Source organism: Antechinus flavipes, chromosome 2 (assembly GCF_016432865.1).
Source record: "Antechinus flavipes isolate AdamAnt ecotype Samford, QLD, Australia chromosome 2, AdamAnt_v2, whole genome shotgun sequence".
Taxonomy (NCBI): Eukaryota; Metazoa; Chordata; class Mammalia; order Dasyuromorphia; family Dasyuridae; genus Antechinus; species Antechinus flavipes.
Genome location: NC_067399.1, coordinates 153690955 through 153751936, shown reverse-complemented (window position 1 = coordinate 153751936; position 60982 = coordinate 153690955). Strand labels below are relative to the sequence as shown.

General features: G+C 32.5%; 1 protein-coding gene and 1 pseudogene across 3 annotated transcripts; one reads left to right on the top strand and one right to left on the bottom strand.

Annotated features, from left to right (window-relative positions):
- Window positions 1–487: 487 nt before the first annotated feature.
- Window positions 488–56319, bottom strand: NAPB (NSF attachment protein beta). Of its 3 annotated transcripts, none has more exons than XM_051975835.1 (11): window positions 56068–56318; window positions 33082–33161; window positions 29577–29693; window positions 27553–27599; window positions 27329–27406; window positions 25078–25133; window positions 24804–24888; window positions 24241–24345; window positions 22940–23008; window positions 22035–22085; window positions 488–6159 (listed from the first exon to the last, which is right to left on the bottom strand). In XM_051975835.1, the coding sequence occupies exons 1-11, from the start codon at window positions 56163–56165 to the stop codon at window positions 6049–6051; spliced, it is 897 nt and encodes a 298-aa protein (XP_051831795.1). In that variant the 5' UTR covers window positions 56166–56318; the 3' UTR covers window positions 488–6048. The 3 variants fall into 3 exon arrangements, with proteins under 3 accessions (XP_051831795.1, XP_051831797.1, XP_051831796.1); XM_051975836.1 differs by lacking the exon at window positions 488–6159 and adding an exon at window positions 10522–11387 and having other exon boundaries at window positions 56068–56319; XM_051975837.1 differs by lacking the exons at window positions 27553–27599; window positions 33082–33161; window positions 56068–56318 and having other exon boundaries at window positions 29577–29651.
- LOC127548424 (glyceraldehyde-3-phosphate dehydrogenase-like) lies at window positions 11295–18890 on the top strand (annotated as a pseudogene).
- Window positions 56320–60982: the final 4663 nt, after the last annotated feature.

The window sequence follows — 60982 nt, the reverse complement described above, 5'->3', positions numbered from 1 at the left end:
ACCCTCAGTGAAACTTGGATATATCACATTTATTTTGAGGAAGGAGGGAAGATGACTTAGACCTTAGACTAAATGAGCAGTATGATAGTAAAATGCAACTAATCTGGAAGTAAAAAGGCAACATAGAAAAGATACTACAGTTATCCCAAAATAAAATGATTTGTGAAGGTTTCACATATCAAATGTGTGAAACTACAAATGGCAAACTAGGAAAAAGCAAAGTGGAATCTTCTGTACTTTCTGTTTCTTATAATTCCCTAAAAAGGAAAGATATTTAGAAAGATTCTAGAGATATCACTGACTATATAAACCCTCAGCTAACAAATTAATTGCAGCATTTTTAAATAGGAAAAATTTCACTATATTAAATTACCATTGAAACCTCAGTAACCTAACTATAAGAGATCAACTTGGCACCTTAATTTATAATTTCATGTTTGGTAAGGAAGCTATCTCTTGTAAACAACAGTAAGAATTATTCATAACATTAATCATAATTTTGACTTTATTACTATACAAGTTCACACAAAACATACACAATCTGTTCCTAAGGCAGAGTTGTTACTAATAGTTTTCATGATAAGTTTCCTGACTTAGAAAGTGATAGGAGGAATTATCAGCAGCTTTATTATCTGTATTTTACATGATATGAAAACTGTTATCACCATTTATAACACAAGCTAATTACATTATAGTTGACATGCTAGCCTGCCAAATCTACAAAAATCACAATGTTTCACATTTAGACAAATATATGTGCACAACAGCAGAGAAAACACACTGTAAAATACCACAAAAGCTAGGGCATATAGTTGGCAATACTATCAGAGATCATTTATGCATATCACAACTGTGCAAAAATACTGTTTTCATATCATTGGATAAATAAAAAAGTAACCACAAAAAGGAAATCAAGAGACAAGTTGTAAAAACATTTCCACAAAAGCAATGCTTTTCTGTAAGAAATTTTACCTATTACTGTCATCTTTGATCATGAATAACCAAGTACAAGCTTTCTCAAATAACTTGGTTGGTCCATGGAAAAATATTTGTCATAAATGAATATCAGAATTACTAAAATACAAAAATTTTAACATAATTTTCACAATTATTAAGTGTCCTTTGTAAAGAAAATTTTATGAGCCTTGAAAACCTAACTCCTTAGCTTGTTGGAAGAAATATGGCACTATTCCATTATACTGGCATAGCAGTTCAATGCAATTAAATTTAAATTCACTCTTTTTTGTTTTGTTTTGTTTTGATTTTGGATGAATATATGTCTTTGTCCTCTAGTTAGTTTGTTCCATCAATAAGAAGTATTATTTTCCTATGTTTCTGGGCAACAAATAGCTATTAGTTCTTAACAAGCACTGATATTGTGTTGAAACAATATTTGTTGCAAATACAGATTGTGATACTGATCATTTAACACACCTGAATCCTTAAAGCAAAGTGTCATGTCACTTATATAGTCTGTGGTGAACTGACAGTGTTGGGTGTTAATAAAGAAAAATAAACAGAACTTTCTTAAAAGAAAAAATCAGTAATCAAAATCATCTTTACCACATATTTTTCCCCTGAAGCAATTGGGGTTAAGTGACTTGCCCAGGGTCACACAGCTAGGAAGTGTTAAGTGTCTGAGACCAGATTTGAACTCAGGTCCTTCTGACTTCAGGGCTGGTGCTTTATCCACTATGCCACCTAACTGCCCCATCTTTACATCTTGAGGAACAGAAGATTGGAGAAAAATGTGTATATTAGCAAGCAAGGGGGAAGGAACCACAGTCCTGATAAAATTCTATAAGTAAGGAGAAAAAAGTATTATTCATACTGGCAAATGAATAATAACCCTCTGATAAATTTTTGGTAATATCCAGTACTATCAGACCATCACAAAAAGTGTTTATGTAAATTGTCTAATTTGTGGAAATTTATTTTCCTACACAACCAGGCAATTCAATAAGCTGACTTTCTTCTTTGGTTACTTTGCCTATAGCCCAATGAAGTTTGAGGAAAGATCATTTAAAAAAGTTATTCCAAAGGAAAGTGACAAAAGCTTCTTGAAATATTGTGTTGTGCTCCATTTCAATTTCTAATTTATATTATACTGTTCTAAAAAATATTCTGGTTTCATAGCCCAAGTAAGTAAAATTTTCTCTTCCTCAGCCCTTACAAGACATTTTATTTTCCAACTGCAGGTATTTATCATGTAATGTTGCATATTATATTTATCTGCCATATCCCCAGCACTGACTACAGAGTTCTGCCTACAGAGAAGGTGCTTACTAAATGTTGATTTTAGATTTAACTGTTAATTGTATTTTGCAGAATTTTAGAACAAGAATATTCCTTCACGGTTTATTGGTCAGTCCAGAGATGTGACTTCTTCCTTTCTATCCCAACACCCTATTTGTAATATCTTGATATTACCAACTTAAATTACTGCCACAACCTCCTCACTGATGTCCTCAAGTCTTTATCTTCCAATTCTATGGTCCAATGCTAAACAAATAATAAAGTAGTATTACTATTTTGTTAATTATGCACTCCTAAGTTCAAAAACTATTCGTAACTCCCCACTGCCTAGTGAGTATATGCAATTATCTGTATGATATTTAAGGTACTCTATAATCTGACCCCAGTCTACTTCTCTCTCATTATTATCCTATTCATTATTCTACAATCCAACAAAAATGTATTATTTCTCATTTCTTGAACATGACTTGCCTTGCCTTATCATTTCTTACTATATGTCTTTTATATCTCCTTTTCTTTCCATTATCACCAGCCAATACCATACCTATCCTTCTAGTTCCAGCTCAAATACCATCTTCTCTAAGAATTCTTCTACGATCATTTTAGCTCAAGAGAATCTTGCCAATTTTTGAACTTTCACTCTCTCTCACATACAACATTTTTCCTGATATTGAATATAAATACAAACAGGTCTTATCTCCCCCAATAGATTTTATCTTCCTTGAGGGAAAAAGCAGAGTCCTATAGAACAGTTCCTAACACAACATACAGCACAAAGAAGGTGCTCCATAATCATTTCTTGGATGAAATGAGCCAAAGCAAAGGTTAAGCTCTTCCTTAACTCTCAGTTTAATACTTTGAAAAAAAAGTTTTGATAATTTTTTTAAACCATGAATAATTTCTTAGCACTACCTCACTAAAACAGAACCCCATCTCACCTCAAACGTGCCCTCTCACCTCAAAAACTGACTAAAGCAAATCGGCACACCTAGTGATCTTTCCACTTTACCTTTTTTTTTTTTTTTTGTCTCCTTTAATTAAACCTAAAAGTGTCACAGACAATTCAGCATTTCTAATCCAAGAAGTATAAAAGAGATAAAATTAATGGGCATTATTTATATTTATCACAATTAATAAATATGCTTTGCAGAAGAAAAGCAGACAGATAAAGTGAATGTGTAAATTTAGTGAAAAGTGTTTTTTTTCCCAAAATTAGAAATGGGATTAAACCAAATTCTCACAATAATCTGTAAACAAAATTCTTGATGCTTCTGGGCATGTGATTTCAACATTCATTACATACCATTTCAGGATGATATCATGTAGCTTTCTAAAAACTGAAAGAGAACTGCCAAAACAATATTTGAAAAGCTTTTAAATCAGGGTTTATTTTTCTCATTTTCTCTTCTCCAGTGTATTTTGGAAAGGGCAGTCCACTGGATTTTCTGACTACAGATTCCCTGTGATACACACCCAGTTATAGGTGGAGACTAAAGGTTTATATATACAAAAAAAAACAAACAAAAAAAAAACCCAGAAATGGTATACAATCGTGTAAAGCTAAAATCATGTCAAAATCAATTAACCTTGTTCTTTACTTAATTACCATGTGGATAGAAAATAGGCAGGAAAAAAACATACCAAGTAAACATACTTAATATTGCTTTGTGTAGAAGAGTCACCTGTTTACTACCATTATTTATCTCCAAATAATATCCATTTTTTGACAGTATGGGGTTAATGTACTATTCTAAAATACATCATTATTTTAGTCCAAAAAAATGATTCAGATAACTTTTAAGAAAACAGTGATTATAAAGAGATCTTTTAAATTAGGAATATCCACAAAACAGCACATCATACATTTAAATTCCACATTATTATTAGTACTTGTGATTGCTCCATTGTCACCAAAAACATTTGTCTTTAATAGGGCAATATAGTTTAAAACAAGATATCAGATACCTCTTTACATTTATTTTTAACATCTTAAAAAATATAAACATGACCATTTCAGTCTATTATTAATAGCAGCTCAGTGATAGGCTAGTCTACCTACAGCATCTGATTAGTAACCTAGAACTAAGATAAGTTGCATATGAAGATTGAAAATATAGATAGCGCAAAATAGTTTCAAACACGGAAACCTTTCAAATATACAATCATATGCTGAGAAATTCTTAATGGTCCCCCCTACTTAGTAAGTTTATCTAACTTCCTAACTAAAAGAATAAGCATGAGGAAAAAAGAGCAACATACAACTAAAAACAAATGAATTCATATACTCACTGCCAACAGTCTTAAAAGGCTATCTTTTCCTGACACAGAAAACAGTACAACATCTTAGCAGAATTAAGTGATATTGAAAAAAACAGAAAATTATATTTTCTGATCAAACCCTTTTTCTGTGATTCTGGAGATGGAAATAACTTCTACCAAAAATTAAGAATGAGAATTTCCTAATAAAAGAACTATTTCATATAGTATTACACACATACTTTATGTGTACCCAAAGTAAGGAAATGGAAATATTATTGTACTATCTACATTTAGTAATTTGTATAATAACAGCTAGGAGTGTGAAATATTTTTCTGTGTCTATTATACAAACATTTGTTTAGAGGTTATAGAATATTTCAATTATTATCACATTGTAAATACAGTTCACTTACTTTTTTATTATCTGAAAAATGCGCTAATACTTCAAACTAGAAAAAATGAAAAAATATACACTGTAACAAGTTTTCTAAATGCTTATATAGTTGTATGGGATAATAATAATAACTGATATTTTAAAATGCAATTAAAAATTTGTGAAATAATTCATGAACATTATCTCATTTTAAGGGCTCACAAAAAAACAGTGTGAGGGAAGTACCACAGGTAGTATTACCATTTTACAGGTAAGGAAACAAGTTCAAAGATATTATTAAGCTACTTAACCTTAGTCATCAACTAATAGGTGCCAGAAACTGGGTTTGAACTGAAAATTTTCTGACTTTTAAATAATTTAGCCTACAATATCAATCTCTAAAAATCTTTGCTCCATGTTTTGTTCCTCATCAATTTTTTCATTAATATATATGTGTATATGATATGATTGAATTTGATTTTAATTTCCTGGCATGAGAAAAATTAACTGTTGGCTGTCCCCATAGTTATAACAAGTAACAGCAACAGACCTAGATCACTACACAACCTCTTTTTATGCCCATAAACAGGGTATAAAACAAAGGAGCTAATCACTAGCACCAATAAGATAGTTGGTAATAATGAAAATAAAAAACAAATTTGTTTCTAACGAAAGGATAAACTCATTCCCAACAACTGCCAATTACACATATATGTTTAAAGCTAGTATAGATTAAAATGCTATTGTGTATTCCATATGCATAAAGCATATATTTACATAATTGAATTGGTGCTAAAGCCTAAGGCACCATACAAAAACAAGCAAAAATAAAATGTCAGTTCTTTAAACATTGAAAAGGAATGAAAAATATATTATTTTATGAAGTATTTTTTCCAGAGATCTTAGAAATCTGACATATACTATTTCCAAATCACATACAAACAACATTAGAGGACCCTTATTTATCCATTTCATCATAACATAGACACAAGGATCTTAAAACAATATGCAATCATCTGGTTAATATGCAACAAAAATGAAGCCATTAATGGGAAATGGGATATCCCGTAATGGTCACTGACCATTAACATATATATATGTGTGTGTATATATATATATAAATAGGAGTTAGGCTGCATGCCACAAAGATTATAGGCAATTCACTTCAGGTCTCCATCCACTTCTCCATCTCCTTGAATTGACTTTTTGATACGAAGTAACATAGTAGTAAGCCACTGATCCAAGCGAGATATTGAATCAAATTCTTTAACCTAATTTAAAGAAGTTAAAAAAAATTAAATTGGTACAAGTAAAAATAAAATATACATTCTATAAAGCATTTTAATACATAGTGTACTCGCTATCGATTTGGAAAAAGTTATCTACACAGTGTCTACCAAGAACCAGGCAGATGAGGATACTTCAATAACTCACCAGTAAAGTGTCATCTCTTGTCAAGTTCTACCATTCAGGAAAGTTTCATGTACAATCCTAATTAAAAAGTATGTCACCAGAGGCTGGACATTAAATGAATTCTCTGAATAGACAATCCCTGAAAGCCAAAATTATATCTCAATCCTATATGGCTCTTTCTATTTCTGCAATGATGGAAGCAAAGTGTTCCTAAATTGATACAGAGGATTCTAATTTGCTTATTTAGAGCATGTTATTGTTTTTAGATTGTCTATAAACATAAACAACTTGTTATTCTAAACGTGAGATCTAATGTCTAATAATCAATAGGGACACATTATTGGAGAAATATTAATTATTCTTATGTAAATGAAACCAAAAGGAAAGAAATATACAGCTTCTTATATTTCTCCCTCTTTTTTATTAAAGCTTTTTATTTCTCAAAACATATGCATGAATAATTCTTCTACATTAACTCTTGCAAAACTGCATGTTCCAATTTTCCCCCCTTCTCCCAATCCCTCCCCTAGATGGCAAGTAATCTAATATTATGTTCAACATGGTAGAAATATGTTAAATCCAATATATGAATGCATATTTATACAATTATCTTGCTGCACAAGAAAAATCAAATCAAACTGGAAATAAAAAGGTCACCTTAGCCAATCTGAGAGGTGTGTAGCGGTATCTCAGAGTTTTCTTAATTTGGATTTTTCTGATCAATAATAATTTAGAGAACCTTTCCATATAACTAGAAATGGTTTCATTTATTTATCTGAAAATTGTCTGTTCATATCCTCTGACCATTTATCAATTGGAGAATGGCTTGAATTCTTATATTTTAGACATTATCAGAACCTTTGAATGTAAAAATGTTTTCCCAGTTTATTGCTTCCCTTCTAATCTTGTCTACATTAGTTTTGTTTGTACAAACCCTTTTTAACTTAATATAATCAAAATTATCTATTTTGTGATCAATAATTATCTCCAGTTCTTCTTTGATTATAAATTCCTTCCTCCTCCACAGATCTGAAGGATAAACTATCCTATGCTCTTCCTAATTTGTTTATATTCTTTATGTTTAGATCCTGAACCCATTTCGACCTTTTCTTGGTATATGGTATTAAGTAGGTCTATGTCTACTTTCTGCCATACTAGTTTCCAATTTTCCCAGCAGTTTTTGTCAAATAATGAATTCTTATCCCAAAAGCTGGAGTCCTTGGATTTGTCAAACACTAGATTACTATAGTCATTGACTACTTTGCCTTTTAACCTAACCTATTCCACTGATCAACTTCTCTATTTCTTAGCCAGTACCAAATGGTTTTATATTATTACTGCTTTATATTATAGTTTTAGGTCTGGTACAGCTAGGTCACTTTCATTTGCTTTTTTTTTCATTAATTTCCTTGAAATTCTTGACTTTTTGTTCTAGATGAATTTTGTTATTTTTTCTAGGTCAGTAAAATAATTTCTTGGGAGTTTGATTGGCATAGCACTAAATAAATAGATTAGTTAAGGGAGTATTTTCATCTTTATTATATTCGCTCTATCTATCCACCAGCACTTGATATTTTTCCAACTGTTTAGATCTGACTTTGTGTAGAAAGTGTTTTGTAGTTTTGCTCATATAGTTCCTGACTTTCCCATGGCAGATAGATTCCTAAATACTTCATAACATGGAGAGTTATTTTAAATGGGATTTCTCTTTGTATCTCTTGCTGTTGGATTTTGTTAGTGATGTATAAAAATGCCGATGATTTATGTGGATTTATTTTGTATCCTGCAATTTTGCTAAAGTTATGAATTGTTTCTAGTAATTTTTTATTTGATTCTAATTTCTAATAGCGTTTTAGTTAATTCTTTGGGCTTCTCTAAGTATACCATCATATCTGCAAAGAGTGATAATTTGGTTTTATCATTACCTACTCTAATTAATCTTTTTCTTCTCTTATTGCCAAAGCTAGCATTTATAATACAATATTGAATAGTAATGGTGATAGTGGGCAACAGTGTTTCATCCTGATCTTATTGGAAATGGTTCTAGTTTGTCCCTGTTATATATGATGCTTACTGATGGTTTTAAATAGATGCTATTGATCACTTTAAGGAAAAGTCTATTTATTCCTATACTTCCTCGTGTTTTTAACAGGAATGAGTGTTAGATTTTATCAAATGCTTTTTTCTGCATCTGTTGTGATAATGATTTTTGTTAGTTTGGTTATTGACATAGTCAATTATGCTAATAGTTTTCCCAATATTGAACCAGCCCTACATTTCTGATATAAATCTTACTTGGTTATGGTCCTAAGGATGATTTTCTATAATCTTGTTGCTACTGTTTTATTTAAGATTTTTGCATCAATATTCATTAGGGAAATTGGTCTATAATTTTTTTTCTGTTTTCATCCTATCTGGTTTAAGTATCAGTACCATATCTATGTCATAAAAGGAATTTGGTAGGAGTCCTTCTTTCCTTAATTTTTTCAAATAGCTTGTATAATATTAGAGTTAATTGTTTTTTAAATGTGTGGTAGAATTGACATGTAACTCCATCTGACCCTGGTGATTTTTTCTTAGGGAGTTGATTAATAACTTGTTCTATTTCTTTTTCTAAAATGGGATTATTTAAATAATTTATATCCTCTTCTATTAATCTGGGCAACCTACATTTTTGTAAATATTCCTCTGTAGTGTTCTCTTCTTTTCTCAAATATATGATCGTTCTCTGGGAGCAGATTTCTTGGGAAGGTTCTGGAGGCAGCCTTAGTTTCAGTTTCAAGTAATAATCACCTCAAATGCAGCCAGGTGTTAAAAGTTTAAATCCTTTATTGTCTCCTTCAAAATAGCCCCATTAGTTTTCTTAGAGGCCTATCTCCCTTCTTGGTTCCAAGAGCTCTTGCAAGCTTATCTGCTAGCTTCAGCCTCCAGCTCTCTGAATCGTGGTTCTACTCTTCTCAACTGACTCTAGGAGCTCCTTATATATGATCTCTTAAAGATGTGAACCCAAAGGTTGACTCCTCGGAGAGAGTGGGATTGTGGGCTTCTGACTTGTGAATCTCCCAAACTTGTTAACTCTAATGTGTGAGCTAATGTGTGAACTCTCAAAGGTGTAAACTTAAGCATTGTTTCTATCAATTTTTTTGATGAGTTAGGTGAGTTATCACCTTGTTTCAAGTTCTGGCCCATAACATTCCTCCATTTCATTTAGGTTATTAAATTTATTGACATATAGTTGGGCAAAATAACTCTTAATTTATAGCTCTAATTTTCTCTCAATTGATGGAAAGTTCTCCTTTTTCATTTTTGAGACTAGCAACTTGATTTTCCTCTTTCCTTCTAATTCAATTATCTAAAAGTTTATAGTTTTTTCATAAAACCAACTCATAATTTTATTTATTAATTCAATTATTTTTTTAACTTTCAACTTTATAATAATTGCCCTTTTATTTTTAGAATTTCAAGTTTGGCATTTAATTGGGGTTTTTTAATTTTTCCTTTTTCTAGTTTTTTTAGTTGCAACCCCAATTCATTGATCTTCTCTTTCTCTATTTTAGGCAATTAAGTATGTAGAGATAGAAAATTTTCCCTTATTACTACTTTGATTGCATACCATAAATTTTGATAGGTTGTCTCATTATTGTCATTCTCTTGGATTAAATTATTATGTCAATGATTTGCTGTTTCTTCCTTCATTTTTTAGGGTTAGATTATTTAGCTTCCAATTAATTTTTGGTCTATTTTCCTCTGGCCTTTTATTGAATGTAATTTTTATTATATTGTGATCTGAACAAAATGCATTTACTAATTCTGTTTTTCTGCATTTTGGGATCTTTATGCCATAATATATTGTCAGTTTTTGTATAGATTTCATGAATCACTGAGAAAAAAAATGTACTCTTTTCTGTCTTCATTCAATTTTCTCCAAAGATCTATCATACTTTTCTAATATTCTATTTATCGCCTTAACTTCTTTCTTATTTATTTTGTGGTTTAGATTTGTCTAGTTCTAAGAGAGCAAGGTTGAGATCCCCCACTAGTATAGTTTTGCTGTCTATTTTTTTTTTTTTTTGCAGCCTTCAACTTCTCCTTTACTACTAAACTATTTGTTATAGTATAGTACTGCTACAAACTTGTGTTTAGTATTGATATTACTTTATTATCTCTGGTACCCTTTAACAAGATATACTTTCCTTCCTTATCTCTTTTAATTAGATCTATTTTGCTTTTGCTTGTTCTGAATCACTACCCGATTTTTTTTTACTTCACCTGAAGCATAACAGATTTTGCTCTAGTCTTTTACTTTTACTCTGTATGTATTACTCTGCTTTAAATGTTTTTTTTTTTTGTAAACAACATACTGTAGAGTTCTAGCTTTTAATTCAGTCTATCTGCTTCTGTTTTACGGGAGAGTTTACTCTATTCACATTCACAATTAAAATGATTAATTCTGCATTTCCCACTATCTTATTTGCCCCAAATTATGCTTTTCTATTTCCTTTCCCCCTTTCTCTCCTCTGTATTTTGCTTCTGACCACCACTTTCCTTAAGCAGCTCTCCCCTTTTATAGCCCCTCTCCCTTTCTGATACCTTTCCCCTATGATTTCTATTTTCCCTTCTATTGACCTCCCCCATTTTTTTTCCCCTTTCCCCTCCCACTTCCTTGTAAGGTTAAGACAAGTTCCTCTGTGAATACAAATATGTCTGGCATTCTCTCTTTGAGCCAAATCTGATGAGAGCAAGATTCACACAATGTTCATCCCCCTCCCTACTTTTCCTCAATTATAATAGGTTTTCTTTGCCTCTTCATGAGATGTTTTTCTTTAATTTTACCTCCATTTTCCCCTTTTTTTCCAGTACAATCTCCTTTCTACCTCTATTTTCTTATATATTATGACAGCAAAATCAAATTATACCTAAACTCTCGATGTATACCCATAACATAGATATATTTCTCGAGTTCTTTCCTTTTTACCTTTTTTATGCTTGAGTTCTATATTTGGAAGACAAATTTTTTGTTCAGCTGTGGTCTTTTTATCAGAAATAAATGAAAATCACCTGTATCACTGAATGTCCATCTTCTTTCCTGAAAGAAAATGCTCAATTTAGCTGAGTTTATTCTTGGCTGCACTCCAAGTTTCTCTGCCTTTCGGAATATCAGATTCCAGGCCCTTTAATTCTTTAACATGGAAGTTGGTAGGTCCTGGGTAATCCTCACTATGGCTCCTTGATATATGAATTATTTCTTTCTGGCTGCTTACAATATTTTTGTTTAGTCCAATAGTTCTGAAATTTAGGCATGATATTTGTAGGAGAATATCTTTTTGTCTTTTTATTCCCAGAACCCAGTATAGTAAATTTTAGGGGTGTCTTTCAGCAGATTGGTGAATTCTTTCAATGGCTATTTTACCTTCTGATTCTAGGACATCAAGGCGGATTTTTTTGATGATTTCCTGAAAAATAATGTCTAGACTCTTTTTTTCATCATGATTTTCAGGAAGTCCAATAATCCTTAGATTGTCTCTCCTAGAGCTATTTTCCATGTCAGTTGTTTTCCCAAGTAGGTATTTTACATTTTCATCTATTTTTTCTTCTTTTTGGTTTTGCTTGACTGATTCTTGATGTATCATTGAGTCATTCATTTTCATTTGTTCAGTTGATTTTTAGTGAATTATTTTCTTCAATTACCTTTTTTAGTGTATTTTGTATTTGGCCAAATGAATTTTTAAATGAGTTGTTTTGTTCTATGGATTTTTTTTTTCATTCCACAAATTCTGTTTTTTAAGGAGTTATTTTTTTCCATTTCACAAATTCTGTTTTTAAGGGAGTTGTTTTCTTTTTCCATTTTGTCAAATCTATTTTGTAAGGAGTTATGTGCTTTTCCCATTTCACTAAAGCTATTTTGTAAGGAGTTTTTCTTCAGATAATTTCTGAATTTCCTTTTCCAAACCCTCTTGGAAAATACTCATTTTCTTTCCCCATTTTTCTTGTAGCTTTCTTTTAGGATTCTTTTTAATTTCTTCCAAGAGAGCCTTGTGAGATGGGGGCCAATTTATAGGACCCTTTGGGGCTTCATCTAAAGATGATCTTCATGATCTGCTTTTAGTGACCTTAAGGTTTGAAATCTTTTCTTATCTTTCACCATAAAAACTATCTATAGTCAGTTATTTTTTGCTTTTTGCTCATTTATTTATTTTTAAAGTTGAGGGCTGCTTTTAGGGAAGGGGGCAGACTGACCAAGCTTCCTCTACAGGCAGCAGTGGCTGCTTTGGGTCAGTGCTGACTGACTTCCAGTGTTGGATTGACATGGCCAGGTCCTGTGAAATTTTGGCATTTTGGGGTTCACTATTTGTCTTTTGGTGCACAGAGTCCACATTGCCTTGGGAATGTGTGTGGCCTGCACTCAGCATCTGTGCTTGGCCTGTCTGTGCTTGGCCCACCTCCCTCCATGTCCAATTGAAACAGACCTTTTTTGGAGATCTTTGAAATTATCTTTTGCTGGTAACTTGTTATACTCCCAATATTCATGATTCTGTCATCCCAAAACCAGTTCAGAGGCTGGGATTTACTGTTAATGTGAGTGTCATGAGGAGAGCTCAGAAAAATATGTGTCTTCTCTCCACTACCTTGGCTCTGCCTCTCAAGTTCTTATATTTCAACAACTTAAAACTGAACTAAGACTTCTGGGACATCCTGTATAAACCTGGAAAAGGAAGTGGTAGTAATATTAAATAGGGAGAACAAAGGTTGGCAAATACAAAATTTTATCTTCCACATACACCCACCCAATAGCAACAGATCTAGAAGAAGGCCTTCCATGCACTGTTCTCCGAGGAGGACATGAACAAGAATCATCAAAATGAATAGGTATTTTTGGAATGGAATTATAAATCATTATCCACATGGATCAAATAAATTATGACATGAGGAAAGTGAGTATGTCTCTGACAATAACTTGTCTTGCTTTCATAAAAAGCCATGTAATATGTTGCTTTTCCCATTCCTCCTCATGACATGAAGGTATCTCTGAGTTGTTGAAGTCTCCAACAACAAAACTATATTCTGATAAATCCAACTGGAAAGGCTTTTGTGTATAGATTTCACAGTGACTATTCTTGTAATCTTGAAGACCAACATATACATTTTAGGTAAGTTAATCACAATTGTTGCCACCAAGTTTTAAATATTTTTATCCACAGAAACCATTTACCAAAGCAAGGAAAACTTTCAATTTTTAGTGAAGGGATTACCCAAGAGATAAAACGAAGGGTTTATGACCTATTGAAATATAAAAGTACATCCTAATTATTTGGGAGGGTAATCAGAGTATTACATTCTTAACATTTGGTGGAATCTATTTGTTTTCTAGCTTATTAGAATATTTGATGAATATAATAATAATAATCAGGACATAAATTATGTCAGTTAGAATTCATAACACATTTCATTCTTTTCTCTATTACTTCTCTTAAGGGAAGTAGGTTTCGCCATCAGTTAGTTCATGAACCAAGATTGAGCATTATATATATTCTGAATTCTGATATCATTTAACATTATTTTAATTTACAGTACAGTACAGTAGGGACCGTGTATGTTATTCTTCTACTTTTGGCTTCTTTACTTTCCCTCAATTCACACATATCTCCCTTTTTTTGGTTTCTTAATATTCATATATTTAAGACAAAATAGTACTTCACAGCATTCACATGAAATAATTTGTTCAGCTACTCTAGAATTCAAGAGTACTTCCTTCCTTGAGTTTGCTACTACAAAAAGAACTACAATGGTTATCTGGATATATATGAGTTTCTTCTTTCAATCAACACTTATTCAACACCCACTATATGTCAGATATTTTCTAGCATTTATCTCCTTGGAATAGTTTCCAGAGTTGGTATTATTGGCCAAAGAATAAGAATCATTTAATCCTTTTCCCCACAAAATTTCAAATTATTTTCCAAATTGACTCCAACAATAACATATTATAGTATCTCACTACACAGAGACAGTTGAAGACGATAATCTCTTCTTCCATAACTAAGTTCCAGAGAGGGTGTTGATTTGCATTAGTAGAGGAAATTTACTCACACAAGAGTTCTTTATATCAATGAAATGATAGGTTTGTTTCTGATCTGATTGCATGTATTTTTGTTATTTTAAATATATTTATACACATATTATTTCCCCCAAGAGAATATAAGCTCCTTGAAAGCACTGTTTTGCTTTTGTCTTTTTATTCCCAGAACCCAGTATAGTAAATGCTCCTTATTAATAAATCTGCGGGTTTTTTTTTTTTCTTTTTAGTGATTTGGAGCATTTTCTACATGGTTATCAATAATTTACACTTCTGAAAGCTGTTCATCTTCTTAGAACAATTGCTTTTGAAAAATAGCTGTTAGTTTTATATCTATGTCTACTCCATATATATACACACATATGTGTATATATATCTGTATGTGTGTTTGTAGCTATATGTGTGCATGTATGTGCATAAATATTTATCATATTTTCAGAGACATTTGAGGCAGAACTTTTGCCCCCTAAATGATAATTTCTTTTCTTTGGGGGAGGCAATAAAAGTAGCCAAAACACAGCATCAAAGCAATGAGGCTTTGCTGCAGACAAGGCATATAGAGTATAAGTAAAAATATTTCACAGATCATATTATAAAACACTTATTATATAGTACATATATATCTCCTCTGGATGTTGCTTCAGTTTCCTTATCAATGAATAGTCTGGACCAGAATTCTAGATTTATGATCATGTAATCTATAGAGTTAGGTAATAGAGAACAATGGCATTACCTTTTAGCTTTTATTTGCTCACATTTATTTGCATATTAAAAGAGAAAAAAGTGTAATCCTAGGTCATATCTTTAATACTGAGGGCTGAAATATAAACCTAGACATAGGATTGAAAAGAGATTCTTAAGGAGGCACTCTGTCTGGCCTTTTCTGGATAAGACTCTATTGGCTAAATCCTAGTGGAGATGGCAGGTAGGCAGCCCTGAATAGATAAGCATAGAAGCTAGAGGGAAGAAACAATAACTCAAAAGTAATAGTTATCAATCACCAAACTACATTGGAAAACAATAGAACAGGAGCCCAGCAGAGACTGCTCAACTGAGCAGCCACCACAAGACTTAGAAAACAAAGACCCAAGACTAGTGGGGGACCTATGGATATCAACAAGAGATATCAGTGATCCTTTTGCCCCTTTTTGTGTGTTTCTATGTAATCACTATACATTCACACTTTTCCTACTTATGGTTTATGCAATTATCCAAGAATATACTCTGGTAGGGGATATAAGTAAAGAATGTGATACTGCATACTTTTCTTATTATTTCATTAAATCCCCTTGCTTTGAGTAATTATGCTTTATCCAATTAAGTAATTATTTTGCAGCTCCTCTCCCAAGCTCGCTGCCAGGATCCGCTGCTTTGGTAACATCCCTGGGACAAGATGGTGAAGGTTGGAGTCAATGGATTTGGCTGTATCGGACACCACCAGGTGTCTGAGAACGGAAAGCTAGTGATCAATGGGAAGGACATTACCATCTTCCAGGAGCGGGATCCCACCAACATTAAATGGGGAGATGCTGCAGCCGAATATGTCACTGAGTCCACTGGCATGTTTACCACCATGGAGAAGGCCAGGCTCACTTGAAGGGTGGAGCTAAGCAAGTCATCATCTCTGCGCCTTCTGCTGATGCCCCGATGTTCGTGATGGGAATGAACCATGAGAAATACGACAATTCCCTTAAGTTTGTCAGCAATGCCTCCTGCACTACCAACTGCTTGGCCTCCTTGGCCAAGGTCATTCACGACAACTTTGGCATTGTGGAAGGACTCATGACCACAGTTCATGCCATCACTGCTACTCAGAAGACAGTCAACGGCCCCTCTGGCAAGCTGTGGCGTGGGTGCTACCCAGAATATCATCCCAGCTTCCACCAGTGCTGCTAAGGCCGTAGGCAAGTTCATACCTGAGCTGAACAGAAAGTTCACAGGCATGGCTTTCCGCATTCCTACTCCTAACGTGTCCACTGTGGATCTGACCTGCCTCCTGGAGAAACCCACCAAATATGATGACATCAAGAAAGTGGTGAAACAAGCAGCAGAGAGAACCATGAAGGGCATCTTGGGCTACACAATGGACCAGGTTATATCCTGTGACTTCAACAGCAACACCCACTCTTCCACCTTTGATGCTGGCGCTGGCATTGCCCTCAATGACCATTTTGTCAAGCTCATTTCCTGTTGTGACAACGAGTATGGTTACAGCAACCGCGTAGTGGACCTCATGGTCTACATGGCCTCCAAGGAGTAAAGTGGGAAGCCATGCATCTTCATCCCCAGCCAAAATAAGTGTTCCACCACTGGGGAGCCCACATTCCTAACCTATGTTCCTATAATGGGGATCTCATGCCCCATTCACATCATTGTCCCAAAACTACTCCTGTAGTAGGGGAGAGAAGTCCTATATTGTGTACTGTCAATAAAGTCACTCTATTTAGTGCAAAAAAAAAAGAAAAAAAAAGTAATTATTTTTGTCTTTTGTTTTCCATCCTTTGATTGGTTGTGAATTCTCCTCTTAGTCACAGTTATGAAAGGTATCTCCTTGTATTATTCTTTAATTTTTATAATGTAACTTTTATTTTCTTATTCACTTGGAACTTACTTTGATCTACAGTATAACTTGTTAATCTAAGCCAAACTGCTTTACAGTTTTCCCAGTAGTTGTCAAATAGGGAATCCTTTTAAACTATCGTTTCTCTTCTTGGATTTACTGAACACTAAAATACTGAGTTCAACTGTTTCCAGGTTTTCCTTATGTAGTCTTTTCCACCAATCTACGGCTCTATTTTTTGACCAGTACCATATAGGTTTGATTAATGCTTTACAATATAGTTTTGAGATTTGGTAATGTTAGATTTACTTCCTTCTGACTTTAGAAAAAAATGAATTTTTGCCTTTTATTCCTCCAAATGAGTTTAGCTATTATTTTGACTAGCTCAATAATGTAATACTCAGTAAAGTTAAATGTACTACTACTAAATCTATTAATTAATTTAGCATCATTTTTATTACTATGGCATTATCTAACCACAAAAGATTACTATATTTACGACTTAAATTTTCCCTTATTTCAGTAATGAGTACTTTATACTTATATCTGTCATAATTGTGTCTTCATTATTAACTCTTAAATAATATTATAAATTTTATAGTTATTTGAATAGGATTATGCTAATTGTCTTTTTAAAAATGAATAGTGAATTTAATGAAATGTCATCAATTTCATTAAAATGAATTAATGAATTTCATTACAAACGAAAAAGGAGCACAGATGATTTTTGTGCCAAGTTTCTTTCTGAAGAAGGTATTCATATTAAATTCTTGAACCCCAGGTAATATTTTTCAGCTTAATTTTCATTGCCCTCCCTTCTATCTACCTTTATATTGAGGATATCAAGTATAAAAGAATATGTAGATTTAATTTGGATGATTTTTACAAGCCATTCTCCAATTGATAAATGGTCAAAGGATATGAACAGACAATTTTCAGATGAAGAAATTGAAACTATTACCACTCACATGAAAGAGTGTTCCAAATCACTATTGATCAGAGAAATGCAAATTAAGACAACTCTGAGATATCACTACACTCCTGTCAGATTGGCTAAGATGACAGGAAAAAACAATGATGAATGTTGGAGGGGATGCGGGAAAACGGGGACATTGATGCATTGTTGGTGGAGTTGTGAACGAATCCAGCCATTCTGGAGAGCGATCTGGAATTATGCCCAAAAAGTTATCAAACTGTGCATGCCCTTTGATCCAACAGTGTTTCTATTGGGCTTATACCCCAAAGAGATACTAAAAAAGGGAAGGGGACCTGTATGTGCCAAAATGTTTGTAGCAGCCCTGTTTGTAGTGGCTGGAAGCTGGAAAATGAGTGGATGCCCATCAATTGGAGAATGGCTGGGTAAATTGTGGTATATGAACGTTATGGAATATTATTGCTCTGTAAGGAATGACCAGCAGGATGAATACAGAGAGGCTTGGAGAGACCTACATGGACTGATGCTAAGTGAGATGAGCAGAACCAGGAGATCATTATACACTTCGACAACGATATTGTATGAGGATGTATTCTGATGGAAGTGGATTTCTCTGACAAAGAGACTTAACTGAGTTTCATTGGAGAAATGATGGACAGAAACAGCTACACCCAAAGAAGGAATACTGGGAAATGAATGTGAACTATTTGCAATTTTGATTTTCTTCCCGAGTTATTTTTACCTTCTGAATCCAATTCTCCCTGTGCAACAAGAGAACTGTTTGGTTCTGCAAATATGTATTGTATCTAGGATATACTGCAACATGTTTAGCATATATAGGACTGCTTGCCATCCTGGGGGGGGGGGGGGGAGGAGGGAGGGAGGGGAAAAAACGAAACATAAGTGATTGCAAGGGATAATGTCGTGTAGAAATTATCCTGGCATGGATTCTGTCAATGCGAAGTTATTATTAAATAAAATAAAATTTATTAAAAAAAAAAAAAAAAAAAAAAAAAAAAATTTGGATGATTTTTATCAAGCTCTTCATGGAATTTCTCTACATCCTTATCCTCGCCAATAAATAATATATAAACTGTAATTATTATCATGGTGGTTCTTCATTTGTATAACACAGTCATTTTATATTTTCCTAAATAGTTTTTTGTAATCACATCATAAACAGCTCTATACCAATCTTTCTCTTAAAACTACCTAATTACTAATAACAACCTTAGATTACAGTTTACGTTTCCACATATAAAAAAAGTTTTTACTTACTGAGCCCCTTGTAATTAATTAGTCTTTGATGTTTACCTTATATTTCGTTTGGATTTTGTATGTTAAATCTTTTGTTAAGTTCAGGTCTTTCTGCCAAAAAAAAAAAAAAAAATCCTAAAAGTCTGGCATTCACTGACTGTCCCCTTTTTTTCTCATTTAAGATTTTCTGGGTATGACATGTTTGGTTGCAACTCCAGTTCTTTTGTTCTTCAATATATAGTGTTTCAAGACCTGTGATCTTTTAATGTAATCACTGCTAGGTCATGTGTAATTCTAATTGTGGTTCATGGTATTTTCACCTAGAGCTGAGGATTTCAAAATTTGGTTATGATATCACTGTAGATTTTCTTCATAAGTTTTTGGTGGATTTTTTTCTATTCCTACTTTCCCTCTTTGAACACTTCAAGGCAATTTAATTATTTCTTCTATTATTGTATTCTTTTCTCTTTTTTTGAACATAGCTTTCAGATAGTCTGATGATTATTGTTTTCATTTCTTGATCTGTTATCCATATCAGTTGTTTTGCTTATGAGACATTTCATAATCTCTATTTTTTCATTCTTTATATTTTAATTATTTCTTGGTCTCTCATAAATGTTAGCTTTCCCTTTTCCAATTCTAATTTTCAAGATTTCCTTCAAATTCTGGATCTCCTTTTCCATTTGGTTGAGTTACTTTTCATAATTTTGTTTTTCTTGGATTGTTTTTTTTTTCTCAATTACTCTTATTTGATTTTTTTTTAAATTTAAATTTTATTTTATTTAATAATAACTTTGTATTGACAGAATCCATGCCAGGGTAATTTTTTTTACAACATTATCCCTTGCACTCGCTTATGTTTCGTTTTTTCCCCTCCCTCCCTCCACCCCCCCCCCCAAGATGGCAAGCAGTCCTATATATGTTAAATATGTTGCAGTATATCCTAGATACAATACATATTTGCAGAACCGAACAGTTCTCCTGTTGCACAGGGAGAACTGGATTCAGAAGGTAAAAATAACTCGGGAAGAAAATCAAAAATGCAAATAGTTCACATCCATTTCCCAGTGTTCCTTCTTTGGGTGTAGCTGTTTCTGTCCATCATTTATCCATTGAAACTCAGTTAGGTCTCTTTGTCATAGAAATCCACTTCCATCAGAATACATCCTCATAAAATATCGTTGTCGAAGTGTATAATGATCTCCTGGTTCTGCTCATCTCACTTAGCATCAGTCGATGTAGGTCTCTCCAAGCCTCTCTGTATTCATTCTGCTGGTCATTCCTTACAGAGCAATAATATTCCATAACATTCATATACCACAATTTACCCAGACTCTTATTTGATTTTTAAAGTCTTTTGAGTTCTTCTATGAATTCTTTTTTTCGGTGGGTGATCATTTGACATTATTCTTCAGGGCAGGAAGAGGCTTTATGCTTCAGAATCCTCCTCTGAAGATAAACCCCAGTCTTCCTATTCCCATAGTAACTTTCTACATTTGGGTTCTTTCTCCTTTGCTTTTTTTTTTTTTTTTTAAATTATAGCAGTTTGTTAGTGTAATTACTTCTAGCGTTGAGGAATGGTGTGTCTGGCTTCAAGTTCTCCTTCAGTTCTACCCTGGAACTGAAACCAAGAATTCTGCCTTCTTGTAAGTGCCTGCAGCCAACAGCTACCCTGCCCAGGGCCATGTATCAGATGTGTCCATTATCTTTTATCAGCAAGGGTTCCCTCAATCTACTCCAACTCAGATGCCTACATTATTTGGGAGATAAAAATTCTTGTGGTTGGGCCCGAGGCTACCTCCCAAAAGAGTCAGCCCCAGGGCTAGCTGCTAGATGTTTCAGGGGAGATAGCCTAGAAGTATTTACACTTCAAATGACTCAAATCTTTAAAGTGCTATCTTTATTTGGATTTTCTCTGGTTGTCCCGGGAGGATCACCTTTTTGCCCCAACTCTATTTGATTTTTACAGTTTTACATTTGCCCTGAAGTGCTATTTTGTTTGTTTGTGGGGAAATCTGGAGAGATTGGAATTTTCTGACCATTCTTCTCAGAATACTTTCCTTTGCTAGGTTTTTTGTTTGTTTGTTTGGTTTGATTTGGTTTTTTGTTTGTTCCTTATTATGAGTATTCCAAGAAGAGATGAAATAATGTTTTCTGGTCCTTTTAGAAACACAGTAAAAAAAACAAGACTACCAATTTCTCTTATTTTTTTGTTAAGAACTTGTGAGATTAGCCTTCTATTTTGCTATAACTTTTATCTCTTGATTTCACAGCAAGAATGTCACTATTGACATGATTCAATTCACTTAGCAATACATTCACTTGCTACTGGGCAAAAATCATTATTTAGAATAGCAACATTTAGGTTAATAATGTTCATAAGCAGACTTAAATTTTTTTTTGATTTTTTTGTATTTTTCTTGATTCTTTGCCATGGTGCCATTATTATTGCAGAAATAGAAAGGAGTTGAAAAAATGAGTAAAAAAAATTTTTTTATCTTCATAGGTCAAAGAATTCATCATCTAGAGTCACTCTAGTAGTGAAGAGCTTTTTTCTTTCTAAATTAGGCTGTCCTCAAACAACAGAAGTAGTCTGTCACTAAGATTGTATTTTAAGACTTTCTTGCTTGGTAGAACTTTGGTAAAACTAGATTGTTACATTCAGTTGGTATTAACCTAAAAATATGAGTGACTTCTGTGCCACAAATATAACTTTTATTGAACCTAACTAGATATTTCTACTAATATCACATTTGGCAGATACAATGCACATATACTTTGAGAATACTGTATGGGAAAACATAGACATATTTACAATCTAAAAATATGAAAAAAACAATAATGCAAATCAATTCTTCAAAAACTCTATTAAGAGTTACGTAAGTATAAAATGGCATGTGCTACTTACTGCTTCAGTATAAGCTTCACTGTTCTGTTCCTCATGAGCTTCTAGCAGTTTCTGACAATATAAAAATATGTATAAAAAGTATTGGGTTATCCCAGCATAGAAAAGCAGATCATCTGAGTTCTAGGCTGATTCTTGCCACTAACCTTGGGCAACCTTTCTGGGGCTCAATTCTTTCATCTATAAGGTGAAGGGACATTACTAAGTAATCTTAGAGGTTGGTTCTTAGAGAATCTATATATGCTAACCATACTATGTAAAGCAGCTTAAAACTCTTTACTTTGTAATTAAGTCACAAAGATATAACTTTAAGAAATAATCACTTAATATTACTTGCTGTTTCTGAATTACTCTCAGAAAATGTCAGCATCTCCATAAATTTGAAAACTGCTCTTCAGTAAATCTGCAAGATTCGGGTCAACATTCAACTATAATCTTGGTTCTAGTATTATCATTTTCTGATGTCTTTCAGGAGTACATGATATTTCTATTCAATACATTATGGCCAGTAAAAATGACTATAAAGGTCATAAAGTGTCATGTCTTAAATAGCCTGATAAATTCCATACTGATATCTGACACTAAAGGATCAATGTGCTATGTGAAAAAGAAAATATATATTCTCTAAAGTGTGCATCACATACATACACATCTTAGAGGATATTTACCTGGCATTCTAAACTCAGACTCAGACAAAATCTGAGAACAAATCTCAGCCTCAATAATTACAGGCTTTGTAAATTAGGCAAATCACTCTCCTTAAGCCTGATTTCTCATCTGTAAAAAGGGAATAATACATATTAATATCTAGATCATATGATTGTTTTGAGGATCAAATAAAAGAAACTGCCTTAAAGTGATATATGAGATCAGCTAATATTGTTGATAACAGTGCCAATTTTACTTACTTTTAATAATTTGCATTCCCTAGAATCAGTAAATGCTGGAAACATTTCTTCATATTTTTCGAGAGCAAGCTAAAATTGAAAGATCATTTTATGCTTTAGTCATGAAAATTTTCATTTTTCTATAAAATTTAATACCATTAGTAAATTTCCACTCTTGATATATACAATTAAGAAACACTGCAAAACCTAAAACTTATCAGATGAAACTTTATTTGTTTATTTTTATAATATGACCTTGGAAATAAATGAAAATACATAAAAATGAGGAGTCCTGTAAGAAGGATGAAACTAGAGCTAATACAAAATTAACTTGAAAGTTCTCAAGCTAAATCATTTTTGCTCTACTTTCCCAGACATACAAAGCCAAGGAAGAACTAACTAGCTACAACATTCATCCTTCACTACTTTTTGATTATAACCATGAAAAGAGAAAAGATATATGTTCTTTCTCAGAGTACAGTAGTGGCAGCAAACTCAAATAGAAACAGGACCTTGCAGGCTTCATGTCGACTTAGAAAACCACAAATTAACACTATGAATATTACATTGCATTTCTACATAGCACATTTTTAAATATATTTTGTTAAACCATTTTCCAATAACATTTTTTTCCTGAGGCAATTGGGGTTAAGTGACTTGCCCAAGATCACACAGCTAGGAAGTGTTAAGTGTCTTGAGACCAGATTTGAACTCAGGTCTTCCTGACTTCAGGGTTGGTGCTCTATCCACTGCACCACCTAGGGGCGCCTCCCCCCCACCAATTATTTTTTAGTCTGATTCTTGACTTACTTAAGAGTTCATCTCTACAGTACAGAATTAAAATGAACTTAATTTAGGGTTGATATTTGAATTTAGAAGACAGGGATACTCCTCATGTAGCTTACTTACCTTTGTTTCCCAAATCTGAGATGGTACAAACCTATCTAAAATTGTTCTAATATTCTGTTCTTAACAAATTCCTTTTCTTTCTTATGGATTCCCCTCTTCAACTTCCGCTCAATTTTTATTCTCTACAAAATTCCAAACATTTCAATTAACCAGGTAAGGATTCTGGTCAGGATTCAAGAGATAGGGATCTATTCTGATTCCTTTTTGTTTTCTATGAAAGACCAGACATAAAATAAAACCTTACTTTATTTTTAGTGGCAAAAATAAAATGGAATAACTTATGAAATTCAGTTGTAGTAGGTCTTTTTTGGTAATTTGTTCACAGGCATAGAGATTATCTATATTAATTAGGTTGAGAATGGCAAAAGTTTTGGTTATTATATTAGAAAAAATGTTCCTTAAAAACTACTAACCTTAGCGTTCAATTCATCAACTATGAAGTGACAAAGGGCCGCTTTAAAGAAGTAATCTTTTGCACTGTACTTCAACAAAGGATTGTCCATAGTGTTTGCCCCAACCTAGTAAAAGAAATTATTTGATTAGTAATGTTGATATTACCATAATCCATGAGGGTAAAAAAAGAGTATCTGTCTTAAGTTAACCAATATACAGTACTCATAGGGTCATAAATCTACAGCAGGAAAGGACTTCAGAAGCCTACTTCATTTCATAGATGAGAAAAGAGGCCCATAAAGATTATTTGACTTGCCCAAAAATCACACAGGTCTTCTTATTCTAGTGACAATGGCATATTAAGTTTTGAAAACATTTCAATTAGATAATCTTTCCTCCCTAGTCTCATGTAAAGAAATAATACTAGAAAGAGAGACCAATATCATTGATTTATAGCAAATTACACATGTAACTACAAAAAAAAAATTAATAAAACTTCGCTGAATGAAAGAATCTACAATTAATTTTAAATTGATCCAAAAAGGCTTTTATATTGTAAAGTGATGTCTATAAATGTACTGACCTGCTCATAGATTTCAATTGCTTTCTGGTACTGTTCTAGTTGAGCAGCATAAGCTGCAACTTTCAGAAGACACTTGTTGGCTGAACTAAAAATCAAGAATCAGAGAGTTAAAAAAAAAAAAATTCCAAAAAGAAAAAAGGGTAAGCTGTAGTTATATTTCCTAAACAAATGCTTTATTTCAACTTATAAAATTGACCAAAACCCAAACATCTGCAAATTTTGGAACATGCATCAAAGACAAAATACAAATTAAAAAAAAAAAAAAAACCCTTGCCTGTTTGATTCTTCTCCTTTATAATAGTCAGCTGATTGTTCATAATGCGCAATAGCCTGAAAGCAAAACAAATAAACTTTCATCTTAAAGACCAATGTTTAACTATGACATTTTCATTTAACAGTCTACCTCCTCTTAATTTATTTTTCATAACCTTAAGATATCTCTTAAGACATTAACTTGCAATACCATCAATGAAATAATATATTCTGGTCCAATTAAAAAATATATATATATATGTTATCATGTCAACACTACAGTTTCCAGAAAAAACATACATATTTTTTTAAATGTTACATTGTTGGCTTTTGCTTTAACACCACTATTATTTCTTAATAACTGTTCCCTCATCACCCTTTGCAAATAATCGTTTTATCCAAGAAAAACAGTTTAGAAAAAAAGAGCTACAGATGGCATACAAAATTCTCTATTGGGATGCTTAAATATTTCATCACAGATCTAAATGGATGTTAAACTTCTTTACAGAATATATCCTATCCAGGTTATCTGTCTTTTGCCCACTATACTGTCTTGATGCCATTTATCTGTGCTGCTTCCTTCCATTTGGAATATCTCCTGATTCCATTCCATAATTATATAAGATATGGTTTCTAAGATCTTGCTCATTCTGTAGTAGTTTATGCCAAAGTGAATATTGAAGATCAAAAGTTGTACCATCATTTTCATTTACTCTTTTATTAAGGTAGTCAATAACTGAATTGGTTTTTGGAAGAAATCAAAATGTTAGTTCATATTGAGCTAGTAATCAATTAAAGCCTCTAGATTTTTAAATATAAACTATTGTCAAATATGTTCTCAATCTCTTAAAACTGATAGTTCCAGATCCAAGTATATTTCACATTTATCCTTATAAAACTTTACCTTGTTAATTTTGATATCTCTTTCCAGTGTAATGATCTTTTTGAATCCTAATTCTGTCATTTAACGTATTAGTGCATTAGTTCTCTTCAAACTTTGTATTTCCCACAAATTTGATAAATATTCCTTCTATATATTCCCCTGAATTACTGATAAAAGATGTGGAATAGAATGTTACAAAGGGTAGAGCACTATGGCACACCATTGGATATCTCCCTTCAGCAATGATTTGTAGCCAGTGCCTTCCTGGCACTGAAAATAAATATTCAGTCTCTGTGACAGTCACTTGCTCTTCTTATCTAAGGAAGTTAAATTAGTTTACCATAATTGGTTTTTAATGACTTGAAGACAACTCCTAGTAAGTGATTTTGAGAATGCTCACAAAACATAATTAATAATCTATTTTAGAATTTTGCTTATTTTTAGTCTCTATAATCTACTCTCTCGCTTGTCTGAAACTCAGAAACTGTATCTACCCATTCCTAGCCTTCTGGCAACTTTCTCATTAACTATGATTTTTCAAACATAATGATTCTTTATGTAATAATCTCCAAATTCTTATGCATGAAAATGTGTAAATACTAGATATGAATCATTTATATCTGAAGAATAGAAAAATATTTTAAACATCTATGTATTCCCTACAGATTTCAATTTCCTCTTAACCATACTGCATCTATAACTTTACATTGTAAAAATCATGTTGTTTAATAGAGAAAGACAGAAGTAAAATGAAATGGGCTTCTCTTTTGAAGGCCATGATGACTCCTGAGACTAGTTTCATATTCAATCTAAAAGGGCATTTTCAAGGAAAGTTTTAATGGAGTTTACAACTTAGCTGTCCTTGAAAGCAACACCTGTTAGTTCCCACAGATTGCTGTCCCATGTCTAATGAAATAGTTATCTCCAGGTCTCAATGTCCCATCATCAAAGCCCTGGGAACATGGCTACATCCTTGAAGAGAGTTTGATATAAGTTAATACGATAAAGAGTTTTTTTTTCCTTCTCGGATTTTCTATTAAAAACAGATATGTTCATAATAATCACCTACATTCAGGATTCTTTTGTAATATTTTTCATTTTCACTGATAAAATGAGTTGCAAGAAAATTTTGGTAGACTTCAGGATTAAATTCAATAAATTATCACTTAGGTGGCCATACATTAAAAGATAAAGGGAACATTTATAATAATACTCTGCGAAAGACCTTATGAAAAACAAATTAACTACCACCAAAATTTAAATCAGCTTGAAGAATGCTGGCTTTCTTTAGTAAAATTTTAACTGGCTAGTAAAATGCTCTCTTGAAAAATTTAATCTTATCTACCATTCTTTAGATCAAAATTTTACACAAAAGCTATCAAAAACTCACCTTTTCAATATCTACCAGCTCAGTTTCATATATTTCAGCAATAGTAATGTGATGCTTGGCTGCAATTGTAAATCTTCCCTGAGAACAAAAGAAAAAAAAAAAACTGATCTATCATATGTATTTTTCTACCAAATCAGTTTGGTTGAAAATGTGAAGAAAGAGTAACACTTCAACACATCTCACTGATAACACCCCAAAGACGCTCAAGCAATGCAATTTCTTACCATGTCTGTGTAAATATCGATGGCTGCATTTAAGCAGTTGATAGCCTCTGAAGCGTAGGCATTTAAGAAAAACAATGAGAAATTCATTCAGTCAAATAAAATTAAAGTGAAATTTTCTTCACGGTTCTTATTAAAATATTAATTAGATATAATTTGGGGATGGAAGGTGGACAGGGAAGTTAGTAAAAAGCAAACACAATCATGCAAAAAGTCCAGTTGTAATAGCCTGGCTTTGTTCCCAGCCACTACAATGTAAATTAGGGAATTATAGCTTGTGCTAGCATATTTGGCTTATTTACTTATAACCTTTAAATGAGGATTCCATCCAGATGAAAGACTGCATCACAAAAAAAAAAAAAAAAAAGCATGGGGGCATTAATATTAAGTTGGGTGAATTATAATTTAAAACCGCAAGCAGAGTAGAAAGACTACTCTCATATGGATCATCACTAGAAGACACAGCATCATCCCTGCCACTGAGACACAAAAAAGGTTGGCACTACAAATTCCATTCTTACAGCTCAACTCAAAAAGATTTTAATGAAATGCTTTAGACAAGTAAAGCCAATATTTTCTAGCATTCTGAAGAAAGTGCATAGCTGTAATTCTATTAAACATATCTACATAAACAAGTTATGGATATGTGCTTAAAAAGTACACAACTTCACTAATAAAAGCCATTAAAAAAAAAAAAAAAAAAAAAAAAAAAAAACTCTTCCATGGCATAAAAGTAGGTCAGCATGAAAAAATACCCTAAGAATAAAAAGTTAACTCCATTCTAGACTCTTATTTTAGTTATCTAAAATGTACATTTCTGAGTGAGACATTAGATAATTTCCCAACTAATTTGGTAATGACATTTTTTTTAACTTCAAGTATATAGCAATGGAATGAATACATAAATACTGATGAAGAGGACATACTGGGGAACATTCCATACAAGAAGAAAAATTAGAATCAAGGAACTTTTGAAGAATAAAATAGAAATAAAATAGAAATTTTTAAAATTTTCACATGAATAGGTGTCTCTGATTGCATAATGTGTGCGTGTGTTTATATACACGTAGATTTATACATGCACACATGAGTATGTACACATATGCTTCATACATGATTGTTATTAAAGATTTGAGATGGCCTATACATATTCTTTTTCTAATATTTTAGAGGGGAAAACTATAGCTGGCATTTAAAATATTCTCAATAAATCTCTATTCCCTTCATGTGTAAAACAGTTTAGGAAGCAATGCTCTAAAGAACTAGAGGAAATTACATCCATTAAAAGCACTATGAAAACTTTAAAGTATTTTAATAGTGAAAGTTATTACTATTATTAATAATATTAAAAGTTAATAAAAGGCCAATTAAGAATAAAAAGTAATACTTTTATTTGCCAAGAGCATTCGTAACTTTTAAAAAGACCTTTCTTATCTCAAAAGCATATTCATTTTAAAACATTTCACCATGTACACCAAATAGAAAAATCAAAACATCCTGAAAACTCGTTTTTCCAAATCTCTACCCTGCCATCTTACAATCTCATTTTATAACTAGAAGAATTTTTATAAGAATTACAAATGAATTTTAAAATGTTTCATAATCTTCTAGAAGAAAGGACAATTTAAAGATGAAGTTAAAGCCCCAAATACTTATATATTCAAAATGTAAACAGATTAAAGCACCTATAGAAAGATAGTAAGAACAGACAATACATGTATACAATCAATATCACTACTAACTATGAATAGTTGCAGCAACCTTGTTCATAATTATACAATAAAATTCATTTACTCTTTGTCTATACACTACTATTTGTATGAGTAAATAAGGGTCTCCTAAACCAAACTATGAAAAACAATTCAAATATTTTAAATTAAGTTATGATATTTCCTTTCTATTAAATTGATCAAAATAAAATACTGCAGCAGCCTATAAAAGACCTACCTAAATAAAAATCTGAAAATATGTAAACATTAACCAGAGTTAAACAGATATTGCTGACTACATACTATTCTGGCTCTTACCTTGTGGATCAGCCTTTTTGTAAGCATTTCCAGCATCCACAAAACTTGTAGCAGAGTCATGTTTGCTCTGTAGCTGCATATGCAGCTTAGCCGCCTGACAAAAGGCATTTCCTGCAGCTAGAAAAGAAAAAAAGAACAGTATTTCTTTAGATCTACTTGCATCAAAGCATAATTTCTAGTCTGGTCTATCTGTTTAAATCATAATTTCAATGAAAAATAGCATCCCAAGTCAGAAACAAATAGATTCAAGAATAAATATGCCCTGACAAAATTACCTGATTCTTTACACAAAAGAATGTTAAATGAAGCAAAAATAATGGTTAGTATGGCAGTAGTTCTATAAGGAACACCGCTAGCTGGAGTAGAGGCATATGCTAGTATAGTGGGAAATGTGCAGAAATTACTAGGAAAGGAAAGCCAGGATTTCTCCTTATCTTGGGAGGTGTTCCTCTAGGATGTTATTGTTTGTCCTTCATTCTTGAAGAGGACCATGACATCAGGGAGGTGACACCATGACATGCAAGTGAATTGGATTTAAGTGAGGGAGGGCTATGCAAGGTCACCTGCCTCACTTTCCAGGGTCAGCTGGGTCAAGAGGCCACATATAGATCAAGGTGCCTGAAAATGGCCCTGGATGCAATGGGAGACCTTGGCCTTTTTATACCTAAAGTCTAGGGTACAAAAGAAATCAAGGACTAGGGTAATTGGATCAAAAGCTAGTGAGGCTGATGTCAGAAGAGCTACACTGAATGTTAAAGTGAGGTTTGATCAAAAAACCTTCACACAAGTAGTGAGGATCAAGCAGCAAAATGAAATAAAATGCATGTAAAGTGTTATTAACTTTAATTTGTTAACTTTAAAATGCCATAAAAGTTATTATGCGATAGTGGAAATAGCACTGAATTTTGAGTCAGAAATAATGGGTTTGAATCCTTGCTTGGCTATTTACTTACTGCCTGTATGAACATGGGCAAGAAACCTCTGCATGCATGTTCATTATCTGTAAAGAAAAGAGATTGTCTCCAAAAAAAAAAAGAAAAAAAAAGGTGGGAAGAGGTTGGAGATTTTTAAAGTCTCTTCCAATTCCACATCAATAATTTTATAATTCCTATAAAACCTAATAATATTATTTTAAAATATATTCATTGTTTGGCTCTATACCATAAAGGTACATCTGTGCTAATTTTTAGTTTTGAAGGCCACCTGTCCCTTTAAGTATGGCAGCTCACAAGTAACAATATTCATTTAAAAAAATACTCAATATAGCTCGACTCCTTTGAATTCAACTTATTTTTAAAACATAATGGAGTACTAGAGAGCCCAAGCACTAAAGAGGACACAAAAATAATACAAGATATTTACAATCCCTGGACTCAAGAAGTATTTTAAATGATTTTATTGACTATAGCAGAAGTAATAGAACTCACAATGCGTGTTATTACCCAAGAGGACAACAAGGAAGGTCATATTTATGTGACTCAATAGCACACAGGTAATATGATATAACAGAAAAAAAAAGGTTTCGTTTAGTTCAATACATAACAGAAATTGCTAGGAAAAGTTTTCAGGTAAAAGATAGGATTTGAGATTGGTCTGGCAGGATGAATAAGATTTATACATACAAGAAGAATAGGGAAAAGTACTTCCTACAGGGGCAGAAAATACCATAAATTTGAGCAGATTGAAAAAAACTGACAAAGTCAAGGATCAATGTAAAGAATATCTGTATTGTAAAGGTATTTATTATATGGGAATGCAAAGAAGATAGCTGCTTCTTTCAAAAAAGTTGTATTATACTTATAACTTTTTTATGTAGGTATTCAATTACCTGGCTACCCATTTTTTATATAAAATAGGCTCCCTCATTAAGGATAACAAAGAAAAGCATTCAAATAAAAGAACTTAAACAATTAAAAATACTAATGACAAACATCTACAGAATGTTCTCAATCTATGAGTAATATGTTCAATTATAGATGTCTCAATACAGCTCAGATATCTGGGATTTTTCCATAATGTACAGATTCTAAATTCTGCATATTTGCCTTTCTACATTTAAAAAGTTATTTACTAAATTATATTATTTGTAATCATTGCCATATAAAGTCAAGTGCCATCTATCTAAAATTCTAAAGAGTCAGAGTATGTAATTTATAATTAATCAGGTTAACTAATTTCTTTAAATATAAATCAATATAGGCTTTAAACAATTGAACTTTATTTTCTTTCATTATGCTATTATCTTTTCAGGCTCATAACACATTAATATTATGAAATGAGCAATTCATAATATGCATTTTATTATCTATGTCTACTTCTTCTTGGAGGCAGCAGTCCAAAAAAGTATCAGGATTTAGGTAAGTGGACACTGCAATCACCAGTTTGAATACCTATAAAGTATGTAATATGCATCTAATATTAGTTATTTTTTGTTAAATAACTTTAATAACTTTATTTAAATAAATTTAAATAACTAACTTTTGCTAAATAAAAATAATTTAAGTTTAAAAAAATTTTTAGATTTAGAAAATAAAATTAATTTTGTGGACAAATAAATTTTAAAAGCTTGGTTTCACATATACCCATGTTTTGAGAGTATAGGAAACCAAAGTATGCAGATTATATGAACTGAATTGAAAAACCTTCCCAAATCCAAAATATGGTACTAATATGATTTAAGAGAAATCATATTTAATAAAAAGTTACAGTACTATCTAGCTCAAAAACAATAATCATTTTGTTTCCACTTTAAAAAATGCCTACTTTCCTTTAATATGAAGATACTAAATCCTGCTTTAGGAGAGAAAAATTAGGGTTCCTTATCATTATTTTCTTTTAACACTAATTAACAAAAAGAGGCATTTATTTAGCAAGAATAATTCATTTTTGGCAAATGAAATAAAAGTTAATTTTATTTATCAACTTTACTATTTTTGAAACTCGATCAATGAAGAACTGTTTTAAGAAAAAAAATTAGGGCTGATGGTTATATTTAATTAATTTTACCACAATTATAATTCCCAAAGAAATACTTACCTAATGGGAATTAATAATGATCCAGAGACTACTACTATCTGTTTCATAGTCAGTAGGCATTCTTTAAACTGGTAACATAAATGTTTACATTTCTTAAAAGTATTTTAAAATACTTTTTATTTATCTCTGTTCTTACCCTTTTCTGATATTCAGTGATGATAAGTTATTCTTTCTTAGCTTAATTTTTATTATAATAATCATCAGTTAATAATTGCTTAATGTCCGCTGTATTATAAATGGTTTGGAGAAAACAAACTAGGTTTACTTTTTGGTTATGTTTATTTCTTCACTAGGACATGCTTTTTTGATTGTTATATTTGTATAGGGCAATTTATTATCTATGTACTTCCATGGTATTTACAAGGTGGAATTTAGGTGGATGAACAGTTCTTTTCTCTCAACAGTCTTAAGGTAATGTGTCATTTTTTTCTTTGAAAATGCTCACATAAAACAAATAACCCATACATACCACTCCAATTTTTGGCCATCTTGAACATGTTTGCAGCTCTCGTATACATTTCACAAGCCTCTTCTATTCTTGTATTTCCTCTAAGGAAATAATTTTTTAAAAATATAATTAAAATAATCATTCTTATATAAGTCTCTCCTGACAATTCTCTTCCTCTCCACTTTTTCCCTAATATATTTTCATTTTTGGAAACATGAAGTAGCAGTGGATGGGTAGGAATGGATGGGTATGACATCACATTATCTTCCTCCTTCCTTCCCGCCCAGCCCAAACTACCCTTTCTTCCATATTTCCCTGTTTCTCTTGAGGTTCACTGTTTATCCAGTCTCTTGGGGGCTACAATATTACTCCTGACCCCTAACCGCACTGAAAAGCTTCTCCTTTCAAAGTTACTTGTGATCTCTTTGTTGGCGCATCAAATAGCCTATTCTCAATTTTCATTTTTTTATCATCACTCTGCAGAATTGTATACTATTTATTATTCTCTTTTCCTAGATAATTATTCTTTCCTGACTTATGAGAGTGTTCTCTTGGTTCTCTTACCTCTGTGACCATTCCTCCTTATTTCTGTTTTCTGGATAATCATATAATCATGCTCTATACTTAGATCTCTTCTCTTTTCACTTAGAACTCTTTAACTTGGTAAATTTTTTTTTCATAAAATCAATTCAGAGTTTCTTTTTTAATCCAATGATTTTCTTATATTAAAAAAGGATCCTATATTTTCTAAGTCAGTTATTTTTTAATGACATATTTAACATTTTCTTCTATTTTCATTCTTTTGATTTAGTTTTATTTCTGTTTTTAGATGAATTTTGAAGGCATTAGCTTCTCCTTGTTAAATATTAGCTTTAAGGAGTTACTTTCTTTGGTAAGTCTTTTGATGTCTTTTTCTAATTGGCAGATTTTCTTTTCATAATTTTCTTGCTTTTCTTGCATTCATTACTCATTTCTTTTTCCAACTTTTCCTCAAACCTCTCATTTGATTTTAAAGTCTTTTAAAAGCTCTTCCAGGAATTCTTTTTTATGCTTGTGATCATTTCTCACTCTTCTTTGAAGCTTTACAGGAAGCTATTATATTTTCTTCTGAGTTTGACACCTGATTGTCTCTGTGTTTGGTTGTGTTCTTTCTCTGTTTTTTACTCATTTAAAAAAAAATTAATTCTTGATTGTTGCTGTTAACAGTAGCCAATGATCCCAAGATGTGGGGGATAACATCTAAGGCTTCAGGTTTAATTTATTTACAATCACCTTATTATACATTCTTTGACGCTGTGTTCATGAAATTTTGATATATTCTTTAATTCATCATGAATCATATTTTTATCAATTCGAGAACCTTTGATGAATGATAAGTATTGATTTTAGCACATATATTTTCAAAGGGATTTAAAATAGATGAGCTATTAGATGATTAAAGCATTTTATCTCTATCATTTGCACATATTTCTTGAACTTCATATTATGTAACAATAATACATCATGTTGCAAGACTCCCACTCCCTTTGTGAATTTATTTCCAGAATTTATCTCAGTATATCAACATATTAATCAGCGTTTATCATTTCTTAATGAAAGCTACTCTAAAATGAAAATCCACAAAGGATTTTCCCCACAAAGGGGATGGGAGATGTTTTACAGTCTGCTAAATATGCCCAAATCTTAAAAGGTTTACCTGGAATTCTTTCAACAATAGTTTTGGTATACTCTGACTGAAAAAGTGAGTTTTCATTGGTAAAGATACCTAATTTTAGTTTTCAGTATTCCACATCTTTATACTCTCTTGCTAATAGCAAAAATATTTTTATTCCTAGTCATGGTCAACAGCTTTTTTTTTTAAGCTAATCTTCACACTGTTCTTTCAACTTCAAGAAGCCTATGCTATACTACAGAGAAACATTAATTCTTCTATCTCCTTCCTCCTTCTGCAGATCTTTGGAAGTTTTCTGAAAATTAATTTAGCTATTCTGCAGCAACAGTTTGTTCTGGGTATTTTTGTTTTAATCTGCACTTTCATTTGCTTTTTGATATAACTGATTCTATTTCATCATGGGAATGAATGATCCTTGAAATGCTTGACTTTCCTACATCTCTATCCCAAAATATCACTAATAGTCATTCAAATGTACTCTTTAAGAGCTATGATTTTTTTCAATTTCCTTGAAATAATATCCATTCCTAAAAACTCAAAATTAAAAGCACAACAAATGAGACTAATAAAATGGGTCTAAATGAAAGATGATGAAAGCAACTCAACTTGATTTTGTACTGTCAAGACTAATATTTTGAGTTAGCCTACTGAGAGTAGAAGCACGTATATATTTATCAAAATAAAAGCATATCAAAAGTATCGTTTTTTTCCAACTAATTCACCAAGCCCTATAATAAGTAATTAAGTCCTTTTATATTTTCTTGTAAGGAAACTTTTTTTAAAACCAAATTTGATGTTTACAAGTATTTCCTCGTGTTCTAATACTGAGCCTAAATCATTGCACTGACATGAGTTACTTCTGACTTAGAAGAGAATTCTTGCCTCAAGGTTTTTTTTTCCCTTCCCAAAGGGAATCAGAGTTAGCATTCAAATCTAAAATCCCAAGGAAAAAGTTGTAAAAACCTCTATCTAAAGATATTTTATAAAAGATATTTTAAAAGACAATTTTATAAAAAAGACAATTTATAAAAAAAAATTTTTATTTATTGTTTCAACTAAGAAAACCAGTGGAGCACAATCTCGTCAATAGATCAAGCAATTAAGAGATGTAGATCATTCTGAGAATACTCATTTCAATAATAATTATTTACTTTGCTTTAATTACTTCTCAATATTTTTTCTTATATTCCTAACAATATCAGTTCCCAGAATTAATAAGTTAATGGAAATGTGATCATTTGTCCCAAAGGCCATCATTATGGTACCTGAGATTATGTGCAATACTTTTTCATCTCATCTCAATCAATTACAAGATCCCACAAACATATCCCACGTATAGCTCCAGGAAAAAAACAACACTTTGATTCCTTATCAATCACTGTCCTGGAGCCCCTCAAAAGTATGGGATCATACCAAACATGTCAGAAATGGGAACTTTTCTTATATAAAAGGAGAAAGCTAAGAAGACATATACAGACCTATGACCTCAATCTACACAAAAACTTGGAAAGATTATAGCAAGTTTGCTATCTCCAGCTAATGATAAAGTGTAGAGGGTGGAACTCTGGAGAAGTATACTTCTTTCAAGTATACTTAGAATACCTAATTTAGACATTCAAGTTTTATGAATGGATTTTCTCTTCCCCCCCCACCAACTAGGAATGTTAATTTAAAATATAATCGCCATTTGGAGGGACCTGTACCACTAAGTATAGGCATTCAAATAACTAAAAAAAAAAAAAAAAAAAAAGTTGTTCAAGCCCATTTTAAAATGTGTAGAATTCAAAGAAATATTTCTCATCCAAGTTGCTGTAGGAAATAGTCTTAAGTCAGAGTGACATAGACAAGGGACAGGTATACATACAGCCATGAACTGGAGGGGAGAATTCAAATTAGACTAACAGAAAAAAGAAATAATAAGGACAAAAGGAAAAAAAAAAAAAAAACTTGGAAAAGGATACAAAGTACATTACTTATAAAAAAGTGAGATTTGAATAAAAAGAATTTGAACCACATGTTTATCTGATACTGAAAAAACAAAGGTGAAAAGAGAAGAAAAAAAAGATAATTAAAAAACGAAAGAGAAATGAACAACTTATTCAAAGTATTTAAAATAGGCTAGGTAATTCTAAACATGAGGTAAGCCTTGAAAATAAGTTGACATGAGTAAATATAAAAAAAAAAAACTGAACACTGAGAGGAAAAAAGCACTGATTTCAAAGGGAAAATGAATAGAAATCAATACAAAAGATCTAGTAAAACAGAAGCCTAGTTTTGATAACCTTAAATGTGAATGAATTCAACAATAAGACAGTCCTAGAATGAATAAATAAACAAAATCTGCTGGGTTTTTTTTTTAATCTAAAAAGTAAACAATCAGACACTGGAAAAAATTTTGCTACTATGTATAATTCAAAAAAAATCAGAAGCTGAAATCAAAATAAAAATTCACAATTCTCAAGAGCAATAAATAAGGAAACTACATCAAGCATAAAGGAGCTATAAACAATAACAATGTTAATCATCTATGCACATATAGCATCTACATAGGAAGGGAGAATAGTAATAGAATAAGACTAATTTTAATGTTCTTCTCTTAATGCAAGTAAACTCTAAGGGAATAATAAAAATGAAAAAAGTGAACTGTTAAGAGACATTAAATCTGAAAGACATGGCAGGGGATAAATGGGAATATTAAAGAACATACATGTACATATGTATATATTTCTCAGCACCACATGATTTATGGAAATAAAGCATAATCTAGGGAACATAAAAATAATAAATGTACAAAAGAAGAAATTTCAAATATCTTTTACAGACAATAATTTGATGAAAATAGTGATTGACACAGGAAATACAAACAAAAGATAAAGACCTAAATGGAGTCTTTAATAATCATATCATGAAAAAAAGGACAAAAAAAATTAAAAACTATGTGAAAGAAAATGCTAATGATAAGATAATATGCCATAATTTCTAAAACACAACATAAAAAAGACAGGGAAATCTAGTGAAAATAACTATGAAATGTTTAAAATACCTGGGATTCATTCAAGATATACTTAATGCATTATATATAAATACAATTACAAAGAATTTTTAAAGAATTAAAGTAAAGGCAGCATGGTGTAGAAATCAGGAGACAGGAAATCTTGGGCTCAAGTCCTGCCTCAGCAACATACTATTTGACTCTGTACAAGTTACTTAACCACTCAGTACTCTCAGCTAACTTAAAAACTAATTTAGAGAAGGGGGACAATTTGTTAGAAGAGGCAGTTCATCACCAGAAATTCCCTACATAATTAAAATCACAGATGTGGTTTCTGAAAAATCCTTTTAAAAATCACTTCAATAATTGGAAGTAATCATTGCTAATGACTGAACCATGCTAAATAATAATCATAATAATTAATAAAATTATCTAAAACTAACTTACAGATTTAGTGCTTTGTTAATCAAATTATCAAGAAGGTACTTCACATAAACTAGAAAAAAATAACAAAATTTACTTGGAGGAAGAAAACTCTTAGAATCTCAGGGGTAATAATGAACATAAGATTAAGTAGATAATTTCCATAACAGGAAATTAATGATTTTGTACAAAAATCAATGCTGGTAGGATTAGACAAACTGTCAAATGGTTAAAAAGAATCTTAGTATCAAATGTCTCTGAAAAAAATACAATGTCCAGACACATAAGAGAATTAATAGAAATATGGGACCAAGAGCTAATTCTTAATAGGTAAGTGATCAAGAGATATAAAGAAAAGAGTTCTCAGAAAAATAAATTCCAACTACTAACTAAGAAGATTCACTTCTTTATAATTTTTTTGATCTTATTTATAATTAATTAATTTTGTCCTGTAATTGCTTAAATCATGGTTCTCTGTACCTGTTCATGGAATTCTACTAGGTGATCTACAATGAGTTAAGTTCTCTTGCTAATCACTGTTCTATTACTGCCTCAAGGAATTTTTGCTATACAAAGATGATGGACACATGGAAGTTGAGTCTTATATCTTTATAATTTTAAGCTATCCTTCAAAGAAATTTAGCTCATTGTCTTTTAACTTAGCAAGTAGACTTAACATCTCTTAGTCACAGAAGGGAAGGAAGAAGTTTAGCTGTTCATTTCCTGCTTCCAATTATACTATTCCTCATGCCTCCTGGTATGTAGCCAATGATATCATCTACCCTGTTCTGTTCTTTGTTCTGTGCTCCTCAAAACCTATAAAAGGAAAGCTCTCTTTTTGAACAAAATCTTTGGCTAGAAACTAAGTAGTCATTGACACAGAAATGGCATTCTATTAATAAACTGTCACCTTACTTAGAAAATGTTCCCTAGTTTACCTTTTGTTAAATTTCACTTGTGATATAACCCATTTGGAGAACTGCTGTAATGCAATAATAAGGGAAATACAATTTTGAGATTTCACTATATACCTGACAATTGACAGGGATAAGAAAAGATTCGAAGAGCCCATGGGAAAACAATCATAATGTTGGTAGATGTATTAAAAATAAGTTCAACTATGATAAAATGCAATTTGGAATTATGTTTAAAAGTTACTAAAATGTCACTTTTGACCCAGATATGCCACTTTTAAATATATATCCTAATAAAATCAAATACACAAATAAGAATATCATATACAACAAAATGTTCAATAGGGCTTTCTGTGGTAATAAAAACTGGGAACAAAGTAAATGTACACCTATTGAGAAATGCCTAAACAAACTGTGATAGATGAATATAATAGAAGATTGTTTTGTTTTATGAAATGATTATGAAGAATTTAGAAATGAATGGAAATTGACATGAAGCAATGTGGAGTCAAGAAAACAACATAACATTTACAATTACACCAAATAAATGGAAAGCACAAAAACATAAACCTAAATTTATTATAATTACATTGTCCAAGCCTGACCCCTGGCAGAAATAGAGAGCTATAGTAACAACAAAAGCATCTAGATGGTTCAGTGGATAGGCAGCTGGGCCTGAACTCAAGAAAACCTAAGTTCAAATGGAATCTCAAGACACTTACTAGGTGTGTGACTGAGGGCAAGTGCCTTAATCTCTGTTGTTTTAATCTACTGGAGAAGGAAATTGAAACCAGTATCTTTACCAAGAAAGCCCTACCATCATGAAGAAGTAGATACAACTCAATAACAATTACAGAATATATAGTCTCAAGAAAAACTTTTTTCGTTTTTTTTTAACAAGGGAGGTGAATAAAAATGAAAAGTAAGAGTGATGGAACTGAATTAAGGCTCTGCCAAATTTTCCAAAAAAATATAGTAATAAAGTATGAATATTCCCCCAATAACAATACATAAAATTTATATGGCACTTTTAAGGTTTATAAAGCACATTAGAAATAATAGCTCTTGATCTTCACACCAATTCTGTGAGAAAAGTGCCATTGTTATCCTCATTAGGAAACAAAAGGTGATAAAGGTTAATTTTTTTAAAGCTGACATTGGGAGGGGCAAATAGGTGGCACTGGCTTTGGAATTAGGAGGACCTGTTCAAACGAGCCTCATATACTTGACACTAGCTGTGTGACCCTGGGCAAGACACTTTACATAAATTTATGTAGCTCTTTAACGTTTGCAAGAGGTTTTATATACATTTCCTATTAAATCTCACAACAACTCCGTGATGTAAACACCCCAGATATTAATAGTGCCCATCTTACAAATAAGAAAACTGAGGTTCACAATAGTTGTGATTGTTCCCATGACCATCACCCAAAACTAGCACATATCAGGGAAAAAGATTTTAACCCATTACCCTACTAGATGCTGAAGCTCTTGAGGTCAAGCAACATCTTTTAAGTGATCTTTGTAAACACCACAACGCTTTAGCTTGGGCATAGTGCTCTAGAAGAAAAGATGCTGTCATTGAAGGCAGAAAGGCAGAAATAGTAAATGTTTCCTTTTCAGATCTCAATGGAATAAAAATAATATTCAATTAAGGGGCAGGGAAAGATAGACTAAAAACTAATTGTAAATTAAACAATCTAATTCTAAAATGTGAGTGGGTCAAACAACAAAACACAGAAACAATACATAATTTCATCCAAGAGGATGAAAATGAGACAATATACCAAAATCTATTGGATGCAGCAAAGCAGCTATAAGGGGAAATTTTATATCTCTAAATAGTTACATGAATAAAACACAGAAAGAAGGGATCAATTGGGCATGCAACTAAAAAAAAGCTAGAAAAAAAACAAATTAAAAAACCCCAATGCCAAATTAGAAATTCTGAAACTCAAAGGAAACATTAATAGAAGTGAAACTAAGAAATCAAACTAATAAATAAAACTAAGAGTTGGTCTTATGAAAATAACCCAATAAAATAGATAAACCTTTAGTTAATTGTATTAGAAAAAGGAAAGAAAAATGCAAGTCACCAGAATCAAAAATAAAAAACTAAATCATTAGCATCAAAAATAAAAAGGATGAACATACCATCAATGAAAAAGAAATTAAAGCAATAATTAGGAGCTATTTTCCCCAACTATATAGCAGCAAGTCTGAAAATCTAACCAAAATAGATGAATATTTACAAAAATACAAATTACCCAGATTAACAGAAAAGGAAATAAATTACTTAAATGATACCACTTCCGAAAAAGAAATTTAGCAAGCCATTAACAAACTCCTTAAGAAAAAATCTCCGGGGCCAGATGGACTCACAAGTGAATTCTCTTAAACATTTAAAGAACAATTAATTTCAATACTATGTAAGCTATTTGGAAAAATAGATAAAGGAGAATTGCTAAACTTCTTTTATGACACAAATATACAGATACCTAAACCGGAAAGGGCCAAAACAGAGAAAGAAAATTACAGACCAATATCCCTAATGAATATCAATGCAAAATTTCATAAATATTAACAAAGACATTATAGAAACTTATTAGCAGGATAATATACTGTGATCAAGTAGGATTTATATCAGGAATGGAGAGCTGGTTTAATATAGGAAAATTATTACTGTAATTGACCATATCGATAATAAAAGCAACAGAATCATATGATAATCTCAATAAATACAGAAAAAGCTTTTGACAAAATATAGTACCTATTCCTATTAAAAAATACTAAAGAGTATAGGGGATAAGGGAGCTTTCCTTAAAATAATACAAAGTATGTAGCTAAAATCAACAGCAAACATTATCTGTAATGGAGAGAAGCTGGAAGCATTCCCAATAAAACAGGGGTGAAACAAGGATGCCCACTATCATCACTATTATTCAACATTGTATTAGAAATGTTGGCTTTAGCAATAAGAAAAGAAAAAGACATTAAAGGAGTTAGAATAGGCAACGAGGAAATAAAACTATCGCTCTTTGCAGATGATATGATATACTTAGGGAATCTTAGAAAATCATACAAAAATCTACTCAAAAACAGCTTTTTGCAGGATAAAAAATAAGCCCACACAAATCATCAACATTTCTATTACTGACAAAGTCCATGAGAAGAGATGGAAAGAGAAATTGCAATTAAAATTACCACAGACAAAATACTTGGAGGGTCTACCTGCCAAGACAAACTCAACAATCATATAAACACAATTACAAAATACTTCTCACATAAATGAAGTCGGATCTAAACAATTGGAAAAATATCAATTGTTCATGGGTAGGCCAAGCTAATATAATAAAAATGATAATTCTGCCTAAACTGATCTACTTTTTCAGTGTCATACCAATCAAACTGCCAAAAGATTATTTTATAGAACTAGAAAAAATAACAATTCACCTGAAAGAACAAAAGGTCAATAATATCAAGGGAATTAAAGAAAAAAATTACAAAGCATGGTAGCTTAGCCAACACCAAACCTAAAACTCTTATTAAAAAGCAGCAGTTATCAAAACCATTTGGTACTGGCTGAGAAATAGAGTTGTGGATCAGTGAAATAGATTAAATACATAAGACACAATAATCAAGATCTATAGTAATCTAATATTTGATGAACTCCCAAACTCCAGTTTCTGGAATAAGAATTCACTATTTGACAAAAATTTCTGGGAAAACTGGAAAATATGTCAAAACTTGGCATAGATCCATATCTCACAGCACATACCAAAATAAGGTCAAAATGGGTATATGATTTGGGCATAAAGGATACATAAATAAATTAGGAGAGATAGGGAAAATTTACCAATCAGATCTTTGGAGAAGGGAGGAATTTATGACTAAAGAAGAACCAGAGAACATTATGAAAAGCAAAATCAACAATTTTGATTACGTTAAATTAAAAAGTTTTCCCACAAACAAAACCAACAGAAACAAGATTAAAAAGGAAGTACAAGCCTAGGGAAAAAAAAAAATCTTTACTGCCAGTGTTTCTGATAAAGGTCTTATTTCTCAACTATATAAAGAACTCTGTCAGATTTATAAGAATATAAGTAATTTCTTGATCGATAAATGGCCAAAGGATATGACCAGACAATTTTCAAATGACAAATTAAACTACCTATAATTAAAAGGAATCATTATAGATTAGAGAAATGTAAATTAAAACAACTGTGAGGTACCACCTCACATCTTTCAAATTGGCTATGATGAAAGAAAAAGATAATGATAAATGCTGGAAGAGATGTGGGAAAACTGGGACCCCTAATGCATTATTGGTGGAATTGTGAATTGATCCTGCCATTCTGGAGAACAATTTGGAACTATGCACAGAGTGCTATAAAACTCTACAGAGTTACCCTTTGACTCAACAGTGCCATTACAGAGTCTGTATCTCAAGGAAATCTTGAAGGAGGGAAAAGGACCCACACAATAACATTAAGAATGTTCAATGGTCAACTATGAAAGACTTAGTCAACTATGAAAGACTTGGTTCTTTCTCAGTGATTCAGTGATCCAAAGTAATTCCAATTGAATTTGGACAGAAAAATGGCATTTGCATTCAGAAAAAAAATAAGGAGACTGAACATAAATCGGTGTATATTATGTTCACTTCTTTTTTCTATTTTTTCTCTCCCCTATGTTTTTCCCCTTCCAACATAATTCATAAAGTAATGTGTATTAAAAAATAAATAAATTTACTAGATGCAAAAAACAAAACAAAACAAAACAAAAAAACCCAACAAACCATATATGGGATTACTTGCTGTCTGGGGAAGAGGTAGGGAGAAATGAGGGAGAAAAACATTTGGAATACAAAGTTTTGCAAGGGTGAATGTTGAAAACTATCCATGCATTTATTTAAAATATATATATATATATATATATTTTTTTTTCCCCACCAAAAACATATAGACATTTTTTTAACATTTGTTTTTTCTTCTTTAAGTTTTGAATTTCAAATTCTATATCTCCCTGAGACAATAAGCAATTAGATATACATTATATGTGTACAATCATGTAAAACATTTCCATGATAATCACTTTGTACAGGAAGACTTGAATAAATGAAAAAGAATGAAAGAAAATGAAAAATAGCATGCTTCAGTCTGTATTCAAGCAGCATCAGTTCTTTCTCTGGAGGTAGACAGTATGCCAAAATCCTTTGGGATTTTCTTGGATTATAACATTGCTGAGAAAAGCTAAGTCATTCACAATTCTTCATAGAACAATATTACTGTTACTGCGCATAATCTCCTGGTTCTGTTCACTTTGCATCATTTCACATAAATCTTTCTAGGTTTTTCTGACATCATCCTGCTTTGTCATTTCTTATAGGGCAAGAATATTCCATTACAATTCCCTTACAGCTTGTTTAGTCATTCCCAAATTGATGGGCAGCCCTTCAATTTCCCATTCTTAATCACCAGCTACAATAAATATTTTTGTACAAATAGGTCTTTTCTCTCTTTTTTTTTTTTTTTTTTTTTTTGATGTCGGATAAAGAGTCTTGTGGGATCAAGGGAGATAATATAACTTTATAGCTCTTTGGACATAGTTCCAAATTGTTCTCCAGAATGGCAGGATCAATTCACAATTCCACCAATAATGCATTAATGTTCCAATTTTCCCACAATTCCAGTTCAATGATTTTCCTTTTGAGATCATATTTGCCACTCTGATAGGTGTGAAGTGGACTTCAGAGTGATTTTAATCAGAATTTCTTTAATCAATAATGATTTAGAGCATTTTTTTATCTGAACATAGATAAGCTCTGTTTTCTTTGTCTAAAATTTTGCAATCTTATTTTGAAGAAAAAAAAGTCTCAACTACTATGAAGATAATGTCAATAGGTCTCATAGAAAACCCAAATCTGAAAATAGAAGATTTATTATATTCTAAGTCTTATGCAAGCTCATTCTTCTTGCTGTATTATAGCTGATGATCCATACATTCACACTACTTGAAGGAATCTGTGTTAGTGAATTACATAAATTCAACTAGATCTGTAGGCAAATGAGTTATTACTTTCTTGAATTCTATCTGCACATATGAACTATTTCCAAATAGTGGGAAAAATCTTAATATCCCCAAAATATGGCATGTTATTTTTATGTTAACACATAATAGATATTTACCAGAAAGGTGAAAATAAATGAAGCAGAACTCAAAGTGTCACTAAAGTCACAGGATATTTAAGACATCTAATCAGAAGCTGAAAATATTAAAAATAACACTGATAGTGCTGAAACAGAAAAGAAAAAAAACTACAAGGAAAGAAATAATGGAATAGAAAAAATCCATTGCAGTCAATCATAACTTGGTTAAAGTCAAAGCTCTCCTATTTATTATCTGTGTTACTCTGGATAAGTCATTATTTAGCTTGTCTGGAATAATTTTGCATATTTTCCAAAGTAAAGTAATAAATTTCAATTTAAGATCAAACAATTTGAGGAATATGAAGAAATAGATAATACACATTAATGATCATTATTTTTACAAAAGTGAAGAATGGACATAAAATTCTAACAGAGATTTAGAGGGAGTATAACATCCAGACTAGCTTTGTAATGAAGGCAGGAGAACTACCCACCAGAAAGATCTGTTTGTGTCTCCATCTTCTATGTCTCCTCTATGTGTCAGAGTTTGAGATCTCTCTCCAGTCTTCTCAGCCCTTAAAATACCTCAGTATGATTAAATCATTACATCACACTAAGTATATGACAACTAGAGTGATTATATCAGTATATCACACATTAAAGAATCATTATCTCATCAATCAAATTGAGTAAGTGCTTACTATATAAGCACTCTGCTGTAAGTATCCTTGCTTCAAGTAGAACACAGGTGGTCATACCTTCCCTGATTTCTCAGGGAGGGAGGTGAGAAATTCCAAAGGAAAAATAGAGAGCCAAACCAAGTATTTTTAGCAGGTTTCCTCTGGGTCTTATCCCTCACTCAAATTTTCCCCACTATCTGCAGCCCTCTACAGAAATGGTTTTAAGAGTTATTATATTTATCGTATTTTTAAATGAGTGTAATTATAAATGGTTATTAAGTGTTTTTAATTTTGTGAGTTAAATTCATTTTTAAAGTTTTTTTTTTATTTTCAAAACATATAGTTTTTAAATTCACCCTTGCAAAATCTTGTGTTCCAATTTTTTCTCCCTCTCTTCTCCCTTCCCCCTCCCCTAGATAGCAAGTAATTCAATGTATGTTAAATATGTGCAATTCTTCTATACATATTCCCTCAATTATCATGCTGCACAAGAAAAATCAGGTCAAAAAGGCAAAAAATAAGAAAAATGCAAGCAAACCAAAACAAAAAAATGAAAATACTATGTTGTATTACACACTTAGTCCCCCAGTGTCCTCTCTAGATACAATGGCTTTTTCCATCACAAGACCACTGGAACTGGCCTGAATCATCTCACTGTTGAAAAGAGCTATGTTCATAACAAATGATCATCATATAATTTTGCTGTTGGTATGTACAATGTTCCCTTGGTTATATTCATTTCACTTACCATCAGTTCATGTAAATGTCTCCAGGCCTTTCTGAAATCATCTTGCTGATTATTTCTTGTAGAATAATAATATTTCATTACATTCATATATCATAACTTGTTCAGCCACTCTCCCACTAATGGATATCCACTCAGTTTCCAGGTCCTTGTCACTAAAAAAGAGCTGCTACCAACATTTTTGCAAATGTGGATCATTTTGCCTTTTATGATCTCTTTGGGATATAAGCCCAGTAAAGATATTGCTGAATCAAAATTTAATTTCCCAGTTTACTGCTTCCCTTCTAATCTTGTTTGTACTGGTTTTGTTTGTACAAAAGCTTTTAACTTAATATAATCAAATGTATCCACTTTGCACTCCACAATGTATTCTTTGTTCTTCTTTGGCCACAAATTTCTTCCTTCTCCATTGATCTGAGAGGTAAACTATTCTTTGTTCTTCTAACTTGTTTGTAGTATCACTCTTTAGTCTAAATCATGAACCCATTTTGACCTTATCTCGGTACAGCGCATTAGGCATGGGTCAATACCAAGTTTCTGCCACACTAATTTCCAATTTTCCTAGCAATTTTTGTCAAATAGTAAGTTTTTATCCCAGAAACTGGGGACTATGAGTTTATCAAACACTAGATTATAGTCACTGTTGTATCTTGTGAACCTAACTTATTCCACTGATCAACTATTCTATTTCTTAGCTAGTGCCAAATGGTTTTGATGAACACTGCTTTATAATATAGTTTTAAGTTTGATACCACTAGACCACTTTCATTTGCATTTTTTCATTAATTCTCTTGAAATTTTTGACTTTTGTTTTTCCAGATGAATTTGGTTATCATTTTTTCTAGCTCTGTAAAATAATACTTTTTAGTTTTTCTTTAGCTAAATCTTCCCATGCTTTTATGTACTCATCATATCTGTACAATGCATTGTAATATCCTATTAATTCATATATCACAATTTGTTTAGCAATTTCCCATCTATGGGCCCCTACTTTGTTTTAAGTTCTGTGCTATTATAAAAATTTTGGTATATATATGTATTGGCCTGTATTTTTTATCATTGACTTCTGAGTACAAATATCAATGGAATCTCTGAGTCAATAAGTTCAGTTCCTATCCTAACACGATGCTGTCATAGATTTATTATTTATTTATTAAGGTTCAGGATACCAAAGTTCAGAACATGGAATCATAAAGCACATCAATATAGAAAAAGTCAAGCTAGATTTACTGAGGGAACATACAAAACAGTAGTAGTCACAGCCGATATGAACAGATCAGTTCTATTAGGCCTAGTGAAAATGGGTACCACATTGGGAGCCCTGGATGAAACTGGGCACCAAAACCAAAAAAGATTAATGTGTTTTTATTGGGTTCTTATTTGAATCAAATATGACCTGGCATTGGGGAAAGAATCTGGGATCTGGTGCTGATTCATGCTAGTTGGGGGAATAAAAAGAAAGCAGAGAAGACTCCTAGGGAATTGGTAATCTAGTTAATATTCAAAATTCTCACTGGTTCGGGAAGGGGCTCCTTGTCTTATTTTGAATGTTAAGCTACCCTGGGCTTCTTCATTCAGTGGACTGGGGAGGTTAATAAGGTCTTTACATTTTCCCTATAATTCTAAGTTGATTTCCATATTGGTTGGAAATATTAATAGTTCCATCAATAGTACAAAATTTCTCTTTTTGCAACTACTCCAATACTAATCACTACCTTCTTTTGTCATCATCTTTTTAAGGTGTAAGGTAAAGTTTTTGAACTGTTTTATTTCTTTCTATTAGAGATTTGGAGTCTTCACCAACTTTAAAAGGGTTAGCTGAAACTTCAAAATTAGTAAGTTGTTTCTCTTATCATTTTGAAGTTTTTCATATGGCTAATAAATGAAAAAATTAAAATTATTTTGTATCATGTAATAATTGATTCTAGTATGTAATTGACCCTATTTTGCATTATTTCTCTGTTTTTGACTTAAGCCCAGGAATGCAGTTTTCCCTCTGTGTCAACTTAAAGGTGTATGATATTTGCACATCTAAAAAATAAGCATGAAGCAAATTGAGTAAAAACAGAACTGACCTGACTTAAAAAAACCTGGACTTAAATACCACAAAAGACATCAGTTAAGTAAATCTCTAAAGCTCAATGTCCTCAATCTACTCTCTAAAACTATTAGTTTACAAAGATGTTAATTTACATTAATAAAGAAAATTCTTAACAGAGAGCTATTTATATCAATGAAATCACACATATCCCCCCCCCCAAAAAAAAAGGAAAGAAAAGAAAAAAATTAAGAACACATTTTTGTGACCATTTGGAATAATCTTCCAACATTTTAGTCACCTAGATGTTTATCTATCTGAATTTCTTGATTTTTTCATTTCTGGATCTAGTTTTTTCATTTCTAGTTCTAAAATTTTATGTCTTTTATTAACATATTTCTTTGGTCATGGAAAATAAAACTGTCTTGCCTAATAGAGGCAAAAGTATATTAATCTTTCTGGGGGAAAAAAAAAAAAAGACCAGCTTACTCAAGTGTTCAGGCAAATGATTTCTGAAAGGGAATCTCACCTTTCTTCAGTATAGAGAATTATTCCTTTCAGTGGTGCAAACCACTGTCTATTTTGTGACTTAGACTTGGTTGCTTCCCTGAATCACTAAGAAATGACTACTTGCTCATGGTCAGACAGCTAGTGTACTTCAATTCCAAGACTCCAATCCTTGATATCTCTCTTGGTTAATATTATTTTCTTCAAACTAGCCACAACATTTGAAATATTACTTATGGTCACAGAAAACTAATAAACTACAAATTAATAATTTATTGTTGAGAGCCAAATTAAATGAGTTTTATTCTTTCTATCTATTGTTCTTCTAGGCTTAGAGAATGTAATAAAATAGGGCAGTTAATATCAGGAGCATTATTATTTCATCATTATTTTTAAAAAACAACTTACTTGGAGTGCACCATGTCTGTACAAAGTGCAGGGCAATTGTGGTATTATAGCAATTCAATAACCATGGAGAGAAATCTCTATGGCTCAAAAGCCACTACAATGAAGAGAGTCTGCATCAAGCCAAAATTGCCAACTTTTAAAGAAAAATTTAAATATATTTTCTAAACTTAACTTCTAATAAGCTAAAGGCATTTTAAATGCACTTCCCACAGACATATGCATATATATGAATATATATTATAATTATGATATGGTCAAGAAGGTAATTTAATTAAAAATTCACCAACTTAATATGTAGTTTTTTTATAATGGAAGTCAGAGAAATACAATAATAATATAATAAACACAGATCCAACCCATCAGGTATTTATCAAGTATTTATGCAAGACAGGCAAGGAATGCTACAAATATGACCACAAAATGAAAAACTGTCTCTCCCCTCCAGTAGATTATATTCTTCTGGCATGAAACATGTAAATATGTCAATATATTCATCACTATTTGAAAGTGAAGATAGCAAAAATGTGTATATAGAAAGTGACATGAGCTGAATTTTCACATTAAAAACACATTCTACAAGGCAGAATGAGGAGAGAATCCATTCCAGCCATAAATGAAAGTCTGTGGAAAGGCATAGAAACTAGAAATAGGAATGCCAATTTTGGAGAATATTAAATAAGCCACTTGACCTGTGATAAGCATATGTGGAGGAAAGTAATATGAAATCAACCAAAGGAGGTAAGCTAGCATCAGTTTGTGAAGGGTTGAGGAGATTCTTAAGAGAGTGACATTATCAGGTTTGTGTTTTAATAATATTATTTTTGTATATGCAAATATATGATATGTACAGATGAATTATAGAAGGTAAAAACTGGCAATCAGGAAGTCCAATTAGTAGACTGCAACAATAAGCCAGGAAACAGGTAATTAGAGTGTAGCCATGTGAGTAAAAAGATAAGATACCATACTGAGGCAGAACTGATAGCTGGCAATGACTGAATAAGGAGGTGAGTGGAATATGAAATAAGGAAAAAGAAACAAGGATTATGCTGAGGTTCTAAATTTGGATAACTAAGATAGTGATGGTCTGCAATAATAATAAAAATGTGTGAAGGAGGAGTGTCCTCCCTTCCTAACCACTTCTTATGTATTTACTCTATTCTATATAAACAGAAAAAAAAAAAAAAAATCAAGTCTTTGTGTAGTTTTATTCTCTTAAAGCTTCTTGAAGCTACTAAAGTTATTAAAAAACTTTTGAAAGAACCTGTACTTATATACGTATATACCTGTACTTGTATACCCCAATAGAATGTAAATGCTTTGGAAGTAAGGCTTTTATTGTCTTTCTTTGACTTTTGGTGTTATGTGCCAAGGTGTAGCAATGTGTCTGGCACATAGTAAGTGCTTAAAAAATGTCTAATCATAAAAAAAAAAAATGATTCTAGGACACAAACCAGACAATTCTGTTATACCTTGTTTAACTTAATTGAATAGGATAGGTGATTTAATGAAGACATTGAACTACCAATAGATGAAACTTCCTTTACTAATTCAGAGTAGCACATTCTCTGCATTACTAGTCTTATACAGCACGAAGGAGCTCTGAAAATTTAAGCAACATTCCCAGGGTCAAATAACCAGCATTTTTCAGAGGCTTAAAACAAAAACAAATGAAAAAAATTCTGTCACACTGGAATTTTCATTTTGTCATTACCATGTAGTGACTATTACATTCTTAATTTAAAGAAACTCAAAATACTATATTTTCTATCTTCATAATGCATGATCCATTAAAGAGTTATTAAAATTCCTGAATTAACTTTACTCAGTGTCCATATTTTAGTAGCTATTATATAACTGAAATAATTGAATAATATAATTCCCTGTGTATTAAAAAGAGAACCAGCATAAAAAATGTCATCAGAGAGATTTAATACTTAAAAAGGCTTGTCAGGCAGGTAGTAAGTGGGAGATATCAATGGACAACTCACATGTTCCAGTGATATCCACATAATGCCAAGAGATTTAGAACAAAGTTCCAGAACATTGGAAGAACCCTCTGTGAAAGTGTTAATGGAAAGACTCACAGATAAGAGTAACAAAACAAAAAAGGCATGCAGGGATGATTTAAAATCTGTATCTTTGATGTGATTACACATATCAATTAGATCCTTCTAAGTAATTAAAGTAAATCTATCATAATATAATATTAATATTTTGTACTATGTCTTACTCATATTCCTCATAATATGGGATGATGGGGTGAAAAATCTGGCTGTAGATTTGATAGATCTGACTTAGTTTGAGTATCAGTTCCAAGAACAGGTCCAGTAATGAAGGATGTATCTGTCACCTAGGATACATTTACTTCTAGAAAGCTGACCACAATGTGTTCAATTGAACAAAGTGTTCAATTAAGGACAGTGAGGTAGGCAAGCTCATAGCATCTCATAAAACTAAGTAACTCAAGTGGTTTGCAATCTACATCAAAGGAAACAATGCTCTCACCAATGATCTTTAGGTAGTGGTAGGCTAGTAGTCACATAGCAGACTTTACAAAATTATGAATGATACCTTAAAACTATTCATCAGTTTTTATTTAGTGCTTATTACAAAGCCCAGTCCTACCTACACAGTAAAGAAAATAGAGAATTATGGCACTGTTATTGACCTTTATTACGCTAAAAATCTAGCAGGAACTAGGTATGAGTGACCAAAGGATATAAAATATATAATAAATTAAATAAGATATGATTAAAGAGGTAGAAACTAATAAGCAAGGATGAAGAAGAGAATGAACATTTCTGGAGGTGAAATAAGAGGAAGGGCTTCAGAGATGATTTCAAGGAATAGGTATCACCTAAGTTGCATTTTGAAGTATGGCTAGCAGCAAATGGAATAGATTGAGAGAAGCAAAAATTTTTTCATAAGTAAATGCATAAACAAATAACAATCATTGGACTACAAATAACAGCAAGTTGTCTAGTTCAGCTGAAGCATATCACTTGTGCAGTAAGCAGTACTAACAAAGTGTAAAGAAGCAGGAAGGGATCAGGTGTAGAAAATCTTGAATTCTATGCTAAGGAGTCAACTTAAATCAAGATTAGTTAGACTTCTGCCTTTTGGACCTACACAGAATGACTGCCTCTATAAATCTTCAGATAATTCAACAGAAGTCAGTTATCAAGCTTGTGTTCTCCTTCAAATCTTCAGTTTTTCAAATCAAATATTCAACTTATTCTAATTATTCAAATTCAGCAACTGAACTCAAAAAAATTTGGTAACTACTTATTGCACACAAGAAAAATACTCAGAACCATTCCTCATGAAAAATGAGCCCCTTACTCTATAAATGATTATGTTCTACCTTTGATCCAGCTTGTTAATGTCCCTCAAAAAGTAAATCCTAGAAGCAAACATGGTGCTCCAGAAGTGGTCTCTGTGGAGAATATAGTAGGACACTTTCGTAGTTATGGGCAGCATATTTTTGTTTATACTGACTAAGGTTGCATTAGGGTTTTTTGGAAGCCAACTGATTCTGCTGACTTAAACTGAGATTATATAGTCTATAAAAACATCTAAAGTATTTCTCACATGAACTGCTATCAACTTATATTCCTCAAATCTCTATTTGTGTTAAAAATACTCAATTGCAAAAGTATAATATTTTGCATTCCAATTTAATTTTATCTTTTTAGAATTAGCCCACTCTTTTGGAGTTCCCGAATTTCCTTCCAAGTTTCCACATTAATGTCATCTTAAAGACTTATGACAGAAAATTAGTGATCCAATCCAAAATACTGCATGTTCACTTAATTAGGTGATCTCAGGAAAGTCATTCTAATCTCTCTAGCCTTCATTTACTTTATCTGTAAAATAGCTATCTTAAGAGTCCTGAAGTAATGGGATCAGACTCTAGGAACTCTTGGGAGTTTTCTCAACTAGATATATGATCCTAATGTTTACTGAAAGAGGAAACTTTAGGAAGATTTATAATTGTTATTGGTTTTTTTTTTTTTTTCCCTCATGAGATCTGTGATCTTCTAAATATGTGAATTAAATAGGATCAACAGAATTCGATAAAAATAAAAAATGTGAACCTAATCTTACTTTAAAACAAAAACAATCCCTCTATTTTGGGAAGGATATTTTGAGAAAGGTAGGAAAAAACAAAACAAATGTATTTCCAAATGTCCTTTCAGGACAATGATTTATATGTCACTCAAGAGTTAGCCTAGCTCTTTTTTGGGGGGGGGGAAGGGGGGAGGGGAGAAAGTGTATTGAGAAAAGAAATTCTTTAAAAATTCTTAATAATAACACTTTTCTTGAAAAGAATTCTTATGTTTTTTAAAATTAGATATATAGATTTGATATATCATAAAAATGATTTCTCCTACATTGGGTGATATTTGAAATTGAAAATGATCTTAATATTTCTTTTGAATAAATTTTATTACATTAAATAAAATTAACCGGGGGGTAAGAAAAAAAAGGTCTAATGGCATATCATAAAAGTAATTCTAGATCACAAGATACTCTACAGTTATAAAATATTTGTATGCATATTATATACAAATATACATTTATATACATTGTATATAATATCACAAACACCGTAAGGCTTACTTGCTAAATAATCAAAGTATTATCTTCATTTTTTAGAGGAACAAACTGTCTTAAAGTTCTTCTAGTTCTATTCTAATGCTACTTTTATTACAGTAGGCTGCTTTTTAAGTATACTATTAGAGCCGGCTAAATATCAATAATTATTAAAAAGAAAATCCTAGAAGATAGTCATGAGAATTTCAAATTCTGTGTCAAAAGTAATGAAGAATACGTAATGTTAACTAAAGAGGGAAAAAATGACAGTAAATGATAAATCTACTAGCAATGGGTAAACTCCCAAAGGCAAGAGCAGAGTCTAAGTCAATTTGGTTTCTTCCAAAAGCACTCTCTCCTAGGTCCCTTTTCATTCATTGAAATTCTATGACTATTAATTTAGAATGACCTAATTAAAGAAAATAAAAAATTGCCTCAACAAAAAATGAACCTGTTACATGCATTTTTCTTTACTAAGATTCCAGACTAAAACTACAGAAAGAAAACTGTGTAACAATAGAGTACAATAAAATATATCTTTACAGGAAGTAGAATTTTTAAAAAGTTTGCTAGAATTAAAAAACACTGAGATCATTGCTTCTTCATTAAACAGAAATGAGTTTTCCCTTTTAACAAGAGTGAGGAAATTTCATCTTTTTTTTAACCTTAAATAGCTGAATCATTCATAAATTCAAAAGCAGTTGAATTCAGGAAACAGCACATATTGTTATTCTTCTAGCCAAATTAAATTTCCCACCAAATAATTTTAAAAAGTAGCTGAATTTCTGATCCTGGTTTTTAAGGGCTTGCTATTATTACAAGTCTTTGGAGAAAAGAAATTTAACTTATTTAAGCAATTTATTCAATTCATCAAAGTCGAGTGCCTTAGAATGCTGTGTTATGCAGTAACTCTGTAGCAACAAAGCACTAAGCAAATGACTAAAATCCAGAAAGAATTGTTATAGGGCCCAAGATGCTGGCAGAATCAGAAAAACCCAGAAGGAATTCATCCATTCTTCCTGCCTAAATCTCTAGTGATAATATGGCCACAAGCCAGAGCCAAAGGATTAACAACAGCTAAAGCTCTGCATCATATTCATACTATATTTATTACATTAGTAAAAAATCCTACCATTGTCCACAGACACAGGAAGACATTAATTCGTTTTTAATCTGAGTTCCCAAACGGCGATTTAATGACTTTTAAATTTTAAAACAAAAGTCAAGATGGTCCCTAAATTAGCATCCACCAGAGAGAGCTCCCAATCAGCCAAGAAACAAATACAGGCAAAGGTGTTCTGCGGTTAGCATACGGCAGGTGGGGAAAAGACAATCTGTTGCTTGTCTGTATGCTTCTGCGCTTGAGGGGCGGGGGTCATGGGGCGTGAGTCCTGAACAGGGGCTAGGGCATCTTAACACCGCTCCACAATTAGTAAATGCTAGATCCACGGGAGGCTAGGGAGGATGGAGAGATGGATGGGAGGGTGGGTAGATGCGTTAGTGGACAGGATGACGGATGAGGGGGTGGACGACTTATTTGTCCTCATCCACCCTGCAGAGGTGACGGGCCCCAGGAGGCCCAGGATTGGAAATCTGGTAGCCTCCCGCGAGGCCTGCAGTTTTCTCCCCGGGGGCAATAGGAGAGCTAAGGGGGGGCAGGAAGCTCGCCATTCCACCGCCCAATCTCCAGCTGAGTCCTGTGGGAAGGTGGAGGTTAGGGTCCAGGTTTCTCGCCACCGCCCAAGCGGGGCGCCGGGCCCACTCCGAGGCCAGAGGGGAAGCGGGAAGAGCGGGGGTGGATGGTAGCTGAGCCCCGGGAAGAGCACAGTAGGGGGCGGGGAGGGAGGAAGAAGAAGCTACCCTGCAGGACTGGCACTCACCCAAACAACCCTCTCAAGAATGAGTGGGAGGACTTAACGCGTTTCTCGGCCTCCGCCATCAGCTGAACAGCCTCCCGTTCCTTGCCAGCGTTATCCATATCTGTGGCCTTTACGCTTTTCGGATTCGGGATGGAGAATAAGGAAGTAACGGAGGCGGAGGACGAAGTGCAAGCCTAATGGAACTGCCAACCACTGGCTAGAGAACGCGCCTCTAGAGTTTCTCCACCGCGGAGGTGGGGGAAGAGGGAGGAGTGAAGGAGGGCAAAATCTTGGGTCAGATCACAAGGCATTTCGGGATTTGTAGTCCATCTTCCCACTTCGGTCTCAGAGTCAGAAGAGATAGAAACTATATTTCCCAGAAGAAAGCAGAGACCGGTGCAGTCCGCAACTCGCTCCCTTTCGCCCCCTGGTGGGTCAAAGCTGTAAACTGGAATACTGCATTTGGGGGGTGTGCCCCGATATGGGAGGGGTTAGGAGTATGCAAGTTAAGGAGTCGCCGGAACCTGGCAAGAGCAGGGGGCTACATACCTTGTGATTAGCGATTTAGTCTGTTCGCCAAACCTTCATTAAGGGACTACTTTGATAGAGAACTCTGTACTAAGACAAGGACAAAATAATAAAATTTAAATAAGATGATGCCCCTCATGAAGCTTGAAGTCTAATGGGGAGAAACAGGGTATATACGCAGATAATAGGACGCAACATTGCATTCCTGGGTCCCCAGATGCCAAGCTTTATCTTCTCTTCGTGGTCCCATGAAGGCTTCCACGAAATCGCGGGATTGTTTGTAATTGTCATTGACAGGTCATTAATCACAGGTGGGGTGGGGATGGCTGCGAGGTGCAAAAGAGCAAGTCCTGCAGTCAGGAGATGGGAGGTGGCAGACCCACAGTTTGACACGAGCTTTGTGTGATCCTATGCAGCTCAGCGTAGACAGCCCTGAGAAGTGGAACTCTGCTCACCTGGGTTTCCTCATCTAAAAAACAAACAAACAAACAAACAAAAACGAGACTATTTAACTAACTGAATAACCCCTAAAGTTCCATCTAAATGGAGATTTATAGCCTGATTTCTATCTGCAAAATAGAGATCCTGGCCCTGGCTTCTGTTCAGCTTTTCTTCCTCCGTGCTGCAGCAGCCTTTTCATCTTGAAAATTCACCTCCATCCCACCTGACACTCTGCTTTTCAGTTCTTTTTTATGGGTTTTCCTCGAATTAATATGTAAGCTTCTTTAGAGCAAAGACTATGTTTTTGACTTATTTGTATTCCCAGAATTTAGCACAGTGCTTGGTTTATAATAAGAGCTTAATAAATACTTGTTGACTTCATTTGATTTAACTTGATACTTATTTCACAGGGTCTTTGTGAGGAAATCACTTTATAGATCTTAATGCACTATGTAAATGCGAGTATACAAGATGTCCCAAAAATCCTAATGAACACTCTTGGCTACTGGATTGAAATGACAGCCAATGTGACTGATTAAAAAAGGAGAGAGTAGTCTCCTGAACATTCGTTGTTAATATTTTTCGTTGATATAAAATTCCTGCATGAAACTTTAGGATCAAAATACCTAATGAATATTATTGCAGTAGAGAGGGTAGCACATCTGGAATCTCAGCTTGCTAGCAAATCAAAAGTACATCTGATTTTTATCCTCAACATCTCTTCCAAAAATCATTTGATATTCACCCATCTTTCAAAAGAAAAGCAATAACTAAGAAGTCATTTAAATTATTATTTCTTAAGAGTAATATAATTTGATGGAATATGGAGAATGAATCACCATTTCCTTTCCCCTCACAAGCCAAATTTTTCATTTATTTTTAAAATAGTCTTTTATTTTCAAAATACATGCAAAAATAGTTGACATTCACCCTTGTAAAATCTTGTGTTTCAAATTTTTCTTCCTCCCCCCCCCCACCTCTTCCCCTAGCAGCAAGTAATACAATAAAGGTTAAACATGTGCAATTCGAACATAATTCCATACTTGTCATGATGCACAAAGAAAACCAGATCAAAAAAGGGAAAATGAAAAAGGAAAAAAAAAAAAAAAAAAGATGAAGATACTATGATGTGACCACATTAATTCCCCATATTCCTCTTTCTGGGGTGTTGTATTTTTTTTTAATTTTATTTAACATTTTATTTTTCCCAATCACATGTAGAAACAATCTTTTCAAATTGTGAGTTCCAAATTTTTTTCTTTCCCTTCCCCATTGGGAAGCAAGCGATTTGACATAGATTATACATGTGGTAGTCATGAAAAACACATTTCCATGCTAGTGAAGGAAAATACCAACAAAAAAATCAAGAAAAATAAAGTGCCAAAAAAATTTTGAAATGTATTCAAGCTCTATCACTTCTTCCTCTGGAGCTAGATAGCATTTCATTATATATTCTACAGAATTGTAGTGGATCGTTGTAATCCTGAGAAGAACTAAGCTACTCATAGTAGATTATCGTTCAACATTGTTGTTATTGTATACAATTGTGTACAAACCAGAATCCTGGTTCTACTCATTTCTCTTTGCATGAGTTTATACAAGTTTTTTCATGTTTTTCTGAGAGCATCCTGCTCGTCATTTCTTAAAGCACAAAAGTGTTCCATCACAGTCATTTACAACTTGTTCAGCTATTTCCCAATTGATGGACATCCTCTTGATGTCCAATTCTTTGACAATATTAAAAGAGCTGCTATAAATATTTTTGTATGCATGGGTCCTTTTCCTTTTTGCTTTTTAATCTCTTTGGGATCCAGATGCAATAGAGGTATTGCTTGGTCAAAAGGTTTATAGCCATTTGGACATACCTCCAAACTGATCTCCAGAATGGTCAAATCATTATACAACTTCAACAATAGTACATGAGTATTTTAATTTTCCCTCATCCCTCCAACATTTATCATTTTCCTTTTCTGGCATATTAGCCAATCTAATGACTCAGTGACTCAGAATTCTTCCAATTTGCATTTCTTTCATCCATAGTGATTTAGAGCATTTTTATATGACTATAGTTTTGATTGTTTCGTCTGAAAATTACCTGTTTATATTCTTTGACCATTTATCAGTTAAGGAATTGCTTTTCCTCAACTTTTTTCCTCAATTAAATTTAACATAGTTTTCTATATGTTTGAGAAATGAAGTTTTTTTTTTTCCCCTGAGGCAATTGGGATTAAGTGACTTGCCCAGGGTCACACAGCTAGGAAGTGTTAAGTGTCTGAAGCTAGATTTGAACTCAGGTCCTCCTGATTTCAAGGCTGGTGCTCCATCCTCTGTATCACTTAAGTTGTCCCAAGAGATGAAGTATTCATCATCATCATCAGAAAAACTCACTGAAAAAAAATTTTTAACAGTAATGATTACCAATTATATGTCTCTCTCTGTCTCTCTGTGGATCTCCCTCTCTCTCCTTCTCTCCTTTTATCCTTTTCTCAAATATATTTTGCTTCCAACTTTTACTTTCCTCAAACTGCCCTACCTCATTGGCTGTACCACCATAACCCCCACTTCCCCTTCTCCTCCTAAATTTCCTGAATGGTAAGGAGGATTTCTACACCAAATCAGGTATATATATTATTCTCTCTTTGAGCCAGTTACAGTAAAAGTAAGATTCATTTACCCTTCTCTCCGCTCCTCCAATTTTCCTCTCACTGTAAAATTTTTCAGTCTTCTTTTGTTTCAGATAATTTATCCCATTCTACCTCTCTTTCCCCTTCTCCCAGTTCATTCTTCTTTCTCATTCCTTTTATTTTCTAGATAATCATACCATCACATTCAACTCACATCTCTTCTATGTATTCACTTTCTAATTACCTTAAAAATAGAGAAGTTTTAGGAATTATAAATATCATTTTCCCATATAGGAATATAAACAATTTAACCTTAACCAATCCCTTATAATTTCTCTTTCCTGTTTACCTTTTTATGCTTTTTTTGCATCTTGTATTTAAAGGTCAAATTTTCTATTCAGCTCTGATCTTTTCTTTTTTTTTAAATTAAAGCTTTTTATTTACAAAACATATGCCTGGGTAATTTTTCAACATTGATCCTTGCAAAACTTTCTGGTCCAAGATTTTCCCTCCTTCCCATCCCCCTCCCCTAGATGGGAGGTAGTCCAATACATGTTAAATATATTAAAATATATGTTAAATCCACTATGTGTATACATATTTATAAAGTTATCTTGCTGCACAAGAAAAATTGGATCTAGAAAGAAAAAAAAAACCTGAGAAGGAAAACAAAATGCAAGCAAACATCAACAGAAAGCGTGAAAATGCTATGTTGTGGTCCACACTCAACTCCCACAGGATTCTCTCTAGGTGTATCTTTCTTCATCACTGAGCAATTGGAACTGGTTTGAATCATCACATTGTTGAAGAGAGCCATGTCCTCAGCTCTGATCTTTTCATCAGAAATGCTTGAAAGTCCTTTATTTCATTGAATATCCATTCTGCCTTCCACTCCCCCTGACCTTGAAAGAATATATTTAGTTTTGCTGGGTAGATGATTCTTGGTTGTAATTGTAGGTCTTTTGTCCTCTTGAATATTATATTCCAAGCTCACATCATCTTTAATATAGAAACTGCTAAATTTTATGTTATTCTGAAAGTGATTTCACAGTACTTCAGTTGTTTCTTTTTGGCTGCTTGTATTTTCCCCTTGACCTGAGAGGTCTGGAATTTTTCCTGCTATTTAATCATTTTCTAGCCTACTTACTTTTTGATTTTTAACTCCATGCTAAAGTGGGGCTCTGCTCTACAAGTTGAGGGGGCACCACTCCAAGCTTCACAGTTTTTCTGCAGCTGTAATATTTCTGGGAGTTTTCATTTGAAAATCTCTTTCAGGAAGTGATTGGTGAATTCTTTAAATTTCTATTTTACCTTCTGGTACTAGAATATAAGATTAGTTTTAC

Bases quoted from the DNA above. Each gene is read 5' to 3' on its own strand.
- NAPB (XM_051975835.1), bottom strand. From the start codon at position 56,165: ATGGATAACGCTGGCAAGGAACGGGAGGCTGTTCAGCTGATGGCGGAG. The intron at 29,694-33,081 runs GTATGTATGGGT...TTTCTTTTCTAG, and splicing joins GATGGCCAAAAATTGGAGTG to CTGCAGGAAATGCCTTTTGT. The intron at 25,134-27,328 runs GTGAGTTTTTGA...TTTTGCTTTCAG, and splicing joins AGCTGGTAGATATTGAAAAG to GCTATTGCGCATTATGAACA.